Source organism: Gastrolobium bilobum, unplaced genomic scaffold, assembly GCF_033153095.1.
Source record: "Gastrolobium bilobum isolate Gb01-03AN ecotype WA unplaced genomic scaffold, APGP_CSIRO_Gbil_v1 utg3150, whole genome shotgun sequence".
In the NCBI taxonomy this organism is placed as follows: Eukaryota; Viridiplantae; Streptophyta; class Magnoliopsida; order Fabales; family Fabaceae; genus Gastrolobium; species Gastrolobium bilobum.
In genome coordinates, this window is record NW_026897600.1 from 164530 (window position 1) to 236618 (window position 72089).

The window sequence follows — 72089 nt, forward strand, 5'->3', positions numbered from 1 at the left end:
GGGGGGTAAAGATCAAGTGGTTCTTTCAGATGTATATTCAGCTTTCTTTACAATGAAAATGGAATGGGAAAACATGCTTATTTATTATACCTTATTAGTTGATACACAAACTGGTGATACTGAGTAGAGTACTGAGTGATGTCTCTAATGTGCATTTTTTTTTTCTTTGGTTATTTTGTTCTCACATGTAACGTATGCAAAGTCAAAATTTGTACGAAAATGAGGTTAACGTGGAAAACAAAATGTGATTGAGAACAATTTGTCAAACACATTCTGACAGTAGGTACCGATTTATACCTTAATATTAATGTTGTTACCTTCGTTCTATTGACAGAGTTTCTTCTTCATTTAAATGGATGAGCATGACATGCACCGAACTTTGTATGATTGCCTAATTATTATCGTTTTGCAATCACACAAGGCTTACCTCTATGTGAGAAACCTCTTTGTGTATGAACACCCTTCCCGTAGTACTGATCTCCTATGAGTCACGATCCCTTATCCTTGTAGCAAACCTTAGACTATTATAGAGGGGGAAGAGAAAATGTCTGGAAGCTCTTTTTTTCGGATATGGACTTACCTACCTCAATACTCAATAATTATGATTTATCCTTTTAGCAAAGCTTCTAGACTATTCTTAAGTAGGAAGAGAAAGTGTGTCGACTCTCTCTTTTTCAGATCTGAACTTACCTCGATAATTATGACTCCTCAATAATTATGACTTATATTTGTAGCAAACCTTCTAGACTATTCTCAAGTGGGAAGAGAAAGTGTGCGGACTCTTTTTTTTTCAGATATGGACTTACCTCAATAATTATGACTTATCCTTCTAGAAAACCTTCTAGACTATTCTTAGGTGGAAAGAGAAAGTGTGTAGACTCTATTTTTTTCGGAAGTGGATCCTCTTATGTGAAAAAGTGATTATGTGATCATGTTATTTGATCACAACCACTCATTTAAAAATTATATACTTTTCTCTCTCTTATTTCATCATCAATGAATGATTATGATCAAATAACATGACCACTTTTTTACATGAGAGTATCCACTCCTATAATTATGACTCCTCAATAATTATAACTAGAGGGTATGACTAAAGTTGTGATATATATATATATATATATATATATATATATGGGTACCAAAAAAATACTAACCCTAGACTTCTTAAACTTTTTTCATACACTGAACCCAAATATGTTTCAAGTAAAAGAGCATAAAACCACCAATTTATACCTTATTAGTTGATACACAAATTGTTTATACTGAGTGATGTCTCTAATGTGCATTTTTTTTTTTTTTGTTATTGTGTTCCACGTGTAACGTACACAAAGTCAAAATTTGTTCGGTAATGAGGTTACATGGAAAACACGTTCTGAGAACAATTTATGATACCGTAATATTAATTGGGACAGTAGGTACCGATATATACCGTAATATTAATGTTGCTACCTTAGTTATATTGACAGTGTTTAAATGGATATGCATGACATGGCACCGAACTTTGTTTATGATGCTGAAACTGAAGATTGGATGTTCGTTGAGAGTTGAAATTTGAACCCTCCTCTTGTCAACCTCGTTAAGAGACTAAGAGAGTAGTTTTCAAGCAAATTACCGTAGACTTTTTTTTTTTTTCAATTCTTACATAAATTGCAATCTAGAATAAATAAGAAGCCCAAAAGATTTTATCATAAAGAAAACTCATTTATGAAGTATCTTAGTAATTCTCTCAAAGTCAACAAAGGTTCTTAGGCCACTTACTTTCGAACCAATTTGCAAGGACAACCCCTGAAGCTGCAAGAAAGATATTTTCTTCTACATGAAAAACCTGTTTGTCATAGGCTAAAGTTGCATCAAAACAATTGTGTGTGGAGGATCACATAATCAGTCCAAAAAAAAAATGGTTCTGATCAAATGAAACTATAAAAATTTGTTAGTTATATTGTATCCACTTTAAATGTAAACTTTTATTTTATTTTATTTTATTTTTAGAAGAATTGTAAAATGTAAACTTGTATATATTACTTATAAGTTATAATATATATTTTTCCCTGTTCATGAGATTTGTCATTAATTTAATTTTTATATTATGTTTAAAATTTGGTATGTGTTTGAATTGGTTTAATTAAAAACAATAACAAATTTTCTACATTTTGCTTTTTGAGAGAGATCTTAAAATATTTTTTCCTAAGTTGTCGTCAGTACAGACAAGGAAATCTTTTTAAAGGGATATTTTGGAATTCTTATAATTTTAAAAATATCAAATATATCGTTAAAAAAAATTAACTTGATGATTAATTTGATGATATTGTTAAAAACATAAATTTCTCTTTACTTTTCAATTTTGGTAACTTTTGAAAGTAAAACAATAAAAGGAATGCTGATTAATCACTCAAAAAAAAATCTAAATTATAACACAATTCATAATGTTTACTAAAAACTCTAGCTTTTAAGCAATAGTTATGGACAATATCACTCAAAAATGGATAATATCATTCGAACATTTAAGTTTTTAAAAACTACAATCATGACGCTATTATTATGAAAATAAATTTGATATTTTTGAATTTTTATAAATTTAATCATGACGCTATTATTAATTTCAAAAATATCTCAATAATTCTCTCAAAAGTCAACAAAAGTTGCCTTGCATTTTAGCAAGCCACTTTTTACAAACTTCTTTGTAAAACTTATCTCAGGCCACTGAAAAGTTTGCTGCCTCACTGTTTGCAAGGATAGCCCCTAAAGCTGATCATCTCCTCCACTATAAAAACAAGTATTCTAATCACAAGAAAGACATTTTTTTTACATCAAAAACCTGTTTATTACGGGCTAAAGTTGCATCAAAGCACTTGTGTAAACGAGGATTACATGATCAACCCAAATAAAAATGGTTATGATCAAATGGAAACTAAATAAATTTGTTTTGTTACATTGTACCCACTTTCAATGTAAACTTTTATTTTATTTTATTTTTAGAAGAATTGTAAAATGTAAACTTTTATACATTACTTATAAGTTAATATATTTTAGTCCCTGTTCAAGAGATTTGTTATTAATTTAGTCTTTATATTATGTTTATGTGTTTGAATTGGTTTAATTAAAAAAATAACAAATTTTCTACATTTTGCTTTATGAGAGAAATCTTAAAATATTTTTTCCTAAAGTTGCCGTCTGTACAGACATGGAAATCTTTTTAAAGTGATATTTTGGAATTCTTGTAATTTTAAAAACATCAAATGTATCGTTAAAGTTGATTAACTTAGATGTTAATTTGATGATATTGTTAAAAACATAAATTTCTCTTCACTTTTCAATTTTGGTAACTTTTGAAAATAAAACAATAAAAGGAACGTTGATTAATCACTCAAAAAAAATCTAAATTATAACACAAAATTCATAATGTTTACTAAAAACTCTAACATTTAAGCAATAACTATGGACAATATCACTCAAAAATGATATCGAATATTTAAGTTTTTAGAAACTACAATCATGACGCTATTATTATGGAAATAAATTTGATTTTTTGAATTTTTATAAATTTTGAAAAAAATTGAATTAAATATTATTTGATTTAATAAATTTAATCTAAATTTTAAAAATAATAATAATTGTGTCATAATTTTAATTATTATTTACGATACTAATCAATATTTCGTGAAGTGGGGGATAAAAATGGGAGAAATAATGAATTTTGAAACAGGTGATCAAGAATTCAAGATGGTGCCATCGTGACATCCTTTTGATAAAAAAAAAATTGTAACTTTCATTTTTTTTTTTTGTAACATTCATTTTTATTTTATTTTTTTGGTAATCAACATTCATTTTTTTTATTTTATTTTTTGGTAAACATCAACATTCATTTTTTATTTGGTCATTATTCTTCACAATAATTGTCTATTAAATTTAAAATATGATAACGGCAACAAATGATATACCAGAATTTAAAACAGATTGTACACACAAAAAACTATATTTAAGAAATTTAATATATATTGGGAAAACAATATTTTTCCTTTTAAATGACATTGTGTCATTTTAAGTGAGAGAAAGACACAAACTAATATTTTTTTATTTAGAATTTAAATTAAAAAAAATCACTCACTTTCTTCCCCCTAATTTTCGTTACACGTGTCTTTCTCCTCACTTAAAATGACACAACTTTATATCTTTTAAAAAGATAAACATCAAATCCATAAATATTAAATTAAAAATGAGTGTTGCAAATAATAACAATAATATATTTAAACATAATGAAATAAAAAAAATAGTATAACTTTTAGAATAATTTTTCAAAGAAAAGAATCCTCTTACTGGGAAAAAAATTCAAGAGAGGAAGTGGTCAATTTGCTAGTCTAAAACATAGTTCTGCGAATAATAATAATAATAATAATAATAATCTGCCTAAAACAAAGAGAACCAACGCAGAAAAAAAATTAAAACAAAAAAATCAAAAACAACGGGGTAGTGAGTAGAGAACTTCTTTCTTTTGTTAAAACGGAAATATATGTAAAGTCTTAAAATAATGACATTTGTGAATGAAAAGTAGCAAACAAACAAAGAAACTAGACACCAAAGAAATCAAGAATGTGCAAAGGGATTTTGATATCAAGAAATCAAGAATGGTCACTGGGGTTTTCATACCAAGAAGCTCAATAAATTATGAATGGTCACAATCTCAATCTAGCGAAGTACAACCAGGCATGAGCTGCTAGAACATTAGTGGGGAACTAATCAGCAACAATTAGAGTATAAAGAATCAAAAGTTGCAAAGTAAAATCACAATTCACTTTATTATTCTGTATGTAATGTAAGTCAACTTCTCACACATAGTAATACATCCATCCAAACTCTTATACCTACTTCTCATGTATGTGTACAACAACTTCAGTCAGTAAAATTCTAAAGTGTCTACATCATTCTACATCAACTTGCTCTTTCTCATTTGCACCACCACCATTGATATCAGGAACTAGTTCAGTTTCACAAGACTTATATGGCAACCTCTCATATCTGAAAGTTGGCAGAAGCTTGTACTGCCCAAATGTCAAAATCTGACTCAGCTTCTCATAGCTCCATCTTTGTTGGATATACACCACAAATGCAAGAATAATTGCAGTCACAGGAATGGCAATATCCCCAGATTTTGAGTAAAAGTCCAAATTTGGATCAACAAATTCAGAGTCCACAGAAAAGTAAGGATTTGGAACTGGAGCTCGAATGTAATCATATATATGAGGAAGCAGTCTCACCAGAGTGATTCCAATAAAATATAGTTTTCTGAGTGGTTTACAATTGATATGCCAGATTAAGTTCCCAATAATTTGAGGAAACAAGAAAAAGTCTTGGACAAGACCAACATATTCTTCCAATTCTGTTGCCCAAACCGGCAGTGAATGAGAATTTTCTCTATCAGTCAAATATTTCTTTGCTTTAAGAGGGTTCTGACTTGTGTTTGTGCCATGAATTATTAGAATAATTACATACCCAATCAGATGCATGGTGAAGGTACAAAGAAGTACCCGTTTATCACTGGGGACACAAAGTGGCTCAAGAGGGGTACGCCTTTGCAATCTGATGCGTGATTTCCACACCTTCTGAAAAAGTCGCAGAGTTAGTAGCAATGAAACAATCAATAGCAGTTTCACAGTGGAATCAATGACATGGAACCATTCACTGTTCTCCAATTCAACAGATGATACATCATAAGATTCAGAAACCATTCTCTTGAAAAGAGCTTCTGCACCTGTTACCAGAGGAATGCTATAGCCAAGACCTTGAACACCGAGCAGAACAAGAGATATATATGGAAGAGTGTCCACATTATGGTTTATATAAAACAGTTGGCTTAAAATGCACCCAACTGCCAATGAAAGTGTCAAGATTCGGAGAATCCCTTCAACACTTCTGTGTGAGAGGACATCCTCACGTTGCTTCCTGTATACAAGTGGAAAAGTTTGGAGCTTTATTGCATTAAATCGAAGGGCGTCATCATCAGTCCTTTGACTTTCTATAGAAATTGTAGCTGTGGGATTGACTAGCCACCGAGCTGTAATTGGAGGATAAGCGATAACCACCTCAATCAAACAGTCCATTCCAGCCTCAAGATCATAGCTCTGATATAAGACCTTCCATGATGCTCGCACATCTCTACAACCAATTAAGTACATCTTTCCAACATGTGGATCATAAAGACCCTCCAGAAAAAGCACAGAAAAATTACTATAAGCTTTTCCAGTAAGACTGAGTTGTGCAGATACATTCATAAGAAGTTTCTTTTCTGTATAATCAGCAGCCTTCGGATGATATGGTGTTTCCTGTTCCCATGTTGAACCATTTTGAGCATACCAATAGCGCCCAAACAAGGGACCAACGGAGAGAATCTCCATCTGAATGTCAACTCTTGGGGCCTGGACTTTAGGCATAGGATCAGGAAAACCTGAGACATGAAAAGTGAGATCTTCCGAAAGAAGCGACAGACTATCATGGAATGCCTCATTATCTTCAAGTTTGGGGAATGTTAGCAATGATTTCTTAACCACAGTTGTAAAACTGAAGGGCTCATCTTTTTCCAGGACAGAGCCAGCCAAATTAGTTTTAGAGTATCTGTAACTCGGATGAGTCAATTTGAAATAATTCCAAAGCTCTGTAGGTAGCACAAGCTGCTCAAATGATAGAGGAAAGAAGGCATTGTTGTTATTGATGGGAGATAAGGTCCCCAAAATAATACTACGTTGCTTTATGGAAAAAGTGGTAGGTATATACAAACAAATCCGAGTATTACAGTTACTCCCTTTGGTATCAATAAATCCAAGGCAACCAACCATGCAAAGTTGTCCACTAGAAGGCTTCCAGATCCCTTCTGTGGCAAGCGACATGTTGCTGGGACCAGATCTCTTTGATGCAGTATACTGATTCTCTGATGGAGAAACTGCTCTAAAAACTGTAGATACTCTAGCAGAACCAGTATCACTTTTGATAGCTGCTTGCTCACAGATAACATCCTGCATATAAAGTTTAACATCTTGAAAGCCTCCGTCTGTTAATTTGATTTCCTTATCCGACAAAAAAGGGCCTAATCTACTGCAGAAATCATCTGTGCCATTGCATCTCCAGTTTGGCACAACATATAAAGGTTTCTCTCTAGTAATTTCTTCAAGGATTTCACAAAACCTTGCCCCTTTATAGACACTAATGCCATCATTCGTCAGGTTATCTTTATATGGATATGGATTGCATGCTTTGGATACAATATGTTGCGAGCCAAATGTGTACTTTGCCGACTTGCCCAACTGTGATGATATGTGAACCACATCAAAGTATTTAGGATTTGATTCGCGATTCAAACTTCTTAACTCTCCGGTGATCATCCTGTTTGTTAACGTGAATGTCATAGGATAGCGAAGAACTAGCAGAATTTGATCATCTTCTGACAGTGGTATCTCACCAGGAGTCTTCATCCATTCCCATGGATTGGCAGGATCAGCCTCCCGAGTTGGAAGCATAGTGTTCCCTAACAAACACAACACCCTTTCCCCACCATTTTTCTTTGATTCAGTGTAAACCCCTTGAAAGGGAATTGAAAGCTGAGAATGGCTAGGCCATAACAGAAATTCAGGATTCCCATCATATGCATTCTCCACAAAAGTACCATCTCGAGTAATGCCTATCACCATTAAACCATTGACAGGGACTGACTTCTTCAATCGATGGACATGATCAACATCTGTTACCCAAAAAGAGACCAACTTCAATGGAGTGTGGTCTTCAGACAAGGTCCCTGGAGATTTCCCAGCATCAAATGGCATTAAGGGAAACTTACCTTCATCCTGTTTCCAATCCCCATTGACAAAAGAAAGCTCTCCTTTCATACCAGTAAGCCCACTATATTCAGATCTCAATTCAGATGAAGCAGATAACACAGAGGCACATTGTTTCTGAACTTCACCAATTCGATCATACTTATAGGTTACATGAGAATTCCTTTCAAAACGATACATTCCCTCAGGGAAGTGTGAACTCCCAAGACATTGAATGACTAACAAGCCAAAGACAAACCAAAGAGCAATAGCTGAAAATGGAAACTTCATGATTCCAACCCACCAGAGTTCAATCACTCTTTCTTAAAAATTTTAGGAAACTAGGATATACCCATGTCAAGTTTCAATAAGAAATTGAGTTTCATTGCATCAACAACTACCAAAGGCATGGACTTGTAGCCAGTACACAAATCAACCACAGATCATCACACTCTCAAAGAAGATCTAAAAAGAAGAAGAAAAAAGTCATAAGAAGTCAAAAATTCAAGGTCCAGTTAGAAAGCGTGGAGGAAACAAGTGAGAAGAGACGAACCTGAATCGGACACAGATTAAAGTACCATTTTTTGCTGTAGTTAATGTTGGATGATGCTAACCCAGTTTGTGGGATTTTCAAGAGAGAGTGTTGTAGAAATGGACAATGATTTGGATTTGGAAATTAGGGGAAACAAGAGACACCAATGTAAGGTGAAGACTTGAAGTATAAGTAAAAGTTGCTCTGGTTGGTCTTTCAGATCCAAAGTATTTTGCTTCTTTTTTCATTTAATTAAAAATAATAATAATAATAATCCAAACACAATATGCTTCATCCTTTTAATATTTAATTTAGAAATTTAAGTGGGGTGTATTTAATCTCAAAGTTTGAAGAATGGGTAAGAATCATTTTACACCAGCGTAAGTTATACTCTCAATCTTGTCCGTTGATTTTACTTATATCCAAGAGCTCTAAATTTTTAGTAATATGAATCATTGGATACAAGTGAATCAATGGTCAAAATTAAGTGTAAAACTTATAATTCTTAAACTAGTGTAAGAATATTCTATGCGTGACCTGAACTACTACGCTAGTTTCTGAATTTATTTTACTGAAACATAATATGATTTTTCATTAAAAAAAAAGGGGTTATAAACAACCTTTACGCTTTTTTTCTTTTGAGAATAATGGCTTTTACTCTATCATGACTATATTTTAAATTCCATTTATTTAATTATTGATTATTATCAGTATAAAAAAAAAAATGTACATTTTCTTGCCGTAAGAAAAATGAAACATGCATGTTTAAAAATTAATGCGGAAAATATAATCAATTAACTTCTCTTGTTATTGCCATATATATTAATATCGAAGTGGTCCCTTTTAGTGGTTGTGGTGGAAGAGACTTTGCTTAACTTTTTAAATTAGTGTATGGATATAATGTCCATTTTTGAAACCTTGTTTTCTTAGAAGATGATTTGGAAAACACAACAAATCAATAATCATCATATCTTCTCAAACAAGTTAGGTGACTATTCACATTTCATATCCTACAACCTCTTCAGATTTAAAACAAAACTTTTCGATACCTATTTAATTAAAGTTTAGTTTACTCTTACCTGCTTCAATATATTAAAGTGTTTCATGTATTTTAAAAATGAATATATAATTAAAACTATTGATGAATAAGTAAATGAGAGATTTTTATTAATTTGTAATATTTGTCTCAATATGTATGTGCACTTCTACTTAAACTGTTAACTTTTTAATCAGCCTTGTGTTCATTCTCTAAAGTATAGTAAGTTTTGGAAGTAGTATTTTCTTCTTCTTCTTCATTTTAGATTTCTTGTGGTCACTACTATTTTTTATGGCGAAGCTAAAGCGCAACTAGTATTTGTCTTAATTTGGAAAAATTGTCAAGTTTATATTTAATTTAAATTTTTTAGTTAAATTAAATTGCTTCTAATATTATTATTTAATATTTTGTTTTCAGAACATCCTTTACTTGATAGATAAGAGATCATTCTCTTATGGCATGCTCATGAGGTACTAAGGTAGGAACCCCTCCTAAGTCCTAATAATTATTTTATATATATATATATATATGAGAAAAATATTTTTCAAACTGTTGTACGTATAACGGTCAAATACTTGCCATATATATATGTAATTTCTCAAACTGTTGTACGTATAGCGGTCAAATACTTGCCATATATATACGTAAAAGTATTAAATGTAAAGGATCATAATCATACATGTGTCAATATTGTTGTATATAAAGTGATTAATGTAGAACTGATTTTACCATATATAAATCTCAAAATCAAATTTGGAATCACATGGGTCCTTTTCAGTCAGAGCAACAATATATGTTAATAATAATTATTAAGGCTTTAATACTTCTTCTATGACCGCAGGAGAGAAATTTTGCAGCAGAATTCATTTACATCAGGATCTCTGCATATGGATCTTGGATTTTATTTTATTTTTAAAATGTCATTTCTCCCGTATATGGATCCTGATATAAATATGTTTTTTTGCAAAATTTGCCATCTCTAACGACATAAGAAGTGACGAACCTTTTATTTAATACTTAATATTTCATATATAAATAGGGATTTATAATCCTCTTGTAACAGGATATGTTATTAACACAGATTAAATGAGCTCCACCATTTTTTTAAAAACAAAAAAGGTGTTAGATCGATTTTTTTTTGTTTCCTGAAACATTATAGTCATTTCTCCCGTATAAATAACTTTCAAATTCAACTAATACTAGGTACATAAAAAAATTATGAAACTGGTCAAGTGGGTGTATATGGATCAAAGTTAAGGTTGATGGTTCAATTGCGTTGGATTTGGATAAGTTATACTTAGTAGCAGACTCAGAAAATATTATTTATGTCTGTACATTCTGTCTTTATTGTTAAGAAAATTTTTGAGTCATCACAGAACCATCTTACAAAACTTCTCTATACACAACATCATACCCTCCTTTCACAATCACATTTCATTGATCAAATCCACACGTTTCAGTCATGTGCATCCAAATTGGTCTACTGGTTACATTCAAGATGTGGTGGAGTTCTCGGAATAACACGGGTAGTGGATGATGGGATTTTCAAAAAAAAAACTTGAAAACTCTCTTGTAGTAGAGTTATGAGTTTTTTTTTTTAAGAATTTCAGCTAACTTGGCAACACGGTGTCATGTATGTTTGGTTGGAAGCTGATTTCCTCCCAACTCTCTTGTATGTTTGTGCTTCCGTAGTTTCAAAGAAGGGACGGATAACGGGAGAGGGATAAGGACTTAGGGTTGGCGGTCATCATCCTTAAATTTTAATTTTTTTTTTATTATTATAGGTATAAAATAATATTTCTTTTATAATAATAATTTACTAATCCTAACAATTAATTCCTCCTTAAAAACATTTGTAATTACTTTTTTTAATTCTAATAATATTTATAATTTTGATATTTTATTTTTGTCCCTTTCATAAAAATAAATGCATGATTCACAAGGACTGGATGATTGGTGGATATCATTCATACATACACACAATGAAATGTTGTAGCAAATTGGTTGGCGACACATACTTGGGCTACATAGGTGGGATCTCTGGCTGTTTGAACATCAGTTGGGAACAAATATTAAGTACTATCGTCACATTGAGTAGTTAGTGCTATATTTTAGAGAGTATATAATTATAATATTAAAAAAATTCTCTCTCTTCAAAAATTTATCAACTAATGTGCCACATTTCTACTAGTTTCTACTAGTGCGATGTATATCGGATGTGGTGCTCTTGCGTAGCGTTATATGATGGGCTTTAGCTTGCCCCGTCTGTTTAGTTAGTTTATTATTATTATTATTATTTCCTTTGACAGAAAAAAATTACAGATATTAATGTATTTAATTATCTAGCTTTTATTATTGTTTGATTCTTTGAACCATGCACCTTATGCAAAGTGTTGTAAAGCATGATAGAGGAGAACAGATACTCTTCATCTGACACACATGAAAAAATTCATACTAGATAATATATTCTCTATGGTGGAGAGGAGAGAATTTGAAAGAAAAGTAATGAAGAAAATCTAAAAATAGATAGAATGTTAAAGTCAATAAAATTAAGCAATAGTGTATTTTATATATTAGTAAAGATATAAATAATGATTTAGCTAATCATAATCACCTAACTAATCATCTTCTAGCTAAATTAATCGTCAATTAACCAAACTAGCAAATTAACCACTAATATGGTAATAAAAAGAGATATCTTCTTTCCTTTAAAAAATAGTAAATGATTCAACGGCAATAGTACAATGCTTAATAAATCAAATAAAACCATTACTCAGCAATCCAGTTTTTCGGGGGGATACATAATTCTTAGTTATACAAGTGTAAAATATTATAAAGTTAAAAGACATCTTTGATAAGAAATGTGTTATACGAACCATATGATGGTAGCCAGGAAATCATCAATTGATTCATCGCTTTACAATTAATTTGATTCGGGATGGATCTCGAAATTAAGATTTTAAATTTCTCCTAAAAATAATACTAAAAGGGATCGATTGAGCTACCATCATTTGATAAGACATTTGCTTTTTAATTCCTTTGAAATGTGAAAGAAAAATATAGCTCTTCAATGAGGCAGGCAATCTCGTACAGACCAAAATGGAGCTCAATAGCACTTTTCTTTTGATAAAGACCAAACTATAGACTTGGAAATATTATAAAGTTATTACCCTCCTTTGCACACAACATGTTTACATATATTACGGCTTCAGAGTTCATAGGTTCCTCCCAAATAAAGACATTCATTTTCTTTTAAGTATTTTTATATTAATTTAATGTGTGTTTGGACGTATTTGTGTATAAAATAACTAACAACTAAAGTATGTGAGTTCCACCCAATGACTAATACTTAAAAAAAAGCTCAGACCTTAAAAAAGGGAGTCCAGTCCAGAGTCCTTAAAGTGCGTCCATCCGAACACTGAATGATCATGTCTATAGACTATAAACCATGTTCCCCAGTCTACCGGCACACCAACATTGTTATTTGGCAAAAGTCCTTTATTCAAACGGATGAACTCTATCCATACTATAAATACATTTTGTAGTACACCCTATCTAAATCATAACACCAACACAAATACAGAAACAGTCCTTGCAAGGAGGAAGGTGGAAAAGACACGTACTTATGAAAATGAGAAGCTCCACATAATCACAACTTTGGTGATCACTTTCAGGACAATCACCAATTGGCACAAACAAATAGCTACTTCAATTTTTATACTCTGATCCAATTAAATTGTCTTAATTATCCAATTAAGCTAGTTTCCTCATCCACAGAAGATTTCCTCTTCTTGGATTTGGATAACCCAAAGCCACCACATTGAAGCTCCCTCAACTTGAGCAGAAGGTAGAGCACAATGCCAACAAAAAATCCCAAAGCAGCACTTGAACCTGTGAGAGAAACAGCAGCACAAACAAACATAACAAAAGACTCTTGTTTAGTGTTCATGTCCTTGGAAGCCATAGCTAACTCAATCCCAGCAAATAAAAGAAGCACCCCAAGAATCCCAATTGGGAACTGACCCAAGATTCTCCCAAAAGAGTTACCAAACACCAAAGCAAGAACCAACTTAGCAAGCCCAAGAAACACAACAGAAGCACCACTCCTACCCCCGAACCTATATTGGCCAGCCAAACCACCAGCACCATGGCAACAAGGCATGGCACCGAACCAACACCCAACAAAGTTCATAATCCCAACACTCACAGAAACCCTCATAGCCGAAGCTTCTCTATCAGGAAACAAGTCCCCCGACAACTTACAAACCGCAATAACCGAATTCAATATCGAAAGCGGAATTTGCGGAATCGCCGCACGAACAAACCCAATCTTCAGATCCTCCCAGGTAATTCGAACCACAGAAATCCTCGAAGGACCAAACCTAAGATCATTGAATATCGAAGGGTCGCGAAGAAAACACAACAACAACCCAAACAAGAACACTATAAGCGCTGCCGGTACCGTCGACAAAACCCTCAACCTCCGGCGAACACGGTTGCGCCGATCAACAACATCCTCATCTTCATCTTCTACTTCTTGTTGTTGTTGTTGTTCTGCTTGTGCTTCGCCTTCACGGTGATCGTCGACGCCGGCGCCGGTGGTGAGGACGAGAAAAAGTACGGCGGCGAGAGCGACGATGAGGCCATCGAGTCCGAGCCAGGGTCTCGGAGGACCCGATTTCGATTTGGCCAAGTCTTGTTCGTAGCGTATGTATTTGATGGCGGAGAAGGCGAAGGAGAGTCCCTGAGAGAGTTGAACGCCGCGAACGACGGGGAGAGGGAGGTAACGGTAGAGGAACGACATGAGTCCGGTGAAGCCGAGGAAGAGGAGCACGGCGGCGACGGAGAGTCCCGCGGCGGAGATTTGTGGGATGGTGAGTGGAGGAGACTCGGAGATAGCGACGGCGGCGATTGACTTCATGGGCTGAACCGGCATGGGGAGACCGAAGAGGAGGCCGGTGGCGATGTTGTAGAGTGCGGTGAAGGTAAGGGTGGTGGTTAAGTCAAGGTTGTTCACCAGAGATAGAGCCAACACTATGGGGATGTAGGTTCCTAAGTCGCCGACGGCGCCGGAGAGTTCCGACGAAAGAGTCGTTTTCAGTTTTATTGTGGACGGGAAGCGCCACCGGTTGCGGCGGAGGAGGAGGGGTGTGGTGTTGGACATTTCGCTTTGCTCGTTGGAGACGGAGTGTGCCATATCGGAAAAATAGGTTGCACTTTCAAATTTCAATGCTAATAAATATGAAATTATAAAGATTGGTATTTATATTATATAGTGATTAATCTGTGAGATATTGAAAGACTACTGAATTTATTCATTTATTTTATTTTTTATTTTATTTTTCATTAGTACCTCAGACAGTGCACACAGATTCAGATCGAATTGTTTTTCTGTTCATTTCAATTTCTTGATTTAAGGATAGAATGGAATCTAGATTTTTTTTTTCTTCCGTGTAATACAGCTAGTGTTTGCTACGCAAGGGACTTGAATATCAACGTTAGTACTTTTTATTGTCCAATTGGCTCTTTTGTTGCATTGCATTGCGTGTTATTTACTCGGTTACTATTTTTTTTTTTTTTTAAATTAGATCTTTGCTTACGTATCTTTTTTTTTTTATGTGCTTTTCTCCAAATCAGGATGAAGACTTTTTTAGTTTCGTATCCATTATAATAATCTAATGCTTTGTCATGATTTGCCTAGGTTGGTCATCACCCATGTTCCGATTTGTTGTTATATAAACAAATGAGTGCACTTGGTACTGGTACATGTGGATACTAATAATTACCGGTCTTTAAAAATCCGGCTCGGCCATCGACTCAGTTGAGGTTAGGGATCACGGAGTCATGGGTTCAACCGGGAGGTCACGGGATCACTATGCTGATCCAGTTTTATATATCAAAAATAAATAAATATATATATCCTATATGAAAATATTAAAAAACAAACCATCAATCATCAAAGATTCAAAATATACTTAACATAATTCAGCAATTACAACCACAAGTCAATATTACACAACCAAATTAAAGTACCAAGATATCAAAGTACAAAACTCATATTCTAATGGGGTCACTACGCTGACCCGATTCTGCCTCTTTTGAGAAGGTCTCCGACAAAGAAAAATTTAAAGGAAGTAAGAATGAGTTTTGTTTTCCATATACGACCGTAAGGATTTCATTTGAATGGGTAAAATTCTTATCTTTTCTAGAAGATTCACGGCAGCGAGGTGAAGATTGAAAATGTCTAGGTCACTAGGAGAGAAGAGAACGATTAGATTTAGGTTTGCAAACATTCTTATTTTATTTTTTTAATAAAATCATGAATTATTTTTTAAAAAAAAAAAAACATGCAGTGACCTCCTTTGACCCCTCTGACCGGAAAGTGACTGAAACCCGACCAGGTTTTGGGGGTCAGAGAGGTCGATATATATATAAGGTCCAACTTGTTATCCCAACCCTCAGAGGGGAGGGGTCAGGATTGACCCGGGTCAACCCGAGGGTGGAGCGGAGTTTTAAAACATGATAATTAGTTAATGAAATGATGCTGCCTAGGAGCTAGGGCCATCACTGAACAAGCGGCAATTGGCTGAAGATGACTCGGAAAAAAGATTAAAAAGGTAAAAACCAAGGGTGACATGTACCAAAAAAACAAAACAAGGGTGATAAAAACAGTGCATTGACAATGTTTAGTATTATAACCATCTCTGAATCTCCGCTGATTAGTAAATGGGGAATATATTTGACATGTATATAACACACACACAAAATGAGTGAGATTTATTTTATTTTATTTTATTTTTTTCTTAGTGGGTCCTATCTGTTTTTTTATGTTTTGCATGAAAAAATAATTTTTTCATTAAATAAATATGGGAAAGGTTACAGTTACTACTTTTTTTTCTTACTATTTGTTACTACTAAATCGTAACCGTTAATTTCCGCTAATCTAACGATTATAATTTATTGGGTCACATTTATTAATTAATTATTAATTTTAATAAATTATAACCGTTAGATTGACGTAAAACAATGGTTAAGATTTGGTAGTAACAAGTAGTAAGAAAAAAAAGTAGTAACTATAACCTCTCCCGATAAATATATGTATTTATCTCAAACCCACTACGCAAACTTGGAAATATTCTTTCTGATATAATGGAAATAATTAAAAGAATTTAAATTTTTTTATCATATTATTCTATTTACTTCAATAAAAAGTTATTAATTTTATATCAACAAAATATTAATTTCTAGTTTTTATTTAATAATTTTTATTTTGATATTTTTTAAAATATTCATTGATCGTTAACAATTTCTTTTTTTTGAATAAACTGCACGTATTTTTTATGAGAGATAATTCTATTCGAATCGAGAATATTCATATCATAATGAGATTAACTCTACCAAAGAGAATTTTTTCCAACAATTGCTCTTAATACATATAGTCATGAAAAAAACACTACACAAAAACTTTTAAGACGTTATCTTCCAAAATTAAATGCTCTTATATATTACCATATCATTTTGTTTTATAAAATTATAAATTCTACGAAAGGATATTCATCAAATGATAAAAGAAATATTAAAAACCCTTACTCGGGACTAGTCTCATTCATAGCTGGTTCAAAGAGTTAAAGCTTATGAGAATACTCGATGCTGACTTACCTCAAAAAATAATTAACATCGATATAAAACAATATATATGTCAAAATGCAACCATTATTTCAAATAATGGTAATTCAGTTGACGCATAAAAGCTGAATAGGTGAGAGTGAGAGTATGTGTTCGATTTTTTCCAGTATCATATTTGGGAGAGATTTAAAGACTTAATCTTGTACCCACCCAAAAATTAAATTGTCTCTCACAAAAAGCACATGTGATTTATAAAATAAAAATAAAAAAAGGCCAACCACTATGGTAACTTTTTATTTGCTACTCGGTTGTAATGGGCTCATTGAGTTGCCATATCATTTGTGAATGCCATACGAAAGTAAACTTGTCGAGTTGTGGTAATTAGCATTCCCCCTTATTAATATTATATAAGATATACCATTAGTAAAATATATAAATTAAATAATTATAATATTATTTTACTAATGATATATTTTTATTTCATGTATATTAATAATATTTACATAAATTATACTAGTTTTTTGAAAATTATTATATAAGATAATATAATAAATATTTTTTGTAATATATGATATATTTTTCAAAAAACTAAAATATAATTAAGATTGAGTTAAAACATTATTTTATAAAATAAAAATAGATAATAACCAAAATTATTGTGTGTGTCTTGGGAATGGATCCTCTTATGTTAAAATACATGATTTGATCGTGTAAAATTTTTGTGTCTATCTATTCTTTCTTTAATAATAATTGCACCCCACTTATTTAATGCAAGTGAAGAGAGAGAGACACACAAAAATTTCACATACCAGGTAAGGTAATGTGAAATGATCTACTCCCATGTTTCTTACACATATTTGATTAAAATGTAAAATAAATATAATAATTATTTATTTAAATTGTGTTTCTAAATTTAAAAAATAAGTATAAATATTGTTTAAATAAAATAAATAAATAATATAATGATTAAACTTAAAATACAAATCTTTATATTCTAATTTATATGATCATACGTGTCTTTAATACTTTTAGTCAAATATCAATTTTAAAATATTTTGATTATATATTATTTCTGCATAAAATAAGTTAACTTAAATATATACTAAATATTTATATTAAAACAACTCGTATGTAATATAACTAACTTTAAATAATATCTCGTGACACTGTCACTGGGGTCCATGCATTTTATTGTCAAATGTCAATAACAATCCCATACGTCTCTGCCACCAAAGTTTGCATGATAGGGAAGATACCTTTGCTTTAATAAGGGCAGAATCACAAGCAAGATTTTTGATTGGTTACTCTTTCAGAGAATATGTCATTTTTATTACTATATTGAATTACATGGGCAACGTACAGAGTAACAGATTTGTTAAGCCATGCACATTTTTATTACATTATTATAATAAATATAAATATGTATAAATGTAAAATTTTAATTTTAAAATATTTTGTGAAACACAACTTTTATTTTGAGTTAAAATCATCTTTGATAATAATAAATACAAAAAGAAAACTTAAGTTTTCAAAATAATTCTAATTTTACTTTTTTATGAATCAAGAATTTTTTTAATTATTTTAAAATCTACTTCAAATTTTTTTGTTAAAATTAGATTTGTATAAATGTATGACAGACACAAGTGTTAAATTAAATCTTAGCCTTTAAAAGATATAGTTTTTCCAAGAAAATTAAAAATTATTAGAAAAGTCAAGGTCGTAGAAAGAAAGAAAGAAAGTGATAATTCTGAAAAAGCACTTTGAAACAGCACTCTATTCTGATCGAAGGTTTCTTTGCTAGCAAACAGTTTGACCCAAGTCAGGATTTTAATCAATGAAACACAAGTTGAGAGAATATTGTTGCAGTCCGTCAATTTGATGAGAGAAATAAATTATTTAGGATTAAATCTATATCAGGATTAAATTTAAAGTAATTTTTGAACTAAGCAAAATTAAAGAACTTTAATTTTATTTTCTAAGATATTATTCTTAGACTTGAACCAAACAATTTCTAAGAATAAGTATAAGTACATGGGGATTAGTATTTCTTATATTATAAGAAATAATTTTTTTATATATATATATAAAAAAATATGTGTGGCTTATTTATTTTTTTGTTCTCTTTTCAATTCAAATAACTTTACATGGACCATACTTACTTTTTCTTATAACATAAAAAATATTAATATGAAGGAGATGTTATAGTTACTATTTATTACTACTAAATCTTAACAGTTGATTTTTGTCAATCTAAAGGTTGTAATTTATTAAGTCATACTTATTAATTAATTATTAATTTTCAATAAATTATCACCGTTAGATTGACAGAAATCAACGGTTAAGATTTGATAGTAAAAAATAAAAAAAAATAGTAACTATAATCTGTCGCGTATAAGTATACAAGGAAAGATATTCTTACTACCAAAATTTTCTACTACCAACTCACTACCTATCTAATCACCATTAGATCAATATTTTTTCTTTTTTTAAAAAAAATTAATATTCTCTCTCTTTGATTCAATGGTGATTAGATAAGTAATAAGTTACTAATAAAAAATTTTGATGTTAAGAATATTTTACCATAAATGTTTCGGAAAGGATGAGTCACGCCAGTTACCAGTCACCTGATTCAGCAATCCGAGGTGTTTGGACTAAAACTTTCACTTCGTTAGTCCAGTCCAGGTCCCTTTTTCTTTTGGTTAGGACCCAATCCAGGTTCGATACGATGAGGTTTTCTCTTAACTTTTTCTCTTCGAATTGCAGGCCCACAACAACTGCATTATATGTAACTTTTTTTTTTTTGATGAGTTATGTACTTATTTTCTCAAGACACGCTGTATGAACTTTATTCAAACTTGATACAATTATAGAAACTGGCATGAGGGTATGGTATACCATACCCCAGTGAAATTTCAATGAAGTACAAAATTAGGGTGAGGGATGTAAATGGATTGTGGGGGTCTATTTTTACCTGATTTGGTAAAAATAGGCTTGGGCCATTAAAATATCTCTTTATAAATCAAGCCACAAATATTTTTTTAGATATCTAACCTCTCAAGTGTTTGCTCGTATTTTTAAATAAAATAATATTAATACAAATGAAAAATATTACAACACAATTTTTTTTTTAATATATAAATTTGATTTTCTTAAAATATATTAAATGTAAATTTAAATTAATTCATTAAAATATAATAAATATGAATCCAAATAACTTTAAAACACACACTAAATTAAGTGTCAACTGTATAATATATATTTAATGTAAGAATACAAATTAAATTTGGTGTTTTAAGTATAATAAAAATTTAAATAAATGTTGATATTATAAAAATTTATTTGTTATGTGCGCGAACGATATAAAATTTTAATTTACTTTAAATTAAATCAAAATTTAATTTTATAATAAAAAATAATTCAATATAATTTTATTTTTTATTTTTGACAATATAATTAAATTGTTAATATTTTGGGTTGTGATCTCAGTTATCATATTATTTTGACTTTTTATCAACTCAAACATACAAAATAAATAAAGTAATCATAAATATGCTATATTTTTTTTTGAAGGTTTGATATAGTAGACCAAGTCTTGTAATATTTTTAAAAATAAGCCAAATTTAACCTACAATTTAACTTGTATTAAGTTAATAAGTCAAAAAGTTTAAAATATTTTATATAGATCTACATAGCTTTAGATTTTTTTTTTTTATATATAACAACATAATTTAGATTTTGGTCATTCGGTAGTGTAACCTGTGCAGCTGTGCTAAAAGGGACTTTTTGATGGCTTTTTATTTTGGGTACTGACATGTTCAAACGGGGTTGATTTCTCAGGAATCATTTTCTACTTTATGGTTTTCAAATTTTGACATTATCTATAATATAATCCGTTACAAATGGAATTAATCTTCACCCTCACTCAGCTTTATTTCTGCTGATGAGAAAAGTTGCAGCAAATTTTTAACACTAGGATACACGTCTGGATCCTAGGATACACTTTTTCTCTTCTACAGTCACATAACAAGTACTTCCCCCTGTCAAATAATAGTATTCAATCTTTAGCTCTGTCTTTGGAGTGAAGGTATTCAACACTTTCGGTCCCACACAAACTAAAAACATAAAATCAAATGTAGAGTATCACCAAATAGTTATTGATGTAGGTTACTTTTAAATCACGTTTGTCCGTTAAATCTTAACCCAGCTTGACACTATCACACCGAAATTCTTGCTTGTCATCACAGAATTTGAATTACTTTTATGTTTGAAATCTTTTATAATTAAAACCAATTCGACCGTTATGTCTACTTCATCAACAAAAACAGGGTCTCCTCTGTTTTACTCCCCTGCATCTACCATAACTTTCATCACCAGAAAGTGAAGCTATAACAACAATGGTAGAAGATTATGGGTTCACCCCAGAGGAGATGACCATCGATGAAAATCTTGGGTACCCAAAAGCCTACAGAAAGCTCTGCCGTGACAGGGGTTTTGGTCCCTACAGCTATGGCCCTCCCTTCACTTTCATGCCTTATGCTTTGCAGGAAGATGAGGTAAGCAAATGGATCTATCTCTTTCATCCTTTGCTTGGTTTTATGGCAAAGAAGAAGACTTTTAAGGAAAATGAGTTCTGGGTCATGCTAATTGATAAACTTGGTTTGATGGGGCGGTGTCAATTGAGTTCAACTATGTAATATTCTTGTAATCCTGTATCTGGATTTTTTTTTTGTTTTTTTTTTGAGGTGATGTTTAGGCTGAGAGAACAAGGAATTTGGATCAAATGTTTCCTATTATTGATCCAAAAGCTAAGCCAACTACCAAGCCTAAGATCTTTGTCAGAGTCTTGTGGAATCAACTCAGCCATCTTGGGTACACACTTCAATTTAGCATGAACAAGTTTTAGACATTTTAATAAAGATAAAAATGAATGTGATGTTTGTTAATTTTCAAAATTTCAGGAATGCTGGCTTTGACCCAGCGGTGATTCGAGTAGATGCTTATGGCAATGTCCTTTATCATCATGCGGATTCAGCTTCTCCACTGAATTGGGGCATTGATCATTGGTTTCCTTGTTCAAGTAATATATGTATATATATATGTCTATTTCACCAAGATAGACCCTTCTAATATTGAGTATAACAAGTGCATCACACTATAATATTGCTTAAACATGCAGGGGGAGGATTGACTGTTGTGAGCAATCTGAGGATTCTACAGCGGCAAGCCTGCAAGAGGAAGAACAATAAGCTGGAATTCTTAATCCCCTGGTGGGATTTTCAGTTTGGTATCTCAGTAAATCAGTTCCTGTCCATATTTGCATCTTCAAACTCAGACTTCAGGTTCATTTTTATTTTTTTTATTTTTTTATTTTTTGTTTCCATTCCATAAGACATTAAATTAGGATGGGTGATGATGATATTTGTAGCTGCAAATGACAGGCACAGAGCATTTTCATTTCTGTTCTCTGAAGGAGAAAATCATGAGTTGAATAGTTCACAAATAGTGGATTCTCATTCTTTTCCACAACATTTCTTTGGATTAAAAGAAGAAATTGGCTTTGCTCCAGCTGCCATCATAGGATCTCGAAGGGAAACATACGATACATTAGCTTTAAGACAAGAAGATTACAATAGGAAGCCAAGGCCAATACCTAAACCAGTTGGTTAGTGCATGATAATCAAACGAAGTTTGAATTTGCTTGCAATTTATTTCTATTGATTTGAATATATATATATATATATATATATATATATATATATATAGAGAGAGAGAGAGAGAGAGAGAGAGAGAGAGAGAGATTTTACATCTGACCAAGCCCTTTTGTTTGATGTTTTGTAGCAGCTTCAAGAAAAAGCAAGTGCAATCTTTTGAAAGAAAATGAGGATCCAGAATTTGATAAAAACCCTTACCAAGCCATTCTCATGGCTAGAGATTCCCTAAAGCAAAGAGAAGAAAACACAAGAGTGCAAGCAGAAATACAGAAGCTAGATAATGAAATGAATGAAATGAAGCTCACTAATGAAGAAGAAAAACAGATTCTTCAGGACCTGGAATTGGTGCTCATAAAAAGTAGGAGAAAGGCAGAAAAGTGCAGGCGGTTAGAGGAGGCTCAATGTTCTTATAGGACCATGCTAGAGAAGATGATTAGAGACACTACTCACCAGTAAGATCAGTGATCAAAACTGAAATTTCTTTCTTTCTTTTTGTTTTGGTTTTCTTTGGACTGTTGACAACTTGTTTATGATTTATTTTTGGTGTAGGAGTGTCATTTATAAGGAACAGGTAAGATTGAACCAGGCTGCAATTAATGCATTGATGGCTAGACTTGAAGCACAGAAGGCAATTTGTGATGCTGCAGAGAAAGAGCTTCACAAGAAGTATAAACAAAGAGATGAATTAGAGAAAGAGATAAGACCTGAATGGGAGCAAGGAAGAAAGAGATTGAGAATAGATGATGGTTCCACTTTTGAAGAGGGAGAAATAAAATCTGTTCTGTGTTTGGAGGAGCTCAGAGTGCTTTTGGAGGAAGATCAAAGGGCAAAAGAAGAAGAAAAGGAAGAGGAACAGAAAATAACAGCAGATAACATTACAGCAGAGAAACTTGAGGGGCATAATAACCAATCAGTTGTTGCTTTGGAGGAAGAAAACTCAATTGAACACAAACTTAAGAAGCTAGAAATCAGTGAAGGTAAGAGGGTTTGTGGCAAATCTTTCCCAGTTCTTTCAGAAACAGAAACTGAGGAAGATGAAGAAAACAGGAAGCTACTTGGCAAAGGGAATGTGGAGAAGTGGCTTCAAATGCTTTTGGAGAATAATAGTCATGAAGACAAGGATCCACAAACAAACAAAACTGAAACAAGTGGGACTGAAGAAATAATCAAACAATGGAATCAGAAATATCCACAACAGGAGCTGAAGATCTCAAAATTTTTAGATTTGGAAGAAGTTGCTTGCATAGGTGAAGGGGTGAAAAGGAAGGAACAGCATAAAAAGGGAAAGAGGCTTTTTAGGTCAGAGAGTGCAAGGGCCTTGAGGCGAATCACATCATCTCCATCTTTGCTAATTGGGATAAGGAAAGGTGTGGACAGATTTAGAAAGGTGTTGTATTGATGATTGTAGTTATTTGAAGCTTTTTTTCCACCCTTTTACATATTTACAAGTGATGCTAGATGAATAAGTGGGTGAAATTTATCATTTAAATTAAAGAGAGAGAACAAGTGTATAAAATATTGGCTTTTTATTGTTTGATTTTGTGTACAAGGTTTTCTAGCTTTCAAATATGTGATAACAGCTTGTTGTCTTTTACTTTCCTTCTCTGCCTTGTACTAGATATTTGAAAATTCTCACAAATAAGGCACTAAAGTATTCCTCTTTCTTACATAATAATGCCCTCCCTGCTTTGAAGTTCTCTAATGTCAACAAGTACTTGCAAGAGAATACAAAATTCTGTAGATAGAATTCCTGGTTTACTAGTAAAACAAATTCCTTTCAAAAAAAAAAGTAGAACAAATTCCACGTCATAAAGTCTTAAGAAAAATCTAATACATTCAGAATCTGATGAAAAGATAATATGTTCTTGTATAATAATAAAGATTCATGTCATTTAATTAAATTTGTCATAAAAACATTTACTTGTTTGATAAATATCAGTGCCTCTATCAAAGAGAACCATCATAATTTTGGCTGACTTTTCTTAACCCATATCTAATCAAATTGAACCGTGGAAATCAAGAATCTACTACATCCACAACCGTTTTACCTTACTAGTATGAAATTAGACAACATCAAAAACTTAAATTAATACCGCAGCACCATGGAATTTAGCATATACATTACTTACATCCTACAAAATTCTATTTGTATAACTTAATGGATTCTAGGTTACAATGTGATCCTGGATCAGAGGAGCAGACATATCCTGATTCTATTTTTCTTTTTTTTGAAGGGGGGAGGGGGGCATAAAAATTGTTGTTGACAAGAAATTACACTTGGTCAACGAATAAACTATGTGCAATATAAAACATAACAGCCTTTTATTTTCTTTCTCTGCATAGCATGTTGTGTATGTTATGTGGTTGATCAATGATTCTTAGCCCAATGACTCTAGTAACCTTCATCCATGCAAGAACAGATGCCTCCCTTGAAATGATGAAACTGTTCAGCATCCCTTACAGAAATCTCTCTGCGCACCTCCTTAGAGATAAATCTAACAATGTTGTGACAACTTTGACACACATATAGATTCTTCGTCACCCAAATAGGCATCCCAGGGGAAGAATTAATAAGTGCAAAGGCAATGGCCAGTCTCTCACTGTGCCCACAAAATATATCAGCCTTAGAAGTTTCCATTATGTTCATATGACTACTCTGTGGTCCTTCAATACCAGCTTCCTTCATCTTCTCATAAAATCGCTCCAAAACTGCAGTTATTTCCTTCATTTGAGGGTGTAAGTTATCACCACTGAGAAAAGCATGCACTGTGCCCTTGACTTCCACCCAGCTGCATCCAGGGTCTACTATTAGTCCATTCTGTCTTATCATTTTCCTTACTTTTGCAACTTTGTCCCATTTACCGTTGTTAGCATATAGGTTAGAAAGAAGAATGTAATAGCCAACACTTGTTCTATCATCTTGAAAGATGTTCTCTGCTGCAAGTTCCCCAAGCTCAACATTATGGTGGATCCTGCATGCATTTAGCAAGGCTCCCCAAACTGCTGGGTCTGGTTTCATTGGCATTTTCTGTATGAAACCATAAGCATCCTCTAATTTCCCAGCACGGCCCAGTAAATCAACTACACATGCATAGTGTTTCAGATTAGGTGCAATAGAGTACTTATCTTTCATACTTTTAAAATATTCTAAGCCTTCTACCACCATACCAGATCTGCTGCAAGCACATAATATGGAGATAAATGTAATTTCATCAGGATAGACGTTTGACTCTACCATTCTCTGAAAAAGCTCAGTAGCAAGTGCTCCTTTCCCGCGTTCAGCATATCCTGTTAGCAAAATGTTCCATGCTGCAACATCTTGATTACCTGAGGAAAATTGTTTCCACGCATATTCCATTCTTCCACACCTTACATACATGTCCAAAATTGCATTGGGCAGAAAACCATCAAAACTTACTCCAGTTCTCAAAGCATGAGCATGGATCTCTTTTCCACATGTCAAAGCTCCTATTCTGGCACATGCAGAGAGGACACAAATTAAAGTAATAGAGTTGGGCTTTAGTCTAAGAATCATGTCCCTGAAGAAAAATAAGGCTTCCGAACACCGATTGTTGATCCGAAGGCCAAGGATAATAGATGTCCAAGTTATAATATTCTTGCCATGAGTAGAGTGGAAAACTTCTAAAGCCCTGTCAATGCATTTACACTTAGCATACATGTCAATGAGTGTGTTTGCAACCATAACATAAGAGATGAGCCCTGTCTGCTTGGCCACCTCATGAAGGTTCTTCCCCATATCTAAATTGCATAAACAAGAACAAGCAGATAGTACGATGGCTATGGTGATTTCATCTGGCATGACACCTTCATCTTCCATCATTTTATATGTCTCAAGAGCTTTCTGAGGCATCAAACTATTCTCGTAACCTGATATCATAGCAGTCCATGACACCACATCTCTACATTCTGTTTGAGAGAAAACTTTTTCAGCTTCCTTAATAAGTCCAACCGATGAATACATTGGAATTAACGAATTGCAAACTGAAGGGTCTCTCCCGAACTCTGTTCTCAGAACATAACCATGAATCTCCCTCCCCAATCTCTCATCACCCAGAAGTTCACATGCAGTAATCACACTGGTCAAGGTCTTTAAATCTGGATCAACCGGATATTCAAGCATCAAACAGAACAATCTCAGACCCTCCAAACACTCTCCATTTTCAAAATACCCAGAAATCATGGCATTCCAAGAAATTCTGTCTCTATTAGGCATTTTATCGAACACCAACCTAGCAGTATTGATATCCCCACATTTCACATACATGGTTATTAATGCATTAACCACATCCACATTTGACTCAAACCCATATCTCATAACATGCACATGGACCTCTCTGCCCCTCACCAGGTCAGGCATGCCACCACAAGTCCTCAAAACACAAGGAAAAGTGTAAACATCAGGCCTCACACCAACCCACAACATTCTATGATAGAGATCCATTGCCTCATCAAAGAACCCAGCTTTAGCATAGCCACCAACCAAAACATTCCAAGAGAACACACTCCTCTCCTCCATTCTCCCAAACACAAACCAAGCATCCACCATGTTCCCAAACCTCACAAACATGCTCAAAAGGGCATTCCCAACCTGAAGGCTCAAATGGGTCATGGACTTGGAAACATATGAGTAAACCCGAGACCCTTCCTTCCTTGCTCTCTTCCACTCACATAACCTTATTAAAGCAACGTAAGCATCTTCATTAACTGGAACTTGAAGCTCGTTCATGGAGTCTAAGTAGCTCATAGCACGGTCCAAGTTCCCATCAAGGCATAGCTGACAAATATCAGAGTTTGGGTTGTTGCTGCTGATGGTGGTGATGGCGGTGGCGGTGACAGAATTTGAGACCCAAATAGATTTAGAATTTCTGAGTCGGGGATGGAGGGTCTTCAAGTTATGGGTGAAAGTGAAAGTTTTGAGCTTTGAGTTGCAAGAACTGGTGGGAAGAATGGGATGGTCCCTTTGAGCATGGAGTTGAGAGGATTTAGCAAACGCCGCCATTGGAGTTACAAAGCATGAGAGGGTTTAACAGTTAAACGCGACAGTGTCAAATGTTAAGGCAAAGTGCAGAATCAATTGTTGTGTTACCGTGTCTCTTTCTCTCTACGTTCCGACCATAACCACCATCTTATCCATAATAACCATAACTTCGTGTCTCGCTATTAGCCGTGTGCTTAATTCATCATGCATAATAATCTAATTAATTGACGAGAAAATGTGTACTTAATCGAGTATTAAAATATAAGAACTCTACATTCATGCGATATTTGGTAGAGAAAAAAATTGTTTTGAAAATTACAATTACTGAAAATATGAGGGGAAAGATAGTTTTCTAGAAAAGTTAAAAAAAAAAAATTATTTGGTGAGCTGAAATATTACTGAAAAATTGGTATAAGTTTCTTGGATCTATATTTGATTGAATGTAAAATATTGCTAAGAAAATGGGGTGAAATTACAAAAGCAACCATTGACTTAATAATATTGCACAATACACGAATAGAGTTAGAAGATGGTCATTTTCGTTATTATAATACCCCTAACTTAAATAATTTAATTAATTACTTCAAATTAAGTAATTAAGCATGTATTAGTGAGTAAAATTAAGTATAGGGCCTAATTAAGTGAATTGAGGTCACTTTTGAGGTAAAAGTGTGCTCAGAGAAAATTAAGGGGTATAAATGGGTGCAGGAAAAAGTATCCAAAATATAAAAATAAAAATGAAAATATTTCTAGAAAAATATTCCAGACCTTTGGGTAAAGTTTGGTGGTAAATAGAGTTGAATAGATAGATGAGCTAATACCCGCTTAAAGCCACTTAACATATGTTAAGTGACCAAGCAACTAAGCAAAAGAAACCCACCCCATTTTTCCCCGAACCGTCGACTAAGTGAGAAGAGAAGGAGAGGAGGAGAAGAAGAGCAAGGGAAAGGGAGGAAACCCTAAAGCATGCAATCCTCAACCATTTTGAGTGATCCAAAAGCCTAAATCACTCCAAATGTTTCCCTCTTTCATAATCCAAGCTTGGTCTTGAGTGGGAAGCATTGTGGGATGAGATTTCTCCTTTCCAAAATTCGACCCTTTGATGATTTGAGGAGTTTGATGGCTTTTTCTACCATGGAAGCTTGAGGAACAACCATTCCATTGTTGTGTGATCATTGGTGGTGAGTTTCCATCCTTTTTCACTTGATTCCTTGAGATTTTCATGAGTTTAGGTTTTGATGAATAGTGTTTTAGGGTTTTATGTTAATGTGAGCAGATTGGCTATGTTCAAGGAAGAATGAGGCTTAGAGTATGTTGTGAAAAATGCTAGGAATGACATTTAATCGGTAGAAATGAGTTTATAGTGTTATTTTAGTATGCTTTGATGTTTGGAGAAATCTAGGCTTGGAACTATGGATTTCCTTGCACTGTTAGCATTGTTTGATTGTATTCTTTGTGTTGATAGGATTGAGGCAAGAGGACCAAGTGGAGTGACCAACCCTTGGGGTTGTGTGCAATTGAGGAAAGCTCAAGAGCAAGGTAAACCTTTGGACCTTGGGGTTGATCCCATTAAGTGTTCCACCATACTCCGTTGAGGAGAAATGGTTTATGAGATGTGATATGTAATTATGATAGTAATTGTATGCCCATGCATTGATTCATGCATTGATAAATGTTATGATTGATTAATTGATGTTTGATTATGTAAGAATGATTGAGGGATGGTTGTAGAGGTAGAAATAATGAAGGAGGTAATGGTTAAGGATTATGATGAGGATGATTGGTAGGAACTTCCCTTGGAAACAGCCCTATGTGGATCTCCATGTGGTTAGAGCCTAAGAGAAACAGCCCTATGTGGATCTCTCTTGGAGGTTCCTAGATTGAGGTTAGGGACTTCCCTTGGAAACAGCCCTATGCGGATCTCCAGGTGGTAAAAGCCTAAGAGAAACAGCCCTTAGTGGATCTCTCTTGGAAGTCCATGTGAAGTTGTGGATAAGAATGTGTTAAGCTGTTATGATTATGTGTGCATCGAAAGTGAACCTTAGGATGGAGTGATCTCCAAGGACCTCTGGTTTACTCTGATATATTCGTATATCTCACCCCGTGTTGTGGGGCATCATTTCAGGTATTGATAGAGGTGAGGTTGATCGAGGCAAGAAGCACGAGTAGATTGTACCTGATAGCTGGACATTTTGAGTTGCATGCCATTTAGAATTGCTATATGTATATTTTGATGACACATGATGTATTTTGGAGGACTTAGTGCATGATCATTGTAGTAGTAATGGGTATCTGATACATGGTTACTTGCTTTGATCATGTTCCTTTTGTAGCTAAGTCCTTTGGCATGTATATGAAATTTGTAAGAACAATGATGTAATTGAGACCTGATGATGTTGTAATGTTGTAATTAATGAAGATATATGTATGATGAAATGGTATGCATGCCTCTCTTAGTGTATGAGTACCTTGAAAGACTAGAACTCATGTATTGAAAGGATTATATGATGTCAATTAGGTGAAAGAAGACCTTTGGGTTGTAAATCCATGTAAAAATAAAGATATCTTATCTTGTGGTCCATATTTCATATCTTATATGATAGATTTGGACCCTTGTGTCTTAATGGAAGTTGTAGATCTTCTTCTTAGCTTTCCAATAAGACCAAGATTATACAAATAGAAGTAGTATAACTAAAGTTATGGATAAAATACCAAAGGAGGTCAAATTGCCCTGTGGAGGGGGCTTAAGCCTGAAAATGGAGGCTTAAGCTCGCTCAGGGGGCTTAAGCGCCTTGATGCACCTGTGATGGCCAAAAACTCTCTGCCGGTGGGCGCTTTAGCTCCCTGGAGCGCGCTTAAGCGCCATTGGTGGCCTAAAAATCTCATTTTCCTCTTCCTCTGCGAAAAACTGGGTCGTGGAGGGCGCTTAAGCGCGTAGCCCATTTTCAGCATACACATGATTTAGTAAAATTGGCATAACTCGAGCTACAGAGCTCCGAATTGAGTGAGGTTTGAACCTATGTGAAGCTAACACACAGAGCTATAACCCTGTAAAATATGAGAGCCATTGGATGAGTAAATCAATGTCAGTATAGGATTGAAGTTGATGCTCAAATTCTGAAAATTCGGTTTGCCAGCTAAGTTGTGAGTTTAATAACTCCGGCTATACTTAACCAAATGATTAATGTAATATCTTTCCAGAAAGCCTTAGATGTCTAGTTTATCATGATGAAATGGTAAAAGATAATTGTTAAGTGAAGTAGTCTCAGATTAGAATGTTACACGGTTATAATCACGGTTTCGTTTTAAAGAAAAAGGTAAACGAAAATGTTTAGTAAAAAGTTTACCGTAGTTTAACCAATCAATGTGATTGTAACTGCAATTAATATCATAAAGTAATGATAACAAACCGGTCCGGTAACGGGGTGTTACAGTTACCTACTTCGCGCTTCTTTTTCCATTTTGCCGGTAATCTCAAAATACCACCTTCGAGGTGGTATTCTTAAATAGTGTTTTTCATCACAATTTTCAAAGAAACGAGAAATAATGGGCAAAATCAGTTTACCGAGTGAATTTTATAAAAACTTGTACCAAACATGGACAACTTGGAATACCTTTCTCGCTTCCTGGGTATCTGCACAAAAAACTCCTATCGAACGCCCCCTCAAATCCTACTTTAAATCCTTATGGGGCGTCTGGTTGAGGAGAAATTTTTTGAATACTAGGAAAATGTAATTGTTAAGCAAATGGTTGAAAAGTGAGTTTGGTAGGAAAATGTAAAAAAAGTTGTTTGGTTGGCCAAAGTTTTACCGAGGAAATAGAGTTAAATTTTCTGAATATTTGTTTGGTTGAGGATAAAATAAAGATGGAGAAGTGGGTTGAAATGACAAAATTAATTCTTACACTTTATGGAATTTTGTAGTCTAGTGTACGGAATTTTTTGTTTGGCACTTTAGATTAGGGGTATTTTGGTTCAATGCATGTTGTCCTTTTTTTTCATTTACCTATCTAATTACAAATACCACCATCCAAGTGGTCTTTCCAAATTGTGATTTATTCCCCATTTTACACACATGCTTGAAATGCTAGGGAAATGTGTTAGATGGGGAAGTATTTCAAAAACTTTTGCCAAACATGGACATCCAAATTTACCAAAATGAGATGCATGGGGAAATAAAAATATAACTTGAACCAAACACCCCATTGATGCATTGATGATCTTTCCATGACTTGCATTCGAGCGTGGCTCTATTAATTTAAACTTTTCTAAAACTTTAATTGGTATAATGCTTCCATATTGCATTATACCAATTAAAACTTCAAGTATACATATAATACAAAAATATAAACATACTTAGCATTATATCAATTCTTATTGCATTTACATACACAATTATAAAATCACACTTCACGGAGTTTGGTGGAACAATTGAGGGATAAATTTCAAGGTCTGAAAGCTTACCTCATTGTAGTTTTTCGTTTTCTGTTATCTTTTCTATTTCAATGCAAACAACCACCTCTTCAACACAACAACAACCTAGTACACAATGTGTAAAGATGATTATTAACATATATTTCACACAAACACTTAGTTATTTGCTAGAATCTACACTTGCATTTTAAGCTCATGACTTACCTCTTTGGTAAAGAATTCAATAAGCTTGATTTTGGCTATATATTGAATCCAATGGTCGTTCTTCAACCTCTATGGTACTAGGATCAACTCTATATAACCATAACACGCAATCACCATCAATATTTCATTTCTAAGTTATAATTACCATAAAACTCAACACAATTTCATGACAATTTCTCAAAGTAGTCCAAATGGTGATTTCTTTGATTTTCCTTTTACGGAAACAAATACCTAACATGTTTAACAAAAAGACATATACAAAACAATCTCTAACTCATCAAACTATCCAAATTTCAAAATACACATGTCTGCAAAATTCAGATTTTCCAAAGTGAGCTAAGTGGTGATTTCTTTAGTTTTCCAATAATAAGAAGCAATTTCTAGCATATTTAACAAATGAAACCACATCCAAATCAAACTCTAACTCATCCAACCATTATTTTTTGAAATTACTATTCATTGAAACTCATAATTTTCAAAATTACATGAAAACATGAGTTGGATAGTGGAAACTTGCCATGAATCACCTTAGAATGCTAGGAGAAGAAAAATTCAAGCTCTAATGCACTCCAAAACCCCTCAAACACTGAAAATCCACCTAGACTTTGAAGATGAAAATCTCTTCCCACAATGTTTCAAATCCGAAAATAAGGTATGGGCTTTACTAACGATGAGATTCTAAGTGGTTTATTTTGAATGAAATGATTTGGTGGTCTCTAGCAAAAATGGCATTTTAAGCTCTCTTTCCCCCCACAAATGGCCATCCTCGTGTTGCTGGAGAAGAAGAGTCGAAGGTAGCTGATTTTTGTGGAAAAGATGACCAAGTTAGGTCACTTAAGTTGTACTAAAATTTTTCAGTGGGACCCACTTGATCACTTACTCACTTAACTTTACTTTCTTGTTATTTTCCAGCCAAAACTTAATATTTCTAAACATGTGTTTTTATCTCAAAAATATAATAAATTAGCCTCTCACTAATTTATTTCAAAATTTTCGGTAATTTTATATAACTATATTTTTATCGCAAAACTTACTGTAATTACACTTTTACTATAAAGTGAATTATTCTCATTTTCTATTTCTTTTCTAATTTCTGTCTGATAATTATGAAAAACTCATATTTTCTCATTATACAGATATGTGTTATTATACTTAGGACCTAAGGAAGAAAACCCTAGCTTTTGTTCATCTAAAGAGGTTTTTGGTGAGATCCTCCCCCCTTTCATGTTGGACATGCATGTTGTCTATGGAGCTTGGATGGACTTTTGAAACTTTTGAAGCTTGGACAAGGTTCCTTGATGGATTTTGAGCACATCTTAAGTAAGAAATTTGGATTTAAATCATTGGATTTTGAGTTTTGATTTTAGGTTTTCATGGTATTCTTATGTTGGTTGATCGTGGATATATGTTGGATATGATTTATTGGTTGGTTTGGTGTTGGAACTTTGAAAAGTTGATGAACTTTCTCAGTGCACCATTCGGCCAAGGCTAGTAAAACCATGTTGGAAGTTTATTTTAATGTTGTTGGATGGTGGTTATTATGTATTGTATATTGTAATGTTAAATGGATTATGAAATGGCTAATGTAAAGATTATTAATTCGGTGAGTGGACTATCCTATGGTTCAACCAATACATGAACAAATAGGTTGGAAACTTGTGCACTTGTGGTTGATACGTTTAATCTAATTTTAAGATCATGCTAAGCATTTGGAAGGTGAGAAAACCTTGCTTTTGAGTTTGGTTCATGGTAGATTGTGTAATGTGAACATTTTTTAATATTAGAGTTAATTGGTCATGACTTGAATTTGACATAAATGGTAATGTAAATGTGGTTAGAAATGGTGTGAAATTGAGGGAAAACAATGGGATTAACCACAATATCAATTTCAAAATTAGGAAGTATGAATCAAGTGTTGGATTTTCATGTTTTTACAATTCAAATGAACCTTGATTGAATTGTTTGTTATTGGTTGATAACCTAGGTTTGACAACAAGTTATATAATCTTGGAAGATCGAACTTTGGATTGAGAAAGCATTGGAAACCCTAGTTCTTATATATTCAAGAATACGAATGATCTTGGTGTAGAGGTATACTAGAGTAGCTTTCTTAGATTTAAAGTAACATTGGAGGGAAAACTTAAACAGGTAAATTCATGGTTTAGGAGTTTTACTTCATTATGTTATTCCATAATGCTTCTGTGGAAGTAATGATTATTATTTGGATGATTAAGTGGTGTGTTAGTAATATGGTTTGATTGCATTCATATATAGGATCGATGTTGTATCGTTGGTGAAATACCAATGGACAAGCACTAGAGGCTAGGTTGTTGAATCAGTGGAAGAACTGCTATGCAATTGAGGCTTGTGTGATGATGTGATTCTATGTTCTGTGGCCATTGAATGTTTATGGATTTCCTGAGCGAACTGGGTTCACAACTGAGACAGACACCAAATGGACTAGGTTCATGAGTGATATGAGTGTACTTGGTGAATATCATGTCTTTTGGAAATTCCATGTAGACACCAAATGAACTAGGTTCATGTATGATATGATACGGATACCAAGTAGACTGGTTCAAGTGTGATCCGAGTGTACTGGGTACACAACTTATATCGTTGCTATTATTGCCTCTAGCTATATGTTGTATTTCATATCATATAGATATTAACCTTTAATACAGGAAATGAACTCATGGGTGGAGAACTGTTCCATAAACCATGAGTTTACAGAGATGTAGTATCTCACACCGTTTGGGGAATATGTTTCAGGTACCCCAGCAGCAGAAGAGGGGCCCTTACAAGGAAAGAGGCTCGCACAGGGTTAGGGGACTCGACTAACTTGGATATTGGATACATAGATGACTGTATATATATATATATATATATATATATATATATTATTTTGTATGATATGATGTATAAATGTATATATATATATATATATATATATATATATATATATATATATACATATATATATCTATAACTTGGACTAATAGGCTCTATAACTTTTTTTATCTTGGTTGTTTGCATTTTATATTAGTTCGGCTTATTTGGCCAATGAGTTTACTTGAGGGTGATCGCCTCCTTACACTCCCTTGTGAAAGGGTCCATTAGTTTGAAATTTTATGTCGAGATATTTGGTCACAAGCGGCCTCGACTTTAATGTCGAGATCCTTAGTTACAGTTGACTCAGATTTGGTTCTGCTATCTTTGGTTGTATTTAATCCTAGTTAAGGGATCATAAACATATAATTACACTGATAAATTCATCCTTTACTGATAATGATAAATTTTACATAAGAAGTTGCGTCATAGCAAAGGACTTATAGATATGTCTCAATGAATCGCCTAAGAAAGACCAAGGACTGGGCTCGTAGCGTATTCATGGACATATCTTATTTGCCAGAAAAACAAAAACTCCTATATGCTAAAGTCGTCCTCTAGCTTTTAGAGGCGGGATGCCTTTTCCTAAATATAGTAAATCTTCAACTAGTCCGTGTTCCAATTCCTCTTGACGGGCTTCTTTAAGGAGTTTCCAATGTGTAAGCACCCTTGCCCAAATTTCCTTTGATTTAGTGTGGACCTTCCCAGTTTACAGCGAGCTTCCTGTCTTTGGAAATTTTGTTGTTGACATTCGATCTTCGTAGCATAAGGTCTCTCACCTCAAATGACCTCGGACTTACCTTCCTATTATATCGGGTTGTAGTGAGGCACTTGGTTGCTAAGTCTTTGTATCTTGTATTTTCATTGTGCTTATCTAACAGGTCGAGCTCCATAAATAGAGCCTCATTGTTTCTTTCTTCATTTTCTACCAGTGCCCACATCCTCTGCCAAGATAGTTCCCCAATCTCAACTAAGATTATAGCCTCATACCCATATGTGAGTTTGAACTGGGTCTCTCCCATTGCAGTTTGGATGCTCGTCCTGTATCCCCAGAGGACGAAGTTGAGCTGTTGGACCCAATTTTCATTTGCATCATGCAAGCGTTTCTTGAGTCCATCCACAATTACCTTATTTGCGGCCTTGGCCTGCCCATTGGATTAAGAGGTCAGTCGGTTTACATATGATGATCGAGAGGTCGACTAGTCGACATTGCTTCATCATATGATTGTCAGGAGGTCGATTAGTCAAAATTATATTATCTATTAAAATTTTGTTAATGCATATTTATTACAGGTTAAAACCTACATCTTGAGACATTAATACTTCCACTTCAAACCATAGAGAAAGGCTCTAAACACTAGACTTGCTCGTTTGAAATAAAAAAGCACCTACAACCTAGCAAACACCTGATCACCTCGTAGAGCTTGCCAACCGGGGTGATATAAAAAAAATAAGAACCGAATTTACAACACTCAATAATTTAGTAATTTTTAATAATTAAACTGTGCGGATTGGATGGCGAAAAAGGCTATTAATGATAATTTTGGGCTCATCTTAGTCTCCTCTCCCCACCAAGATTTGATCAACCTCATAGCTGCTCATCTACTTGATCCAGGCCAAGAGTTTGATGTAGCCCCAATAATAGCTTATCTTTTTGCTTGAGCTTGTTTATTTTTTGTTTCTTTTTGTTTTTTTTTCTTGTTGTTCTTTTCTTTTGTTTCTCTGTTCCTTTAGGGCTTTGACCCTGTTTGTTACCAAAAAATAATAATACTAATAATTTAGTAATTTTTAATAATTGAATTCTCAGTAATAAATAGAAAAATAACATTTTTAATATTTAAAAGTCCATGCGACCCTTGATTTCCTTTTGTGAATAGATGATACAATTACGAGTTAATCTTTTCTCCTTTTACATGAGAAAAGATTCTCATGTTACATATACAATTAAAAGGTGGGTCTCATTTTTATTTTTTTGTCTTTTCACTTTTTTGTGGACCCCTCTTATGTATTGAGTGTATAGCATGGGAAAATTAATCCCCTAAAATTATATATGATTAAGTTACATGGCATGATTTTATACTTTATGAAAGTAAAATAAATTATTACAGGCCAGAACAACAGAGCTACATTAGAGATTTAGTCAACAATTTTATTTTATTTTTTTGTCAATAGGCTAAATCAAATTTTTGGCCTTCACATAGAAATGATTTAATATTGTCAGCTTCTTTATTGAGGCACAAAGATCAAAATTCCACATTTTGTGAAATATTATATCCATTTGCCATGGTTCTCATAATTAAAGTAGTCAAATTTGAGCTTACAAAAAAAAAAATTAGTCAAATTTGAGATTCTACTTAAGGGCATAAAAGGATCGTAAATTGTGACATTGAAACAATTAATTCTACCTTAAAATATAAAATTATATTGAATATATATAACCTTTAAATCATTATTGAAAATAAATTAAAATTAGAACATTCTTACTATACGACAACCATTTTGCTCCCCTGTTCTCTGTCTTGTTTTTTTTTTTAAATAGCAAATTTTTAATTTATTAAAGCATTGGGCTGGCGGAATGATTTTGGGTCACATTTGGATTGGGTCTTGTCCACCTTTCTTTTCTTTATTATTTTTTAATTTTATTTCAATATTAATTTTATATAAATAATAGAGACAAAAAATAGTAGATGTAATCAATTTAAAATAAATATCGCGTATAAAAACAAAAAAATTACATTGTTGATGGAGAAAAATATAATATTTAATTTATACATATATATATATAAATTATATTTATAACGTCTTTTTCTTCATTATTTCTTATAATTATTTCTATTATCGTTTCATCAAATAAATATATTAAAACTTCTTTTAAAAACTAAAATAGATATGAATTGGGCAAATTATCTTTATGAGAAATATAAAAATTATATTACAGAAAACTTCATATGTCATGCAACATAGACAATTATTGTGGGTCACCGGTTTGTAAAAAAAAGAAGGAGCAACTCTGTTTTCGATGGTTTAGTAGAACACAATCATTATTTCCTGCAACATGATGGATACAAGCTCAATCTTTATATATATATATATATATATATATATATGGTTTTCGTTTTATCCTTTAACATAACACAACAAACTTTCCTACACTCACAATATTTTGTGGGGCTCACACTTTTTAAAACAAAAAAATAAATAAAAAATTAAGGCACGCAAAACGAATCTCTATAACATTACACAATCACTTTTTCTACAACATAACTCTTATAAAACTTATATATATATATGTGTGAGTTTTATAAGAGTTATGTTGTAGGAAAATTGATTGTGTCATGTTACTGAGATTCTTTTTTCGTGCCTTAGGTTTTTTTTTTTGCTTCAAAAAATGTGGACCCACAAAATATTGTGTGTAAAAAACTTTACCATGTTATGTTAAAGGACAAACGAAAACCCCTATATATATATTATGGAAAACGTGTTTACCTTTTAAAAGACACAACTTATATCTTTTCACTCTCACGAAGAGGTGAGACCCACACTTTGTTTTTATCAACTCTCTCTCTTCTTTTATCTATCTCTTTCTCTCTCTTAAAATGACACAACTTTACATTCTTTAAAATGACACACATTTTTCCCATATATTACACAAGTAGGTGAAGTTTTATTAAGATTTCTTGAATATTCATAAAAAAACATAAATGCAAAATATTCACATGAAAATATAATATAAAAAAAACAATCATGACAAAGAAAAACCTGATATAAAACTAACAGAGAAAATATGAAATAAAAGGAGAAAATATAAGTAAGATCAAAGCATGAATTCTTAAGAAAGTAGGAGAGTATCACCAATTCTTCTTATTCATTTCCCATAGAATACATGTGTCCCATGGCGGAGCCAGGATTAGAGGGGAGAGGGGGCAAAATTAATTTTTTGTCTTGCATAATATTAATATTTTTTTACCTATTGACCTCATATCTTCATTTAATTCATTTAGGTAATTTCTTATCAAAATATTAACATTTAACAACATTTCAAAACTGAAAAAATTTACTATTGGTCGAGTTCAACGGACATAAAAAATAGTTTAAAGCAATAATTTTTTTTTTAGAAAGAGTGCCTTAATTAAAACAATGCTTTTAACTATATTTTTTAAAAATAAAATAAAAGACTGCAACCAAGTTGCCTCAAAAAGTGAATCTTTTAAGTTAGAGCAAACTCATTTTCTCAATATGAAACCACAACACAAAGAGAAATATAACTATACAAATGAAAAAAGAGTAAAAGGGTGGCAAAAATATTAAAATTTTCATTAACCAAAACATAACATATGAAAATCAAAAAGAAAATACAGAAAAGATTACACATAACACACATTAAGTGAAGTGGAGGTAAATTGCAACTTGAATCTCAAAACAGAACTTCTAGAAGAAACACATTTAACAATAACAATTGTACTATATTTGAGCTTCAACTACATTAAATTTTTTTTTGGAGGCGCCCACCCTAGCCTCCGCCCCCACCTGTGTCATATATAAGATTTAAAAAATAAATAGAGAGACTAATTGTACATCAATATAGTATTACGTATGATGGTTATAATTCATAGCAGAAGTCACATGCAATCAAAAGCTCATAACATAAAACTCTTAAAATTTCAATAGTCATCCACATGTAAAATTAATGTTTTATAACAGTTGCCTTCTTTTTCTTCCGATTGCTTTTCTTTATTTTGAATGCGAAGACTTAGTCTATTCCTCTACCAATTTTATGATGTTGACTCCCCCCCCCCCCCCCCCCCCCCCCCCCCCCCCCCCCCCCCCCCCCCCCCCCCACTCCCCCTTCTGGCCTCATTTTAGCATTCATATATGTACTCAAAAATCATTTTGGTTTCATAGATTACAGAATTTGTAATATGGATATATATTAGGCTGAATGCGTTTATAAAATATTAAAATGAAAGAAAATAAATATAAGCAACTCAAATGAAAATGAATACGTCAATGAGGAAGCAAAATGAAATATAATAAAAGGATTAAAATGACAATTAATTCATTTTTGAGGAGTAAAATAAAATTATTTTTCATAGAAAAAATAAAGGAACAACACAACATCTTTTTTCTTAATTATAAGTATGTGGTTGGGTGCAGAAACTTTTGTTTATTTTATTTTTTTGGAGAGTTGTGGTGGTTAGGAACAACACAACATTTTTTTTTCTTAATTATAAGCATGTGGATGGGCGCAGAAACTTTTGTTTATTTTATTTTCTCGAGAGTTGTGGTGGTTAGGAATGACAAATTTTTCAACATTTACAAAGATTATCAATAACGTAACGGAAAATGAATATTCATGTTATAAATAACGATGAGGGCTGAGACTAAATAATGGAACGGTATCATGTGATTACTGCTTTATTTTTTTAATAAATTTTAAAATTTAAGTTTTTAAATAGAAAAATAAAAAAAGTTATATTTACAAATTATATTATGTCTGACCAATTATACACTTTAATCAAGAGTATATAAAAAAAATTTGTAAACGGATTCTTCTTCTAAAAAAATATTTTCTTATGTTATAAGAAAATTATTTTCTCCTATTACTTCAATTTTGGTATAGCAATATTTTTTATTTTTTAATAGAGGTAAGCTCCACATAAAATATATTTATAATATAAACAAAAAAATTCTTACTACATATAAAAAAAGGATTTGCATTCATCATTTAACATGATACAAAAAAATTTCCTACACACAATATTTTGTGGGGTCCACACTTTTTGAAACAAAAAAAAAACTATGGCACGCAGAACAAATCTCTATAACATTACACTATCATTTTTCCTACAACATAACTCTTATAAAACTTAAAAAAAAATTGAAACCGATTTTTTTTTTTTTTTCTACTATGATTCATAAATTCACAGCTGGTAATACAGATGTTCAAAAATGGCGGCATCGCCAACCTGTCATTCGTCCTAGATTAATTATGAAATATTAGCCCTGGGGTTGTTTAATTTATTTTTACGTAACTTTTTTGAAAACACAAACATGCCACGTTACTTAACCATAATTTATTGTTTCTTTACGGAAGGTGATCAGGCGCCTAATGGGCTTTTTGTTTTAGAATGAAGGGCTATGCCCACGAGCACCTAGTGGACTTTTAATATTAAAAATGATGTTTATTTTTTTAATTATTATCACTGAGAAATTAACTATTAAAATTTGTTAAATTATTGAGTATTATCAAGTCGGTTCTTAGTGTTTTCTTAGTTTCATTTCTTATTCTGTTAATATAATTTTTTTCATTATTATATAATAATAATATAGTGTTATGTTATTAGATAATATTATATAAAAAAGTTACACTACTAACATATATAGATAGAGGAGGGATATTCTAACTACCAAAATTTTCTACTACCAACTTACTACCTATCTAATCACCATTAGATTAACATTTTCTCTCTCTTCAAATTCTTTTAACATTCTCTCTCTTTGATCCAATGGAGATGTGATGGGTAGTAAGTTAGTAGTGAGAGTTTTTGGTAGTTAGAATATCCTCACTCATATAAATATATTGATATAGACCCGTCAAAATAAGTTAATATATCTTATTAGGCCCTGCCTATATAGGTTAGGGTTCAATGACATGCAATAACAAATGCCCATAAGAGTTTAAAAGTTCTATGGGTTAAGATCAGCTCGTGAACTATTTAAAATTATAATTTTAAATTTTTTTATTTTATTTCAAATTCAATGCACTCAGAATTATTTTAACAAATAAATATTTAATGCTTTCATAAAATATTATACACAAAATATTAATTTTTCATAATTTAATTTTTTTAATGAAATAACACTTGCACTCAAATATACAATTTGAAAATCATCATCGTTCTTTATACAAAATCATACATCTTGTTGCGCAAACCCATCAGGAATCCCCTTATGTAATGTGGTGATTTATTTTGCCTTTGCTACCATGGAATCTCCTTTCTTCATGGACAAGCCTCATTCATGTCAAAACACGATCAAGTCTCCTTGCTGGGTAGATTTCCAAACTATTCTCAAGGGGAAGAGGAAGAGGTGTGTGAGCACTCTAGGGTTTCAATCTTCTGTACTCATAACAACAACAATGACAGCTGATGACTAAAGTGAGACTATTAATATGAGCACCGAGAAACTTTAACTTTAGCCTTTTTAATTAAGCTCTTCTCATACACTAAGCTCAATTGGAATTTTGGTTAAAGAGAATAAACCTAATAATCTCCCACTTGCTATTGAATACAAATTTGAGCCCAAATCCTAAGACCATATAACTCACTAGTCATCGTCAATTGAAATTACCATGTCCCTTATCTCAAGCTAGCTTGAGGGTTTACCATCTATTATTAATAAAGACTCCTAATAATCAAGAAATGATTATCTAATTCGGTGCTACTCCATTAAAAACCCGAAGTTAAACTCCAAGATTAATAATATTTATCACAGAAATATATATATCGTCCTTTGCAAAATATCGATAATTGATTGATAAGCTTTATGTTTCTCAATCAATTATTTCTTCTCTTGACTGCGATAGTTTCTATAATGGATTATATGCATTGCCAATGTCTTAAATATCCAAGTATCGATACATATGAAAGGGATAATTCCTAGAAATTCCATATTGTTTATATCATAAATGTAACATCCCAAGAGCTGGCAAGGGCAGGGAGTGATCGCCGGTGCGAAAGGGCACGGACAATGAGCGGCTCATGCCAAATCTTGCAGCTTGGGGGTTCATGAATGAATCGAATCAACACCCGAAAGAGAGGGATTCCAGAGACTGTGCTGGTATGGGACGGTAGAGTTAGGAATGACTTATAAGAATTAATTGGTACTACCTATACTAACAAGATGCATATGCTTTTCGGTAGCCCAGAACGGAAGAACTCCATAGTTAAGCGTGCTTGACTTGGAGCAATTCTGGGATGGGTGACCTGCTGAGAAGTTTTCCCGGGAAGTGTGCGAGTGAGGAAAAAGCACACTGAAAAGTCTCGTGTTAGTATGTGTGGGGATAGTCGTTGTTTCTTGAAGCGGCCGGGCGTTACAAGTGGTATCAGAGCAGGGCCTCTCTTCCAGTACGGTGTGGTTCGAGGACGAACCAGGCCGAAGCTGGTGGGCATGTAACATCCAAAGAGCTGGCAAAGGCAGGGAGTCATCGCCGGTGCGAAAGGGCACGGCCAATGAGCGGCTCATGCCAAATCTTGCAGCTTGGGGGTTCATGAATGAATCGAATCAACACCCGAAAGAGAGGGATTCCAGAGACTGTGCTGGTATAGGACGGTACAGTTAGGAATGACTTATAAGAATTAATTGGTACTACCTATACTAACAAGATGCATATGCTTTTCGGTAGCCCAGAACGGAAGAACTCCATAGTTAAGCGTGCTTGACTCGGAGTAATTTTGGGATGGGTGACTTCCTGGGAAGTTTTCTCGGGAAGTGTGCAAGTGAGGAAAAAGCACACTGAAAAGTCTTGTGTTAGTATGTGGGGATAGTCGTTGATTCTTGAAGCGGCCGGGCGTTACAATAAATACCAATAATCAAATAATCTTACTCCCAAAATACCTAGTTATTAGTCATCAATAGATCAGACCTCGCCTGTTGGTAAATCAAAGAACGAAAACTATTTAATTACCAATTGATAATAAACTCAGGATTAAGAGCAATGACATAACTATTGTTAATTGAAAATTCGATACCTTATAACAGAAATACATTCTTAATCAAATCTCTCCTTGATCCTTTTAATGTGAATATTAATTCACACCAATATTTTATAATGATTTGCACAAACCAATTGACAAAATATTGTAGAGCGCCCAACTTTATTTAACAGTTATGAATCTGTTCATCAATTGTGAGAATTTATGATCATGTTATCCATGACCGTATCCAAATAATTATATATTTCACAATTGATCTGGACCTTAATATTTGTAAATTGTATGCACAAAAATAACAAATAATATATCATTTGTAAAATTTAGAAAAAGATTATATTGTTACATTGTCTTACTCTAAGAGCACAATCAAGTAACATGCCTCTCGAACACAAGTTCAGTAAAACTCTTGGTAAAAGGGTGTGCAAGGTTCGACTCTTATACTATCTTGGTTTAGTGTAAACCTCATAATTTGATGTCGATTTTCTTGAATTAATATCCACTTGAAAAGTTGAGTCTGTGTAATATAATATTTTCAAGACATCTACCAGAATATACTAGCATATAATCTCTTATTCTCCGAAGATACTTGAGCACATGCTTAACAATTATCTAGTTTTCCTTTGGGATCCGATTAGTACTAGCTCACTACCCCCACTGTGTGATAAATGTTTGATTTGGTGCACAACATGATGTATATGAGACTACCTATTGCTGAAGCATAAGGTATTATGTTCATACATTCTTCATATGCTCAAGAGTCTTTAAAGATTACTCCTTAGAAAGATAAATTCCATATCTGATGTATATAATTCCCCATGTTGAATTTGGCATGAGTTTTTGTCAACATAAGTAACTTAAGGTAATGCTAATAACTTATTCTTTGGTCTTGTATGAGTTTTATACCTAAAATATAATTAACTTCCCCAAATCCTTCATATCAAAACGCTTACTAATCAACTTTTTACGCCTAACAATACCTCTATTGCATCTGCTTGTGAGGTGTCTTATATAGTGGGTGCTGATGTGGCGAGCATGATGAATCTCAGTAACCAGGATCATATTGTGACGGGAGGTGTTATGTTTGGTGTTAGAAGCATCGTTTTAGAATGTGATATTGTGCATTTAATACTTGAGTAAGATTTGAATTATTATTTTATGTTATATTAATTAATGAAGCGTCAGTATAATCCAAAGATTGATATAACTGTCAGAAAAGTGTTTGTCATTTTAAATGACATAATTTATATCATTTTTCTCTTATAAGGTGAGACTCACACTTTTATTATTTTTTTATCCACTCTCTTCTCCTTTATCTATTTTTTCTCTCATTTAAAATAACACAAATTTACATCCTTTAAAATAATACACATTTCTCCCGTAGAGTTTACAGCTATATGTAGATAACTGCACATCATTGCTAACAGAGATTTCTAAAACAGTTGCAACACAGAAGAAAGAAATGTAATATAAGAAACATAGTATCCTTATTTTATTATCATTAATCATTTTATACTCAAAATTTGTGTCTTAAACCTTTTCCTTCTTATCTTCCGCAGTTTTGTTATCTGTCTGCTGTATGAAAATATTTGCTCTTGCATATGATCTAAGTACTCTGCAAATTATAATGTTATTGTACTGACTTTCCAAAAAATAAAATAAAATGATATTGTACAAACATACAGATCCAGGCCAGGCCATTGGAGCTAAATTACTAGAGATGTGCTTAACAAATCACTAATTTTTTCTAAATTAGTTATTAGAATAAATCAAGTTGTTAGATTTCATTTAGCAAAAATAAAAATAAAAATTGCTAGCCATCAGAAATATTCCGGCATAAACTAATATCATAGCAAGTCCACAAAATTAAGCAACCGTTAGGAGGAATAATATTTTATTAATTTTGCAGGAATCTTGGGCTTAGTAAATTATTGAACATTTCATGTAGGCTGTAGCTATCCTATTTCTTCACACCTACCATCTTTTCACACATCAACAAAATCGTAAAATGACACCTACCTTGAGATGGTAAAATGAGTCACGTCAGGCTAACTAACACATCAAGGATATGTTTGGATGAATTTTTTTTCTCTCGAAGTTGTTTTGTTTTGTTGAAAAAAAGCACTTTTCATTTTTAGTTTGTTTGTATGTCTGCTTTTAAAAAAAGCAGAAGTCATAAAAAAAGTCAAAAACCTACTTTTTCTGAAGCTAAAAATTTTAACTTCTGAAAAAAGCAGAAGTCAAAAATCAAATATTTTTTCAAAATCTAAATATTTTTATAAAAATATAAATAACTCTAACTTTTGTAAAAATGACTTCTAAAATAAGGAAGAGATAAAAGTTACTTTTTTCAAAAGTGCAAACAAACGGGCTCCAAATTCGGCTGGTTGTTGGCAACTTTTTTTTTATATTTCAATTGATTCTTTGTTTCGTGACTAGTTTAATTTGAAGTGGATTTCAGAATTAAAAATTTAATTTTTTTTTAAAAATAATACCGAAGAGAATTGAATACATACTCTCCCCGTCTCCTCAATTTCTTAGTGTCAACTCAACTATTATCATTTGATAACCTTTGGCAATTTAATTGTAAATGACAAGTCTCAATTGTTAATTAACAAAGTGGATACATTGAAATAAAAGATCTTAACTCAATATTTAATTTTTTGAATTGACTCCATACTATATTCCGGTTGAAAATATTCAGTGTGAATGATGTGAATTGAATTTTTATATTTGTTAGAATAAATTAAGTGAGAATCATATAATGTAATTTTTTTTTTAAATTTATAACCTTAAAATTTTGAGTTAAAATGTAATATTAATATGTACCAAAAAAAAATGTAATATTAATTCATTATTGTGGTTTATCATTTAATTCATTGGTGTAGTTATGATTTGGGCTCCCTCTACTATTTTAACAGTGGTATATAAGAGTCATCAATTTGAAAATGACAATGCACTTCAAGAGGCCTTCATAAAAAAGGTAACGTGACTTAAAAATTTAAAGAAAAAGACTTCTGAAATAGTCGCCTTAGGGGCAATATATGATGTGAAGGAATCCCCTGTAAGGATTTTTAACTCCCCGTATAAGATTATGAATGTATTCAGCCTATTATCCAAATCACCAATTATGTTATCTATGAAACCAAAATGAAATTTAGCAGATATATGAATGCTAAAATGACGGGAGGAAGGGGACAAAACAAAATAAAAAATTTAGAAATTGGTAGAGGCAAGTGTTGGAAATAATCAAGTGTGAGTTGTAAAGAAATCTCACACCGGTTAGACTTGAACCAAGTGAGGGTCATATAAGTGCAAAAAAGACCATACAACTTGAGCTTTAAGATTTTTGATTGAGATGTGGTATTAGCTCACTTATTGTAGTTTATTATTTGGCCTATTAGCGTAAAAATCCTTGTACGGGTTTTGGATCTCACACTTGAGAGGAAAATGTTGAAATATAAGTGCAAAAAAGACTCTTATACAACTTGAGTCTTAAGATTTTGGGTTCGTTTTTTCTGCAGTTATTGCAGATAAGTTATCTGCAGTAAGCCCAATACGATGTCGTTTTGGGGCGAAAATCATGGTGTTTTTGTAATTTTAATTTATTTCAGGGTTATAATAGTCTTTATATTTATAATTTTTTAAGATTTCAAGTACCAAAACGACGTCGTTTTGGGAATAAACGCAGATAACTTATCTGCAGTAGTGCAGAAACATTTTTCCCTAAAATTTTTGGTTGAGATGTGATGTCAATCCACTCATTGTGATTTATCATTTAACTCATTAATAGAAGAATCCTTGTAAGGATTTTAGGCTTCCCAATACCATTCTTAACAGCAAGGACCAAGTCTTCTCATTCAAAATAAAAAAGGCATAGCTTTTTTCATCAATGATTTTTTATGTTAAAATTTCAAATGATTTTGAAAATTTGTGTCAATATTTTTATTTATAAATATTACATATATATTTATAAATATTACATATATATTTTTAGTTTCATTTTTATACAAAAAGTTTTTAATTTAATTCCATACGTATAATTATCTTCAAAATTTATTCTTACACTTGTCATTGTTATTGCTATAAGAGAATTTTAATATATATATTTTGGCTGACCTATATCCTATTATTTATTTTAAATAAAATAAATGAAATTATTATTTTAATCATTTTGAATAATAAAGTAATATTATTTTAGTTATTCTTTTAATTGTTGAATGTTTAATAGACTTAAACAGGTTATCAGGCCTAGGCCAAGACTTTTATTTTTTATATATAGGTCAAGCTAAACTTATAATTTGAGGCCTACACAAGGTAACAGGTTAGGTCAGACCCAATATTTTTTACACAGACCTGGCCTATTTAAATCAAAGTCTAGCTTATTTACACCTCTAATAATAATAAAAATAGTTATAAGAGATTTTAAGAGAAAAATAGCTGTAAATATAGTCCTTTTATATATATATATGGATCAAGTGGATTAATAACTAACAATAAGTGTAAAATTTCACACCAATATAAAAATGACTAAGAAATACGTGTAGTATGGATCAAGTGGATTAATAACAAACAGTAAGTGTAAAATTTCACACCAATATATAACAATGACTAAGAAATACGTGTAGAAATTTCGGTCGACGACGACTACAAGCCCATAAAAGAAGAAGATCAGGTTCATTCTTTGCACTCGCCATGAATAATGAATGAGGGTATGTCTTCCTCTACCAAAAAGCATGACGTATTTCTTAGCTTTAGAGGAGAGGACATACGCACCACCTTCGTTAGCCATCTTCACAATGCTCTGAATAAAGCCAAACCAATCAGAACATTCATAGATTATGATATTCCTAGAGGAAAAGATGTTTGGCCAGCACTTATCCGGGCAATGAAGGACTCGCATATATCGGTTGTTATTTTCTCAGAAAATTATGCAACCTCTAAATGGTGCTTGGAAGAACTCTACAAAATACTCGAATGCAGAAAAGATCATGGTCAAGTTGTCATACCTGTTTTCTATAAAACAAATCCATCACACGTAAGGCATCAGAAGGGTAGTTACGAGAAAGCATTCGCCAAACATGAGCGAGATTCTGGGGACAAAGGCAGCAAATTAACAAGATCAACATCAAGATCAGCATCACTTTCATCCCTAACAAGAGACAGCAAATCCAACAAACAAAAAGTACTTAGGTGGAGAAAAGCTCTCACTGAAGCAGCCAATATATCTGGATGGGACTCTCGAAACCACAAGTACTCTCTCTCTCTCTCTCTAACTTTTGCAGCCAACATATATATATACATATATATATATATATATATATATATATATATATATATATATATATGAAGATATTCTAACTACCAGAAATTTTCACTACTAACTTACTACTCATCACATCACCATTGGATCAAAGAGTCTCTAATGTTAAAAAGTTTTTGAAGAGAGAGAAAATGGATCAAAGAGTCTCTAACGTTAAAAAGTTTTTGAAGAGAGAGAGAAAATGTTAATCTAATGGTGATTAGATAGGTAGTAAAAAAATTTTGGTAGTTAGAATATCTCTCCTCTATATATATATATATATATGGTAGTACTGAAAAATTATGGTGTAAGTTGATCCTATCCATATATATATATATATATATATATATATATATATATATATATATATATATATATATATATATATAAGTCTTACTCTCCATCTCAAGCCGTTGATAGACGAAAATCAACGGTTGTCATTTATAGTGTAATTAATAATTAATTAATATAACTTCCTAAACTATAAAAGTCTTACTCTGGAGTCAAATGATCTCTCTCCATATATATATATATATATATATATATATATATATATATATATATTATATATATATAGAGAGAGAGCAAGATATTCTTATATTGGTGTAAGAGTTAGAAGTCTTACACTCAATCTTGACCATTGATCCGCTTGTATCCAATGGTTCACATTACTAAAAAATTTGAGCCTTTAGATATAAGTGAGATTAACAGACAAGATTAAGAGTGTAAAATGATCTTGACTCTATATATATATATATAGGGCTAAACTAATTTCATGTTGTAGAAGATAGCTTATCTTACGTGAGTGACACAAAATTAAACTGGATCCAATATTATTATTTTATTTTTTATTTTTTAGTGGGACCTACATTAAATTTATCTCACAACATGAGACATATTATCTCATGTAACATGAGATTAATTTAACTCATATATATATATATATTTATATATCTGAAAAATATTTCTGCATTTAATGCAGATAAGTTATCTGCATTTACTTTTAAAACTACGTCGTTTTGGGATTAAAAAATTATAATTATGAAGACTATAATAACCCTGAAATAAATTAAAATTACAAAAACACCATAATTTTCGCCCCAAAACGACGTCGTTTTGGGCTTACTGCAGATAACTTATCTGCAGTAACTGCAGAAAAAACGAACCCTATATATATATATATATATATATATATATATATTATATGAGATAAATATTTCTACAGCCACTTTAGATAATATTGTCTACAACTATCCCTTATTAACTAAGTCTGACCACACAAAAAATTGCATTTTCTCTCTCCGCCACGTCAGTCAACAATGTCTGAGGAGAGAGAGAAAAATAACAGCTTTATTCTTATAACCATGTCTTACTGGTCGGACTTAATTAAAAAGGGGTAACTGTAGATAATGTTATCTAAAGTGGCTGTAAAAATACTTTTTTCTACATATATATATATTAGTATGAAGGGAATATTCTTATTACCAAATTTTATTACTACTAACTTACTATCTATCTAATCATCATTAAATCAAAGAGAGAGAATGCTTAAAATTTCTAAAGAGAAAGAAAATATTGATCCAACAGTGATTAGATAGGTAATAAGTCGATAGTGAAAAATTTTGGTAGTACTGATCCAACAATGATTAGATAAGTAATAAGTTGATAGTGAAAATTTTTGGTAGTAAGAATATTTTTCCATATATATATATATAGGGGTAAACATTTCTGCAATCACTTTAGATAAAGTTATCTACAGCTACCCAAAAACTACGTCGTTTTGATTAATGAAGGGTGTTTATGTAATTTTAGGTGAATTAATAAGGGTGTTTCCATAATTTGGTTTATTTTTTTTATCATATGCATTTTACTGAAATACCCTTCATTAGTTCACCTAAAATTACAGAAACACCATTCAATAATCAAAACGACGTAGTTTTTGGGGTAGCTGTAGATAACCTTATCTAAAGTGGATGTAGAAATGTTTTTTTTCCACACACACATATATATGGGGAAATATTGAATCATGTCTTTCAAGTGCACGTTGCTTTTTATCGCATCATTTCAAACGAAGTTTTACCATAACATTTATTCCTTTAGTTTGGATTCGGTATATAATTGATTCATTTATTAAATCGTGAATAGTCATTGATTGAATTAATACATAAGAATCTATTTACTTAGACTTGGTTTCCCCTCTATATGATAGGAGAATTTCTAAAGTAAAAAAGTATAACAAAATTAAATTTAACTCGATGTTGTATGAATATATTTTCTATTCTATTTAGATAGTTTGAAAAATAGAAAAAATAGAATCTCTTAAAATATATATATATATATATATATGTGAAACATATACATATCTAAAAAAAGAGAGAAATAAATATGAAATAAACTATAATATCAAAATATAATAAGAATAAAAAAAAGGGAGATGGGATAGTTTTTATTCTGATATTTAATTTGTATTCATGTAAGATGCAAATCATGAATTTTTATTCTGATATTTAATTTGTATTCACATAAGATACACATCATGAATTGATATGTTCTGGGATGGAAGAATTTGAACCTCCGAATAGCGAGACCAAAACTCGTTGCCTTACTACTGCTTGGCCACACCCCATTTTTGGTTTGGTACCAATAAAAACTATTATTGATATTGGTTGTTCGTCAATTCTAATTCATAAATTTCTGTAGAAAAAATTGTTGATCGGAGGAGAAGATGAAAATAAATAAAAAAAACATAGTCTTTCAAATAGTTTTTATCTCAAATAATTTTTTGACACACGATTACTGCTGGTAGAAGGTACTTCAACTGGTATATCCCTTTGTGATCAAGGGAATGTAGTTATCTGATACGTATTTGATCCTTCAATCATCTTTTCTCATTCTCCCTTAGCTTTAAATAAAATAAAAAAACCTTTATAATCAAATAAATATGATAATTTATAATGAAATGTTAATAAGATTTACTAAAAAGAATATGTGTATAAAATTTATACTAAAAATTCATTAAAATTAATTTTCTCGCTGCTGATAAATTTAATTTAATTAATATTTCCTTTTGTCACATATGCTAGGGATGAGACTCAACTCATCGAGATCATTGTGAATGATGTACTTCAAAAGCTGGACCTGAGGGAACCTATAGAACAAAAAGGCATTGTAATTGAAAAAAACTGTATAGATGTCGAATCATATATGAAAGAAAAACAAAAAATTGGAATTTGGGGCATGGGCGGAGTAGGTAAGACGACCATTGCTAAAGTCTTGTTTGCCAAACTCTTCCCTCAATATGACAATACCTGCTTTGTGGTGGCCAATGCAAAAGAACATTCCCTTGGTAAGCTTCACTTTGAGCTATTCAAGGAAGAAATTTCGACACCTAATGTTGTAGGATACTCATTTGATTTAAGGAGGCTCAGTGGTAAAAAAGTTTTCATTGTACTTGATGACGTGGATAATTCAATTCTAATTGAATATTTGTGTAGAGAGTACCATTACTTAAGTCCCGATAGTAGACTCATTATAACCACAAGAGACAGGAGATTTCTTGAAAACAGAGTTGATCTTATATATGAGGTCAAGAAATGGGAAGATACAGAATCTCTCGAGTTTTTTTGCTCAAAAGCCTTCGAACAAAGCAAACCCCAAATTGGTTTCGAGTTTCTCTCAGAAAGGGCAGTTGCTTATGCAGAGGGAGTTCCATTAGCTCTTGATGTTTTGGGTTCAAATCTTCGTTCCAAAAGTACTAAGTTTTGGGAGAGTACTCTCAGAAAACTCAACAATTATCCTGATGAGAAAATTCAAGGCTTGTTAAGAGTCAGCTATGATGATGGATTAGATCCTCTACAGAAGAAGATTTTTCGAGACATAGCATTTTTTTTCCAAGGAGAAGAGAAAGATCACGTCCAATCAGTTCTAGATGCATGTGGTTTCGAAGCAAGTAGCGGAATAGAAGTCCTTGAAGACAAAGCTTTGATAACTATTTCAAATGGCAATGGAATACAAATGCATAACTTGCTACAAATAATGGGTTTGGCAATAGTACGTAGAGAAGATGAAAATAATCCTGGAAGACGTAGCCGATTGAGGGACAATGAAGCTCGTGAAGTAATTGAGAAAAACAAGGTAAGAAAAAAATAAAAATAAACACATACTTCTTACAAGACAAAGACATGATTTTTATATAGAAATTGTAGCTAATCTGATACCGTTTTTACTTTTGGTGTTTTGTCAGGGGACTGATGCAATTCAAGGCATAACATTAGATTTGTCTCAAATTAAAGATTTTCGTTTGCCTACTGACACATTCACAAAGATGGAATCCTTAAGATTTCTTAAATTATATACTCCTTCAGGTCAGAGTTGTTCTAGTGATACATACATCGACCTTCCTGCAGTTCTTGAGCCATTTTCTGACAAACTGAGGTATGTTGAGTGGACGGGGTACCCATTTGAGTCTCTTCCATCACCTTTTTGTGCTAAGTTGCTTGTTGAGATTCGCATGCCACACAGTAATGTTAAACAACTTTGGCAGGGGACGCAGGTAAAAATGTAAACGTACATAAGGGCTTTTTGACCGTACTAATTCGTTTTTCAAAAATTTTAACCAGTTAAGTTCTTGGTTAAACTTATTACCGGACTGATGCAGAGAGACGTGGCACCTGACATGCCGCGTCTAAATATGATAGTATGTCTGACGCGGTTAGTGTTGACAAGAGACATGGCACCAGAAATGCCATGTCTAAACGTGGTAGTCACACTACCACATTTATTGTAACGACAAATATAAACATAGTTTTACATACCACATGTGAACTCATACTAAATGTGGTAGTGTGACTACTGACTACCACGTTTAGACGTGGCATGTTAGGCGCCATATCTTTTGTCAACACTAAAGGCGTCAGGCATACTATCACATTTAGACGCAACATGTGAGATGTTATGTCTCTCTGCATTAGTCTGGTAATAAGTTTGGCCAGGAGTTTAGCCCGGTCAAACTTTATAAAAAATGAACTAGTACCTTCAAAATCTCGAACATATACTTACCTTATTTATTTATTTAATTTTTCATGAAGATTTTCGATTTTGATGTCATTTTTGAAATTGTAACAGGAACTTGATAATTTGGAGGGAATCGACCTAAGTGAATGCAAAAAGTTTGAAAACCTTCCAGATTTGTCTAAGGCTTCAAGACTAAAATGGGTGAATCTCTCCGGTTGTGAGAGTTTGTATGATCTTCATGATTCTGTTTTATCGGCCGATACATTTGTTACTTTGTTACTGGATAAGTGTACAAGGCTTAAGAGTGTTAAAGGAAAGAAGCATTTAAAATCTCTAAAGACGATCAGTGTCATTGGCTGCTCAAGCCTGGAGGAATTTGCAGTGTCTTCAGAATTACTAGAAAACTTGGATTTAAGCAATACAGGAATCCAAAGATTGGACACATCAATTGGGCTTCTAAAGAATCTTAAATGGCTTTATCTAGATGGTTTAAGACTGGGGCATCTTCCAAAGGAGTTATCTTGCCTGAAATGTCTTAGGGAGTTGAAGCTTTCTGACAGTGGACTTGTTATTGACAAACAGCAGCTACATGATTTGTTTGATGGCTTACAGTTTCTACAAATACTACATTTGAAGGAGTGTAGTTGCTTGTTTGAACTCCCTGACAACATCAGTATCTTATCAAAAACATTACAGGAATTAAGGCTAGATGGAAGCAATGTGACAAAGTTGCCTGAAAGCATCAAGGATCTTCAAGAGCTTGAAATTCTGTCCTTGGAAAATTGCAGGGAGCTTCCGTGCCTACCAGAGCTTCCACCCCACATCAAACAGCTATATGTCGTTGACTGCAAGTCATTGGTGTCCGTGTCAAATTTGAAGACTTTGGCAAAAAAGATGTTAGGAAAGGCTAAACACATTTCATTCAAGAACAGCTTGAAATTGGATGGACATTCACTCAAATGTATTGAGGAAAGCCTCCATTTAACAATGATGTGTGCAGCATTTCAAAATGTGATAGTGAGAAATTCCCATGAGGTCGTCCTCAGCTTCAATTATAACAGTGTTGAGGTTTGTTTACCAGGAAGCGGAGTCCCAATTCAGGTCAATTACACAACAGAAGAGTCCTCAATTACCATTAATATTCCTAACCGTTCCAACTTGTTGGGCTTCATTTACTATGTGGTTCTTTCTCCTTTCTGTGGAATGAAGAAACATGGCACTAAATTAAAATGTGAATGCCCCTTGGCAGAAGGTACAAAGGTTACATGGCTAAAGATTGATATCACAGAATTGGACTCTGATCATGTTTGTGTATGGTATGATCCATTCCATTGTGACAGCATTCTTAATTCTAATGAACAAAAGGTTCGTTTTGACTTCTGTGTTGCAAATGATAAGGGGGAAGTTGATGGTTCCATCCGTGTTAAAGAGTGTCGGGTACACCTCATAAGTGTGTCAGAATTACCCAGTGTTTTACCGGAACTGGACTTGGATTCTTATAAGAAAATGGACTTGCAGAAGGGATTGGAGTTGGAATCAGGATATAGCATAACCTTCACATCAATTGAAAGACCTGATGGTATAATTGGTATGCAACTTATTCTTCTCTTTCACTCATTTCCATATATATTATTAGGGTTTAGCTTTTCTTATGTTGTAGGATTGTAGGAGAGAAAAAAAGTAGAGAGAAGTTAAATGTGGGTCCCATATTTTATATTAAAAAAGAAAAGAAAAATTATTTGGCACGGAAAACGAATTTGTGTAGAAAAATGAGAGTATCTCATGTGGCATGAGAGTATTATTTCCCATATTATTATGCTTAGTTGATTTTTCCTTAAGTGAGGATATACTTACTACCAATTAAGTTTATCATTTCTTATCATCAAGTCTTAACCGTTGATTTTCGTCAATTTGATGGTTATAATTTATTAAATGACACTTATTAATTAATTATTAATTCTCAATAAATTATAATCGTCAGATTGATGAAAATCAACAATTAAGATTTAGTAGTAAAAAATATAAACTTAATTGGTGGTAAACGGATCTCTCCCCTTTTCCTTATTCCCTTATTAAATCAATTGCAATTTTTCCCAGCCCAATATTGGGAGATACCTTGGTTCTTTAAGTATACTGACAAGGGTTCGATCCCTGATCATGTGTATGGAAAAAGCTTTATTGGAAAAGGTTTATCCATTTAGTGTGATCTCCTGCCTCGAAATGATTAGTCTTCAACTATCGGTCGAAAGATACCTTGAAAACAAAATAAATAAAAGTATAATGTATATTTTTATAAAAGTTTATTTTGGTAATGTTCTCTTTCTTCTCTAGTGGAAGAAAAATATAATAGCAACATTAAAAGGACACAAAACTTGGATCATCAACATATTATTCCCAAATCCTTTCATTCTTACTCAGTTATGCAACGAATTGAGTACATCCTTTGAACGAATTATATCACCATATATTTTCGGTTTTACTCCAACGAGTCTCAAATCTATTCTTTTCACCAACAAATTAATTTTATTGTCTTTGGTCACAGAATTAGACTCAGACTCGGCTGTGGTTGAACCAGATTCGGCTGAAGAAGGTGATGAGAGGAAAGACCGTTATTATGTTGCGGAAGGCAGCTTCAAATTTGATGCTGGAAGGTTTCGCAAGGAAGATACCTCGGAGTCTACTAATGCTGTAAGTCAAGGGTTCTTTAATTTTATTTCGACAGACTTTGTATTCAATCTTAAAAATACAAAATATAACATGGGGTAGATGTTGTAACAACCAATTAGTGTTATTATCAATGTTATTAGCAATCAATTTCACCGTTAGATCGATTATGTTGATCCAACGGTTATATTTATTTTCATCTTTGTATGGTTATGATTTTCCATATTTAATGTGAAAGTATTAAATATGGAAAATCATAACCATACAAAGGTGAAAATAAATATTAAATATGAGAAATCATAACCATACAAAGATGGAAATAAATCAACATAATCGATCTAACGGCAAAATTGATTGGTAGTAACATTGGTAGTAATACTAATTGGTTGTTACAATATCCTTTCCTGTATTGTGTAGTTGCATTTTAGTATTATATTTTATTTTAAACTACGCCGTTTTGTCAATACAATTATTACGCTGTGCAGGTCAAAAACGAAGGAAATACAGGACCATCAACTAAACCTAATGCTATATTGCATGAACCTGCTAAGTTACAATCCGACAAAGGAAATGAATCTGAAGAAAAGTCAAGTAAGGAACTTTATTTGTGCACAAACCACAACTTAACAAATTATACAACCATTTTTGGTTTTCATCCCAAGGATATATCTACTTAACAATTTTTTACTAAAAGTCTTACAAAGTTTATATTAACGAGTAATGTTTTATATTAACGAATAATGTTTAAGGTCTTTTCACGCCAAACATGTGCATCTATATTTTGGGTTTACTTTTTTATTTTATTTTATTGAATTTACACGTTTCTCCTACTTACGATTTTTCTTCTGTGTTTAGTCACAGAAACAAAGTCAGCGCCGGTTGAAGAAGATAGTGGGAGGAAAGACCATTTTTTTGATGTGGAAAGGAGCTTCGGATCCACTCACAAGGAAACCAAGACCAGTGCAGGAAGAGGTCTCATGGAGAATACCATAGAATCTACCAAATTTGTAAGTTGCTAGCCTAATCTATACATTTTGTCAATTTATTTGAGCTGACCCGTCATGCTTAAAAATTCAGTTTAATACCCCTATTGTTGACAACTCATTTTATAAATATGCCTTTTAGGTTGAGTTATTATAGGTCTATATAATTAACTCCTTCAACTCTTGATTAAGGCTCTAATTAAGACTTATCAATTTTCAAATATGATTTAGATAAGATTTTCTTCTCAAGCTCCACCATTAACACTCACTTAAAGTGATGCTACTCTTTTAAGTTAACACCTGAAAATTTAAATAAAACTACAAAATATATAAATAAAAAAGGAAAAAAATTTCTCCAACAACCCCAAAATTATGACATTTTGGAAATTGAAAGAATTAACGAAGGATATTTTAGAAATTTTATTTGTTTCTTTATTATATAAACTTTATCAAAACATTATTTGTTAATTCTTCCGACCCTCGAAACGATTTATTTATGGGTTGTTGTTTATCTCCTATGATAAAAAAATATATTAAAATACTTGGAATTCCTATCATAAATCACTTGGATTTGATTCTTAATTTCCCTGTGTTTTTTAAGGTAACATGTAATCCTATCATAAATCTTAATCGAGGTTGGTAATCTCACCTGATATTGATTGTTGAAAATTATAACCGTTGATTGTCGGAAATCAACGGCTAGAATTTAGTGTCAAATTTTAAAGTTTGATACCGATATCAAAGGATCGCGCCCGATATATATATATATATATAGGAAAAACATTTTCTCACGTTGCATTAGAATTCAATTCTCATGTTGCGACCCTTCGATTTGCGTGCAAAGCAATTCTTTTCTTTTTTTAATAAATGTGTGGTCCACGACTAGTTGAGTCACAACATGAGAATATAATATATATATATATATATATATATATAGGAAAAACATTTTCTCATGTTGCATTAAAATTCAATTCTCATGTTGCGACCCTTCGATTTGCGTGCAAAACTTTTCTTTTCTTTTTCTTTTTTTAATAAATGTGGGGTCCATGACTAGTTGAGTCACAATATGAGAATTCAATTCTCATGCAACATGAAAAAATCAAACCCGTATAGATATATATATATGTATTACATTATTTGAAGCATGTCTTTTGTCAACATGATTAATTATTACGTTGTGTAGGTCAAAAGCAAAGGTACTGAAGTAACGCACACTGAATCTGCTGCTGGATTGCATCTACATGTGGTGTTCGATGACCAAGAAAGTGCTTCTTATTTTTTGGAAGAAAATGCTTCTAAGGATAAGTCAAGCGAAAACAACTCTTATTGGAAAGATAATATTGAAGAGGCCAAGCATCCAAAAGTAGAAAATGATCAAAATCTACAAGGAGGACAAAACATTGTTCATTTGATTGTTAAGGAAAAAGAGAATGAACCAACAACGGATGTTGACAAACCTGAAAGTCAAGATAGCTCAGATGAGGACCCCTTTGCTGAACTTGATACCATCCTCTTGGAAATGAGTGGAAAGTTCTCAGCAAAAGCAATCACTTCTTCTACAACCGATGTTGTTGCTATAAGAGAAGCTTTGCATAATCTTGAATGCCTAATGCAAGACTCGCTCGAGTCCATTCTCGGGGACATGGAACTACAACAACAATTACGTGTATCTTTGCAATGCATAGAACAAGGATCCGATATTGAAAAAGTTTCTCCACATGTTGCGAAACTTGTTGGAAGCATGACATCCTCTATTGAGGATCTGTTCAATGACTTTACCTCGACTCAACAAGTAGTCGAAGATCACAATGTCCGTTTGAAAAAAAGAAAAAAGCTTGAGCAGATAGGGACAGATGGTAAGAAACGGAGGGATATAGTGAAAGAAGAAATGAGTAAATGTAAGTTTGAAACCCAAGGTCTCGACAAAGAGGCTAAAAAGCTGGATGAAGAGATTCGAATTCTTGTTGAACAGAGGGAAACTGTTGAGTTGAAAAGAACCAAGTTGAAGGAGACCCTGGAAATATTTGATTGTGAAAAGAAGAAGCTGAATGATGAAGCAAAGAATTGGGTCACTGAAAGCAAAGAGCTGAAGTTGGCCATTGAGAAATCTGAATCCTCATACGCTGATGCCCTGTCTGAGCGGAAGAAACTGAATGATAGATGGGAAGGTTTCAAAACAGCTTTTGCAGAGCTGTGAAAAAACACTGGTAGCTCCCTAGACTTTGTTAGAAATATTCAACTGTGAGAAGTGGTAAAAGTCCCACATAGGTTATAAATGAACAAAGTGAGGATCATGTAAGAGCAAAAAGACACAAATCCTGGTATTCTAAATGTATTCAAGAAAATATTCAAAAATAAATTTCAATAATTACACTTTAAACATTACTCTACTTTATAATGCTTAAACAAACAAAAATTTTAAAATTTATTTGTTTACAATCACATTTCAACTTCTACTAGGTGATTATCTCACATCATCCTTATTGAGTTTATTCCAAAATACAAGAGTTGACCTTACATTATTGCATACAAATCTAACACCAAAAAACGAACTTATTACAATAATTTGCTTGATACAATGGGATAGGTTATTTTACCTATCATTTTTTCTGCCTACCTTTGCCTACCACCTTCCAACACCATTAGATCAGAATCTCAAGAAGAGAGAGAAAGATAAATGTTAGTTAAGATTCTAATCTAATGATGTTTTAGAGTGATAGACAAAGATAGACAGAAAAAATGGTAAGTAGAATAACCTTTTTACTAATACAATAAACAAAAACCATCTTATCTTATCTTTCAGTGATTGTGTTTTCAGGACATTGATTTCCTCCACTTACCTTTGACGTTCACCAACCTAGTTTTCATGTCCGAAGGTGTGTTCTTTCCAAACCCAACTTCCCCTTCAACCTCTTGTTCGGTTTTCTCACCTTTGTTGAAAGAAGGCACCCCAAACATCTTCCACTTGAAGAACCCCTTCTTCTTTTCCACCATCTTCTCCATCTGCACTTGCATTGTGTTACACTGGTTTTGCAGCATGTACAGTTCTTCCTTCAGCTTCTTTATCTCCACTTGTTGAGCATTTATTTCACGTTTAGAAAGACACCTTGTTGGTGCATCAAACCCACCATTTGGGCTTCTAGTACTACTGGTGATGGAGCCACTCCAATCGAGGTGGCGATTGAGTTTGATTTGTTCAGAGAGAAGCACTTGAATCACAGCTCTAACTGGGAAGCGTTCATTATGAGCTGCATGAAGTGATGCCTCTTGTGTTAGTTTTCGGCTATCAATTAGCCTACACAGACCCTTCCTTTCTTGCTTTGACACCCCTGGATGTGCCTATTACACAAAGCCAAAGTTAGAAAGGAATTAATAAAATCTAGCAATAAATAACCAAATTGAAACTTTGAAAATATTAAGACATATATACTTTTAGATAAGTATCAATGGCTCTGTACAGTCCATCATCTGTTGCTCTTGCATGGCTTGGAAGAGCTCCAGCAAGAGTAACGAACTCAGACAAGCTCAATTTGGCATCCACAGCAGCTTCAGCGAGGTAGCAATCAACCAACTTTGCCACCTTAACCAAAGCAGCACCACTCTTAGCTCCCTCACTATCCAAACTCACAAACCCCTTAACCAACCTAATGACCAACTCAACATCTAATAGAGTCCCACAAGTGTGACTGAAAGAAGGAATAACAAGCTCTTTCAATGAAGCTTGGTCTAGCTGCCATGAAATACGCTTCTCAAGCTCTTCTCTATAAGTGGCATCAACACAAACCATGTTGGCCTTTCTAAGAAGGCGAAGGAGGAAGTTGCATGGGATGGAATCCTTCTCAGTAGGCAGAACACCAACTAAGGTTTCTACAAAGAACCTCTTCTTCATCCATGAAACTGTGACACTTTCAGGTGATTCTTCGAATTGGGTAAGACCCTTTCCAGCCATGTCACCTGCAGAGAGGTCAGGGAGCCATTTGGAAGCATAGTGTGTGATAATGGAACCAATCAAATCAGCACGAACACCTTTGGCCTTAATGCCAGAAAGGGTCTTGACAAAGTAATCCATGTCTAGTATGCATGCATCGTCAAACCAGCATTCAGAGGATAATTGGGATGGAGATTTTGCTGGTAGAGTGACTGTTTCTGTGTAGGATTGCCTCTTCATTTCAGTGAGAAACTCAAGTAGAGAGAGAGAAGCAATAGGTTGCTGTGTAGTAGCTGTCTTGGACATGTTGCATTATAAACTAGGCTAAAAGTATCAGACTTACTCTTTTGACCTTGTTTTAGAAATGAGATTTTCATAAGCAGATGAAGCTAGGAATGAGGAGGATGGATATGGATTTTGTTGAGATAGGAGTAGGACCACTCATACAACTGTTTATTCTCTCCTTATGTCAGACAACAGACCATATTGCTCATATCCTCCTATGCTCTAGATGAAGAACAAAATTAATTAAAGCACCCTCAAACTTTTAATGCACTTGAAACAGACTCCTTTGTTCTCTCTCTCTCATGTATTGCATCAGGAATTTGGACTTTTTCCCAAATTACTTGTGCAAAATACCATTGGGGAAAGTTATATTTACAAACTTTTAGAAATTACACTATGTCTGACCGGCCATACACTAATCAAGAGTGTATGACCAATCATACTTAGTGTAATTTGTAAAAAAAAAATTATAAACGGATTCTTTCCCAGTACCAGGAACTTGTTTGTTTTATTTATAAAGCCATACTTACATTACATAAATGTAGTAGAGATTCTATCCCAAACATCACCTTTGCTATGATTTTAAAATCAAGCCAAACTACAAAGTATAAACTACTAACATCAAGTAATAAAAAAATTACTCATAGGCTAATAATAGGAAATCTTTATAAATTTAAACTCAACTAGTACGTAAAAAGTCAATTAACTAAACTGTCCTTACTGGTCACACATTCCCATTTTACATTCACCCTCAAGTCCAGTTCAACCTCCTTAAAATATCCAAAAATAAAATACTAAAGTTATGTTAAAGTAGGAAAAGAAAAAATTGTGTATTGCATCAGTGCATCACAACGTTACAGGCTAACCCAAGCTCGTGAGCATCCTTATTTGTCAGTTTTGAAGCGGACAAGAGAAGCTCTGAGTGAAACTGGTCCCCTGCATTTATTATTTTGTTTGATCCAGGCCCATCCCATCCCATCCCAGCCCATCCCATGATGGTTTAACCGTAAACCGAAACTGGTAGCCGTAGGAGTCAAAAATGAAATTTGAAGTCATGGACTTCAAGTCTGCAAGGGTCTCATAGAGCTCAAAATCAAAGCAAAGCCCATTTTAAGATTTAGCCCTCAAAGCCCTGATCAACCCATTCAAGAGATATACTATAAATACAGATTACAAACAAGTTCTATCTACTATATAGAACAAAAAATGTGTTCACCAAAACAGTAAACCTTGGTAATAAGAAGCAAACCTTTCTATAGGGGCCAAAGAAAAAATATATTGGGACTCCACAAAAGTAGCTAGCAAACTTATTCTATAAGCTTAGTAGTAACCTACAACAAATAGTTTCACCTAATAACACTGCTCTCAAGAGTTCTACTCATTCTTTCTGCATGGGAATTTGACAGAAAGAAGCATGTTTTTTAAATATTTTTGCGAGGAGTTGAGGCCTCTGATGGACTACTTGAGGAATCACCTGCTGCTGGATTTAATGGTGAACCACTTGCAAGAGAACCATTTCCACCCTCATTCTCAGCCACCAATGGTATCTTAACAGCAGATGCTCTTTCCATCTCTTTCTCAAGTTCTTCCTCCTGACGCAATGCAGTAAACTGGGTATCCAAGGACTTGGCAGCTGCTAGCCATGCAAGAACAATCACCAGAAGCACCCCTCCAAGGTATGGTGTTGAGTTAGCTAGAGAACCAAAAGTTAATATCATAAATTGCTGAATAAGGGCACCTCCTGACTTCCCTAATGGGTTGCACACAACATCAATGGCTGCCTTTCCTTTAACCTACAACAAATAATGTAAAGCAAGTTCAATAAAAGTGGTACAGCAGCAAGATTTCTAGGATCTAATTAAAAAAGAACTGTAAAAAAACTTTGGCACAATTTCAGGTTTATGAAATTTATACAATTATAGTCCACTGAATGTTTCAGGTCAATTTAGTGTAAACATGATGGAGAAGCAGATAAGAATCCAAACCTTGGTGTCCTCATCCAAGGGAATGTAGGCCATTTCTTTGCAGGGGTCAAATAAGCTGTACTTAGCACTCTTACTGAATATGTTCTGCATGGCACCTACGTATACAGCTGCTAGTAGTGGAGTTATTCCAAACTTTGCAAGACCAGGTGCAAGTGGGTCTCCAAACAATATAAGAGAAAAGAAACCAACTCCTGTCAAAAGCAGAACCGTTGGTGTGATCTTTGCAGCAACTCCCCATCCATATTTGTCAAATATAAATTGGCTCACAAGCATCATTGTGAATGTTGCAATTCCAGTTGCGGTCGAGAAGTCGCCCATAAAAGAAGAGTACTCATTAGGGCTAGGAAACTGCAGTTTTGTAGAGGTTTGTGAGAGAGAGAAAACGTGCAGAGTGAAATAGCCAGTTATAAAACCAAAACTAAAGATAAATGCAACTTCTTTGTACATTACCTGAGCTTTGAGCTTAGACTTCCATGTAACCTCAACAAGATTAATGCTAATTCCATAAGCAACCACTAAAGTGGCAAGATCTCTAATGTACCTTGAAGACACCAAGAACTTCAAGCTCTCCATTGTTCCCATTTTGGGCTTCTCCTGTAAAAATGCACAGTAAGGAAAATGTCAGTTAACTTAATTCAAATACCAAAAAACTAAAGTTTCAGAATTTCCATAATAGCTGTAAGGACAATGTCATATACACATTTTACCTGTAAGTAAACCAACCATAAGACAGGCATGATACCTCATTTAAATATTAGATTAAAAATTCAATTTTTTCAAATATAAAACAACTTCAAAAATATATAGGCAGTGGAACCAAAAAAAAAAAAAAAAGACAGAGGGGAATGGTATATATATCTGCCTTTCAAGAAATTACCTTCTTCTTCTTGCTACGTGTAGGAAGAGGAACAAAATTATTCACCCACCAGTACAGGAAACAGATTGCAAACCCCATAAGCACAACTATGCTCATCATTCCTTTTAGAGAGATGGCCCAACCATCAACTCCAGGACCTAAATTCTTCCTCAGATTAGAAAAGTATTTCACCGTCCGGCCAGAGAACACAAGGGCTACATTGGCCCCAAGTCCAAATAGTGGGTAGAATCGTTTTGCTTCCTCGACAGTAGTTATCTGCAGCAAAAAAAAAACAGGGGTATTAGATTTTCCTAGAAGAAGAAGAAGAAAAAACTCATAAAATCATATACATATTTTTTATATTCATTACAATTCTAAAATTGATTCATTTTACTATGTTGATTGAATTAAACAGTTCAAAATCGGAGAACATAAAAATGGATGCAACATTTTGCCCTGCCATCACATGATAGAATTCTAATTGTGTTAGAGTTGACGAATAGTATTGCAAATAAAACAAGCAACTAACAGCCATCATTAGTGTTTTACCAGAGTCGCATGGAATTCACAACTGTTGTGTCAATTCTGAACATTTTTGACCCAGATTATTATATAGAAAATGACTACAGAATTTCATTGTCCCAAAAGAAAAATAAAGAATGACTAAATAATGCCAGTAAACTACACTATAGAAAATAATAATAATAATAATAATAATAATAGGACACTTAATAAGCAACCATTTCACCCAACAGCTCAAACTTGTAAGTGATGGACTTTAATGGTTTTATATTATATCTCTCTAACACAACTCCTCACGCAAGAGCCCTTTGAACTTAAAGTGTGGATATTTATAAGCAACCATCTCACCCAACAGCTCAAGCTTGTAAATGACAACCCTTCAATGATTTTATATTATATCTCTCTAACAACATTATTAATGCTTGACGCTTCTCCATCAAGAAAGTTTTCACTTTTCTGTTTCAAACTTCAAATCCATGCATGAATCAACATGCCATTTCTATTCATGAAACTCAGTCCTACCAGTTTGACATCAAGAGAATACTAGAATAGGGCGATGGAAAGCAAAAAGCATCCACTCCTCTGAACAAACTCAGAAAATCAGACACAACACTGAAAACTTTGTATGGATTGAAGAAAAAGAATCAAAACCAGCGTACAAATAAGGAAAAAATGAAAAGTAAGAGAAACCAATAGCCAATAATGATGATGATTGATGAGCAACCATATATAAATTCCCCCGACCCAGGTTCAAGCAGTAAATGGAATATGCTCATGTAGGAATAGTAAGATACCCAACAAAGATGATTAAGAAGACATGTTTAAGACACCAGAATTAAAAATCATAACCTGATACCAACATATACTTAAACAGGATCAAAGAACAAAGCAAGTAACAAAATCAGTTCATAAAAAAACAAAAAAATAACAAATTACCTGATTAGCAAACCCCCAAAACAGGACGGAAATGACCACACTCCCCCACAATTCAGCCATGACATAGAACAAACAGAAGCTCCAAATTCTCACAATTGCAAGTGGACCGAGGAACCTTGGTCCAAGGATGTTGAGGAGCTTGTCCGTAAATGCCTGAGGGTGGATATAGTTGCTGAGAGGGTATAAAACAAACCCGAACGCACCAAAGAAAGCAATGAAGGGGAGAATAACAGTGTAGAAGAGAGCTTGCTTGGACAAAACATTAGCCAATTTTGTGTACAACAACATGAACCCAACAGCCATGGGAAGGTTCACCCATGTTTTGAGAAACGGTATAATCTCTGCACTGCTTCCTCTTGCTGTTACAACCAGAACATCCTTTGTGTCTCTTAGAATCGTATAGTTAAAGAGTATGCAAAAGAACATCATCCCCAAAGGTATAATCTTCTTGAAGGTGGTAACCTCAATACCCAAGAACTTTGGTTTCTCAACCTCAATTTCCTCAAATAATGGTTGTCCATCAGCAGCAGCAGCAGCTTCAGCCCTGCAGATGAACAAATTTTTATTCTTGTGATCAAAGGCATTAGCTTTTGATGCAAAACAATGGAGTTTTTGGAATCCATTGGCAGTTAGAGAAGACCCACCAAGGGTTTGGGGGTTTAGTGATAAAAATCTGTGCTTTAAGCCCTGGGATGGATGCAAAAGCCTGTTCCTGGGGTTTGTAGGGAGAGAGAGAAGCCCTTTGGTCTGAAGAACAGCCTCCATGACTCTCTCTCTCAGAACATAAAGAGAGAGACAGAGACAAGAGTCGAGATTAGAGAATATTGTCTTCTCAAAATGATGCAGCACATTCAAACATCGCTTACTTTTATATCTCACATAAGCTATTAAACCCTCAAAAGGTTTGAAGAAGACAACAAAAATAAAATAAAAAATAATATTCTTTTGGTTAAAAAAAAAAAGTGAGTTTTACGTTCAATACGAACCAGGTTTTTTTCAATCCGTTAAATACAAATGGAATTGTGTTGAAGCTGTAAGCTATGTTTCACCGCACTTCAAAAAATATTTGAAGCGTCTTGAAAAGTATCGACACTTCAAAAATTCTGATGTGTACTAATGTGTCGTATTTGATATTTTTTGACACTCATCATCGTACTCTGATATTTTTCAACATTCCAATAAAGACTCAAAAAAGATTAAAAGGTTACGTTGCCTTGCATTGAGTTCCAACTATTAGTTTCGTTATATTATGATTTTATTGAGTTTAATATAAATATTTTGAATATATTATGTTTCTTTGTAAAATTGATGAGTGTTATAAGTTTAGCTTTATTTTTTGTTAAATTATTGAATACTAAATATAATGTACACTACATAAATTAAAAATATTATATAATATCAAAACGTGTCCTTACGTGTCGAATTTAACATTTTTTAAAATTAACGTGTCGGAGTGTCGTGTCGTATCTCGTATCCCCTATCGGTGTCAGTGCAACATAGGTCGTGACACCTCAACATTTTGATATTTTTTATATATATAAGATTTGAAATTTTATTAAATATCTTGAAAAAATTTATCAATATTTTATTAAATTAATATAATAAAAATTAAAAAGAAATACTGAATAAATTTTATTGAAGTTAATTTAAAAAAATAAACTAAATTCATAATATTCATTAATTTTATAAAAAAATATAAAATATAAATATATATTATATAAATTTAAAATATTATTTAATATTAAAATATGTCATATATCGCTATCTAATATTTTTAAAATCAACATATCCATGTTAATACTTCAATATTGATTCAACTCAGGCCGTAAGTTAAATTAATGGATAAAGTGTGTATTATTTTAAGGGATGTAAAATCATGTCATTTTAAGTAAGAGAAAGAGATAAATCATGAAAAAGAAAAGTAGACAAAAAAAAAGTGTGAGTCTCACCTTTTTGTGAAAATGAAATGAAATAAGTTATGTTATTTTAAATGATAAATATTTTTTCCTAAGTTAATTATTAAAAAAAATACATGGGAAAAGGGAAATGGTCAGGCAAAGGGAAAATAGCATATGTAGGATCTGAAATTTTCAAGCTCATTTCCTAAAATATCCCTATCTGCCACCAATGATGAAATGCCCTCGAGATATTTTTCTAAGTTTCACAAATCACATGCATGGAATTTTGAGAGTTACGTGTGCGATCCAAAACCTTGGAACGTGAACGAGTGTTATTCACGGAGTGGCCAACCAAAAGGCGCTTTGCCTCTACACTATCACTAGCCAAGTTGTCACTAAATGAACAACTTCAGCACTGTGCAAAGACTAATTGATTTGCAAACTCTATTATCAAGCCATAAACAATCATTGACTAATTGAAGAGTGAAGTATTTCAACGTCTATAAATGTGGATCGTTAGTAACATTTTTATTATTTTTGAAGATTACAATTTGGTGTCTTTTTTTTTTTTTTTTAGAAACTGATGTTAATTATCTTTTTGAGGTAAATCAGAATTTCTCGATATTCTCACGGGTTCGACTTTTTGAGCCGCCTATGGAACTAATCCAGAGTTCGGGTGCGAGTCCAAAAATTACGATAATTATGCCCCTTCCAGATGGTGTTGGTGGAATTCGAACCGAGATCCTCTCCCACAACTCAGTCCCCATGTTACCCACCACACTTGGGTGGTGTCTTTTATTTGTGAGTGCACAAATGCACAATGTTTGTTGATGGACATAACTGGAAAGATCATAATCATTCATTGATAGATTAATGATGAATAATTAAAATGAACATTTTCACCTTTCTTATTTTTTAAGTTCTATCATTAACATTTTAATATTCTCAATGAATAACTGAAATTTAACATATTATATATTCATGTTAAGAAACAAACCTGAGAAAATTCATCCCGTAGGTCATACTTTGTCTTTGACAACTCTTGCATGAAGTTTCAGGCCAGCTCATCTTTGCGTAATGAACTAATGTGCGGGTAAGACAAAATCGTGTCGATGAATAAACACGTGTTATATTAATATACAACAACGTGTTTGGTTTGATTTCTTTAAGGAAAATCATTTTCTCATGTTGTTCGAGATTGTTTTCTCGTGTTGTGAGGTATCGAAATCCTGCTATCTTTTTATTATTTTTTTATTTTTTTAACAAGTGATGAGACCTACAACTTGTTATGTCTGTAACATGAGAAATGTTATCTCATATAACATGAGAAAAGAGAAACGCATAAACCCCAAATGGTAAACTGAAAACGATTTGTAATATCTAAATTTTTAGCATATAGTTTCATGTTAATTCAATTTTCTGTTCAAAGCACACCACCTTAATGTTGTTTTCCTAGAATCCAAAAGTTTTGAGTCTTCTAGGCTTTCTCGGAATGTGATGGAGGGAATTGGGAAGCTCAAAGCCGTGCTTGCTACGAACTGTATTTATTTTATTTTACTTTTTCTATATTAAGATTTTCAAGGCGTGGGAGGTTATTTTGTTATAAAGTCATGTCATGCTTAAGTTTGAGCGATATGGCTTGTCAAGATATTTGTAAATAATTTGTTAATGATGTATTACCTGCAAAATTCACACTCAACATTTTTTCCGACGATATTAATCATATTAGTTGAAACAAATTATATTATTTATTCTACTGTGAAAAATATTTGTCATTGTAAATGATTGTTATTTTAAATAAATGATGTTATTTTAATACATAATTAATATTTTTTATATTATCTCTTCTCCAGTTTCTCTCACTTCCTAAGTTTAGAGAGGAGAGAAGATAAAAAATAACTAAATACATATTAAAACAACATTATTTCATCTAACATGACATAAAATTTAGTTATTTAAAATGAAAAATATTTTTCCCTTATATTATTTTTTTTCTTCTAAAAAAGAATTTATAAAATTAATAATAATAAAAAGTCTATATTTGACTCATTGGTGGGGTTGGGGAACTCCTTCGCATACTTCCAACTCTGCCAACCAACTATCTTTTTTTTTTTTTTTTATAAGTTCTCTTATTGGAATCTTATAAAATCATTCTTTTGTAACATAACATGTGCACCCTATATTTAATATTCGGGGAGCACGTAACCTTTTATCATATATTATTAGATTGGATTGGGAACAGTGACCATTTTGTCACGTCTGGCAAAAAAATTTATTAGACTGTCATGTCAACAATAATTTTTTCTAAAATGTCACGCGGCATATTTCGTTACACTGTGTAGCAAAATGTATTTGCATATAATTCGCTACACAGTGTAGCGAAATATGCCATGTCAAGCTGCACAGTCAGCAAAAATGACACGTGTTAAGCAGGCAGAAATTCGCTACACTGTGTAGCGAATTATCTGCTTAACACGTGTCATTTTTGCTGACTGTGCAGCCTGACATGGCATATTTCGCTACACTATGTTGCGAATTATATGCAAATATATTTCGCTACATAGTATAGCAAAATATACCGCGTGATATTTTGGAAAAATTTACTGTTTACGTGTGTAAATTTTTTTGCCAGATGTGTCAAAATGGTCACTCTCCCATTGGATTGAGCCAAATCCGATTACATTTATTCGTTTTCTCCACTTTAAGGCATTGCCTTATTTTGTAACATTATTCATCCAAGACAGTAGCAAGAAAATTAACCAACATGCTGAAAACTACACGCAAGTTGGGCTTGTGTGCTTCCGTTACTCTCTAACTCAAACACAAGTCGTAATAACATGTGGTACTGGTCCATGGCTTCTATATTCTTTTACGTACTTTGATTCTTTGAACATCAACAACGGAGAAGAAACAAAACATGATACAGGCGTACACGCGTTAACTCGCCGTGGCCCAACCCCAAAGAATGGATCAAAAATTTATGGGCCCATCATACATTTTCATGGGTATAAACTTACCAACGTAAAACCTCACATCCTCACCAGTCACCAACATCAGTTATTTGTGTATTGGGTTTTGCATTTGTCATATTATCCTTTAATGTTATGTAACAATTTTTAAAATATATAGCATAAAACTAAAATAAATTAAGAGGACAATCTGCAAATTTTATATTTTAATAACTAATTTAATAATTTATATTTTTTAAATTATAAATAAATTATATTTTTGAATAACTAAAATAAAAATTTGTTATACATATATGACATGCCATCATTTCAACCTTGACAAAACGATAGTTCCTCGAATCTAGGGACCAAGCATATTTTCAATGTTTTTTCACTTTTTCATATGTGAAATATATATATCGTTTTAAAAAATATAACATTATGTTATTTTATGTGAGAGAAAAAATAGATCATGGAAAAAAAGTAGACAAAAAATAAATAAATATGTGGATATTACCTTTTCGTGAGAGTGAAATAACACAACTTGTGTTATTTAAAACAACAAATATTTTTTCTTTTTCATATTATGTATTTTTATATTTAAATTAGAAAAAAAGTGAGATTCGGGTGATATTAGTAATGAAGGAAGATAAAATTAATATCATTAGGTGAATTATTTTTTCTGAGTTTTAATAATGACGTATCGAATCTTCAGTAATACTGAATTGCTGCAAGTATTTTCTTAAGTCTAACAGAGAACATAGACCATTTCCTTCGGTCATACCAATGATGTTGCTACTGACAAACTCCAGTTTTAAATGCGATTT

At 32.8% G+C, this 72089-nt stretch overlaps 7 protein-coding genes across 10 annotated transcripts; 2 read left to right on the forward strand and 5 right to left on the reverse strand.

The window, feature by feature from the left end:
- Window positions 1–4833: 4833 nt before the first annotated feature.
- On the reverse strand, window positions 4834–8494 carry LOC133308464 (uncharacterized). The gene is made up of 2 exons (XM_061509090.1): window positions 8356–8494; window positions 4834–8267 (listed from the first exon to the last, which is right to left on the reverse strand). The coding sequence occupies exon 2, from the start codon at window positions 8091–8093 to the stop codon at window positions 4920–4922; it is 3174 nt and encodes a 1057-aa protein (XP_061365074.1). The 5' UTR covers window positions 8094–8267; window positions 8356–8494; the 3' UTR covers window positions 4834–4919.
- A 4163-nt stretch (window positions 8495–12657) lies between these two features.
- LOC133308460 (molybdate transporter 2) lies at window positions 12658–14590 on the reverse strand. 3 transcript variants are annotated; one of them, XM_061509085.1, is made up of 2 exons: window positions 13946–14590; window positions 12658–13897 (listed from the first exon to the last, which is right to left on the reverse strand). In XM_061509085.1, exons 1-2 carry the CDS (start codon window positions 14565–14567, stop codon window positions 13116–13118), a joined length of 1404 nt encoding a protein of 467 aa, XP_061365069.1. In that variant the 5' UTR covers window positions 14568–14590; the 3' UTR covers window positions 12658–13115. The 3 variants fall into 3 exon arrangements, with proteins under 3 accessions (XP_061365069.1, XP_061365068.1, XP_061365067.1); XM_061509084.1 differs by having other exon boundaries at window positions 12658–13900; XM_061509083.1 differs by having other exon boundaries at window positions 12658–14590.
- Window positions 14591–21390: 6800 nt separating this feature from the next.
- Window positions 21391–24106, forward strand: LOC133308479 (uncharacterized). The gene is made up of 7 exons (XM_061509109.1): window positions 21391–21549; window positions 21750–21865; window positions 21955–22073; window positions 22173–22335; window positions 22435–22658; window positions 22838–23159; window positions 23257–24106. The coding sequence occupies exons 1-7, from the start codon at window positions 21391–21393 to the stop codon at window positions 24104–24106; spliced, it is 1953 nt and encodes a 650-aa protein (XP_061365093.1).
- A 789-nt stretch (window positions 24107–24895) lies between these two features.
- LOC133308467 (pentatricopeptide repeat-containing protein At1g15510, chloroplastic) lies at window positions 24896–27742 on the reverse strand. 2 transcript variants are annotated; one of them, XM_061509096.1, is made up of 2 exons: window positions 25876–27742; window positions 24896–25788 (listed from the first exon to the last, which is right to left on the reverse strand). In XM_061509096.1, the coding sequence occupies exons 1-2, from the start codon at window positions 27725–27727 to the stop codon at window positions 25100–25102; spliced, it is 2541 nt and encodes an 846-aa protein (XP_061365080.1). In that variant the 5' UTR covers window positions 27728–27742; the 3' UTR covers window positions 24896–25099. The 2 variants fall into 2 exon arrangements, with proteins under 2 accessions (XP_061365080.1, XP_061365079.1); XM_061509095.1 differs by having other exon boundaries at window positions 24896–27742.
- A 20914-nt stretch (window positions 27743–48656) lies between these two features.
- LOC133308469 (disease resistance protein RUN1-like) lies at window positions 48657–60220 on the forward strand. The gene is made up of 6 exons (XM_061509098.1): window positions 48657–49195; window positions 52328–53378; window positions 53488–53796; window positions 54369–55836; window positions 57777–57928; window positions 59088–60220. Exons 1-6 carry the CDS (start codon window positions 48657–48659, stop codon window positions 60099–60101), a joined length of 4533 nt encoding a protein of 1510 aa, XP_061365082.1. The 3' UTR covers window positions 60102–60220.
- Window positions 60221–60367: 147 nt separating this feature from the next.
- Window positions 60368–62264, reverse strand: LOC133308474 (root phototropism protein 3-like). Its single transcript, XM_061509103.1, has 2 exons — window positions 61335–62264; window positions 60368–61243 (listed from the first exon to the last, which is right to left on the reverse strand). Exons 1-2 carry the CDS (start codon window positions 62136–62138, stop codon window positions 60719–60721), a joined length of 1329 nt encoding a protein of 442 aa, XP_061365087.1. The 5' UTR covers window positions 62139–62264; the 3' UTR covers window positions 60368–60718.
- A 388-nt stretch (window positions 62265–62652) lies between these two features.
- LOC133308455 (plastidic ATP/ADP-transporter-like) lies at window positions 62653–67240 on the reverse strand. The gene is made up of 5 exons (XM_061509076.1): window positions 66417–67240; window positions 64980–65234; window positions 64553–64696; window positions 64103–64450; window positions 62653–63910 (listed from the first exon to the last, which is right to left on the reverse strand). Exons 1-5 carry the CDS (start codon window positions 67179–67181, stop codon window positions 63539–63541), a joined length of 1884 nt encoding a protein of 627 aa, XP_061365060.1. The 5' UTR covers window positions 67182–67240; the 3' UTR covers window positions 62653–63538.
- Window positions 67241–72089: the final 4849 nt, after the last annotated feature.

Excerpts from the sequence above, each read along its gene's own strand:
- LOC133308469 (XM_061509098.1), top strand. The coding sequence starts at position 48,657 with ATGTCTTCCTCTACCAAAAAGCATGACGTATTTCTTAGCTTTAGAGGA. Across the intron at positions 49,196-52,327 it reads TGGGACTCTCGAAACCACAA|GGATGAGACTCAACTCATCG; the intron begins GTACTCTCTCTC and ends CACATATGCTAG. Across the intron at positions 55,837-57,776 it reads ATCAATTGAAAGACCTGATG|TCACAGAAACAAAGTCAGCG; the intron begins GTATAATTGGTA and ends TTCTGTGTTTAG.
- LOC133308467 (XM_061509095.1), bottom strand. The coding sequence starts at position 27,727 with ATGGCGGCGTTTGCTAAATCCTCTCAACTCCATGCTCAAAGGGACCAT.
- LOC133308479 (XM_061509109.1), top strand. The coding sequence starts at position 21,391 with ATGGTAGAAGATTATGGGTTCACCCCAGAGGAGATGACCATCGATGAA. Across the intron at positions 22,074-22,172 it reads TCATTGGTTTCCTTGTTCAA|GGGGAGGATTGACTGTTGTG; the intron begins GTAATATATGTA and ends TTAAACATGCAG. Across the intron at positions 23,160-23,256 it reads ATTAGAGACACTACTCACCA|GAGTGTCATTTATAAGGAAC; the intron begins GTAAGATCAGTG and ends TTTTTGGTGTAG.
- LOC133308455 (XM_061509076.1), bottom strand. The coding sequence starts at position 67,181 with ATGGAGGCTGTTCTTCAGACCAAAGGGCTTCTCTCTCTCCCTACAAAC. Across the intron at positions 65,235-66,416 it reads TTTGGGGGTTTGCTAATCAG|ATAACTACTGTCGAGGAAGC; the intron begins GTAATTTGTTAT and ends TTTTTGCTGCAG. Across the intron at positions 63,911-64,102 it reads CCTTGGATGAGGACACCAAG|GTTAAAGGAAAGGCAGCCAT; the intron begins GTTTGGATTCTT and ends TATTTGTTGTAG.
- LOC133308474 (XM_061509103.1), bottom strand. The coding sequence starts at position 62,138 with ATGTCCAAGACAGCTACTACACAGCAACCTATTGCTTCTCTCTCTCTA. Across the intron at positions 61,244-61,334 it reads CCATTGATACTTATCTAAAA|GCACATCCAGGGGTGTCAAA; the intron begins GTATATATGTCT and ends TTTGTGTAATAG.
- LOC133308464 (XM_061509090.1), bottom strand. The coding sequence starts at position 8,093 with ATGAAGTTTCCATTTTCAGCTATTGCTCTTTGGTTTGTCTTTGGCTTG.
- LOC133308460 (XM_061509083.1), bottom strand. The coding sequence starts at position 14,567 with ATGGCACACTCCGTCTCCAACGAGCAAAGCGAAATGTCCAACACCACA.